The following is a 71,172-nucleotide window of genomic DNA, read 5'->3' on the forward strand; positions in this document are numbered from 1 at the left end:
GCAGGGATGTGCTGCAGATCTGGGAGAGGTCTGCTGAGCCTCTGAAGGGCTAAAGCACTTTGCGTAGTCCCCTTGACTTCCTGATGGCTGTCGGCGGATATGGGAGCCCTTCAAGTGAAGGAAAGGCGTTTTCAAGTCACCCTTCACATCGGGAGATTTATCAGAAAGGGAGTCCTATAGCCAGGGAGAAGCCACTCACATCCATGACTGCCAGCTACCCTGGGCTCCATTCGAACTCCCCTCTCCTAGGAACACATCTCCGGTGCACCAGGAACCGATAACTTCCTCCACTGGGTGGGGAACAGCTGAGTCCTATGATTGGATGTTTTCTAGTGTCGTCTTCAAAGAAGGAACTTCTAAACGACGGTTGGGCTTAGCTGGTTTGGAAGGAGTTAGAGCCGCCCAGCCCCGCAATGCCAGCCTTCACCCAAACCCATTTCCAAGTCCGGGAAAAGCGCCCTTGAAAACACTCCTCCACCCTCTGTTCCTTTACAAACATTGCTGAAGCTGCCCCACTTCCTGGGTCTTCCCTAGAAGCCTCAAAATACCCAAAGGAGCCTGTCCTCAGGCTATTTCCAGCTTTGAAGATGCCAAGAGGTGCAGACGCCTTCTGACCCTTTCAAGCCACATTCGTACCAGCTCAGATCCTACGGGAATGAGCCTGGTCTAGGAGCCCGTACAGAATAGGATTGACTCCATCACTGACGGCACTAATAAAGAGGCCAGGAGGAGACGGCGCGTTCATCATCACAGGGGTTTGTAAAGCCCAAAACCAGCTCGCCTGAACCCCGAGGCTTAGTCTGAGCTGCTGGTGCAGACCAGTTACCCCAGTGCAATCACTCTTCATGCTTCGGCTAGCTCACCCAGACGCTAAAGCCACTTTCCCCTGGCTCTTCAGCCCTTAATGCAGCAGCAGTGATTACATTGTAGCCCACAGTATGAGGAAGGGCATAGTTCCTGTCTCCTACTGTCTCACTGGTGCAGTATGTGACAGGTCTGGGATGATATCTGAGTCTGGGATGATATCTAGCTCTCCTTGGTGGCACGGAGATTTCTGGCTGACCTGCCGTGTGACTGATGGCGACTGTTCTCTGCTTTCCCCGGGGTAGGCACTTCCCCAGCCCTTTGGCGGTTTTGCTATTCTCCACCGGAGTTCGGCGGCTCCCCCGCGGGTGGTGTCTGGCCAGCAGAGATCAGTGCCTGGGAAGGTGCTGGCTATTGGCTGCTGGGCACCCGAGGTGGGCAAACGAGATTATTCTGGAGGTAACTAAATTGTCTCTTAACGTGTCAGGCAGCCTGGATGCAAAGGACCAAGGCAAACTCTTCGGAGCCCGTGGAATGTGCGTATCATGCAGGCGTGTGGATTGCTCTCTCCAACGCAAGCGCTGTGTCATGATTCACAGTGTACATTCTGCCTGCTAGAAACAAAGTCCTCCCACCCCTCGCCATTCCCAAGGACAGTGCCGAGGGACAGACGCATATTTCTACAGACAGATCCTCTTTTTCCCCCCACTGCATCCTGGGGTAGCTCCTTCAAATGTACATCCCTCTGCTCCCCACCCACCCCTCGTCCCAATTCCCTGTCAATAACATCTTCAATCAAACGTTAGCCATGAAATCCACTCAGGTCTCTCTGCATTCAGCCGAGTCCATTCTTCCTGGCTTGGCAGATGCAATTCAAAGGGCAGCAGCTGGTGATCTGGGGCAAAACAGAAGGGGGTGGATATTGTGGGAGCAGGGGAAGATCTTCAGAGGGAGAGGGGGAACGAAGAGGACAGAGAAAGAAAGAGAAGAGAGACCTGAGAGAGAGTAAACATGGTCATTGTTGCAGCCACTGGTGACGTTGTTGGGGCTCAGGGGAAGGGGCACGCGGGACACTCCGAAGCCATCAACCACTTCTAGGTCCCAGCAAGACTGAACGAGGCAACAGCCCCCGTTTGCCTTGGCTAGCTCCCTTCCACTTTAGCATCAGCCAGTCCGCAGTGGGAAAGGTGGGTGGAAAAAAGGGGACAATACTGAAAATAAGAAGTCAGTGCATATGGGATTGTGTGTAAATAGCGGGGCCCCAGAGGGGGAGCCCCATTTCCTTCACATCTTCTCTCCGGAGGGGGTATCTCGGGGGGCGGGGTTGCAGAGGGGCTGGCTGGGGGAGGAGGGGGCGCCTCTCCCACCCCACCCTTCACACCGGTGACGTAGCGGTCGACTCGCTGTATAAGCTCTCCACAATGTCTCCCCGCTGGATTCTGCGCAGGGCGGAATAAAGGGTGTCCATGGTGGCGCTGTCCTTGCTGGACCAGTCGGAGAGCAGGGCACGGACAGGGCATTCCTCCTGCGTGAAGGAGTCTATGTGATCCTCCTTGTAGCCCAGCTCTCCGGCCAGGTGACGCCAGGTGTCCTCCGGGGAGCTGTTCAGCAGCTTCTCCACCTCCTCTTGCTTGTTAGGGGGCAGGCTGGTGTAGAGGTTCCCGTCTCCTTTCAGAGCTGCGCAGGGAAGAGGAGGAAAAGATCAGGATCACTATGGCCTTTGAGAGGCGAAACTGAACCAGAGCGTCAGGCTGATAGAAGCCTTTAACTACCTGAAAGGGGGTTCCAGGGAGGATGGAGCTAGGCTGCTCTCAAGGGTGGCAGAGGGCAGGACAAGGAGCAACGGTCTCAAGTTGCAGTGGGGGAGGTCTAGGTTGGATATTAGGGAAAACCTCTTCACTAGGCGGGTGGTGAAGCACGGGAATGGGAGGTGGTGGAATCTCCATCCTCAGAGGTTTTTGAGGTGAGACTTGACAAAGCCCTGGCTGGGATGATTTAGTTGGGGTTGGTCCTGCTTTGAGCAGGGCGTGGGACTAGACACCTCCTTCCAACCCTCATCTTCTCTGATTCTAGGGGGCCAGAAGGCCCAGAAAAGCACCGGAATCGGGGAGGGGCCAGGCAGCTCAATGCTTTGTCTGAACTGGCAGACCTTCCAAGATAAATGGGGTATGCCCATGAACTGTATCCTCCTGCGTATCTGGGCTTGCACCCCACTGTTTCTGTTCTGGGGCTCCCCACTGCGCCTCAGACCCAACCTGCAGCACCTGACCAGCCATTCCCATCTCGATCCTGACGCACAGCTCCCCTTCCCCACTGTACCATCTCCCAGCTCTGCCAGCACCCCATCCTGGCACCGCTTGGTGGTGGATAAACCTTACCCTGCACCTGTGCTGTCTGTGTATGCGTCTGTTGGTCGTGAAGGCTTTGGCTGTCCACGGAGATCCCACTGTCGCTGTGAAGCTTCTCCCCTTCCGGAGAGGGGGTCTGGTTGACAGGACGGTTGTTGGCGCCTTGTTTGTTCTGTTTGCAGCTGTTCCACCTGCAGAAGGAACCGGCAAAGAGGAGTGAAACAGCCCCATCCGCCAGCCTCTTACCTGGGTCTTACTGTAAGTCAGCCAGCCACAGGCCCTCATTCTACCTGCCCTGTCCCTTTGGACCCGGTCTGCCTTGGCAGTGCTGGTATAAATATCGATATGAGGGCAAAGCAGCAGAGAGCTTTAAAGATCCAGGCTCTAGCATCCTGGTTCTGATTACTGTGGTGCATTGCAGTAACACCTAGGAACCCAAGTGAGGGACCGAGACCCCCATTGTGCTAGGCACTGTACAAGCAGAGAGCAAAGCGACTGTCCTTGCCTCAAAGGGCTTGCTAGCTAAGTGTCAGCTGGGTATAAATGAGGATCCAGGGCCTGTCTACACTACAGTAGCACAGCTACAGTGCTGCTGCTATACAGCCATCATGTAGACACTTCCTACGTGAGGGCTGGGGTTTTGTCATCGATGTCGTTAATCCACCTCTCCAAGAGACGTGCCTAGAATTCTTCCGTCAATCTGCCTGTGTCTACAGTGGGTGTTAGGTCACCTGAACTCTTTCACACAGGGCGCAAAATATTTCACAGCCCTGAGTGAGGTAGCTAGGTTGACCGAAGTTTTAGGCGTGGACCAGGCCTAACTTGTCCACTGAGATCCGTGGCATTACAGCAGCGTACGCGGCCACCAAGACAGGCTGCACGACTCCATTATGATTAGGAGAGGATTGGTTTTGTTAGCTTGGAGCGCCTAGGTTTAGCCAGGGTGACTAAAAAGATTTAAGCCAGAATTAGTCCTTCAGGGGAGAACCACTGCATTTCTCCGACAGTCTATGGGCCAGGTTCTCCGATGGTGTAAACTGGCACAGCTCCACTGAACTCAGGGCCAATTTGCACCCGAGTTTCCTGTGAACATAAACTTTCCTTTAAACATAAAAATATCTTAAAAAAAAAGAGATGGAAAACTAACCGGTGCAGGTATACAGGGCGTCTGTGCACATGTGTGACTGTGTGCACACCGTTAGCCAATGTATATGTTCTATGTATTGCACACCATATTATGATGTGTTACACATCATATTAATATTACATACATTATATATGAATGTTAGCACCAAGTTATGCTAAGTTATATTAGGTTCACTCTTGCCCACTTATGTCAAGAGATCTATATCCCAAAACACCTTGCAAAACTAGACACAGCGTTTGGCATTAGCAAATATAAATCCTGTCAAAAGCAACATACATGAGTGTTCTACTCAGGTGCAAGGTAGGAAGTGTCTTCATGGTGTGGGATGGACTGCTTTGTTCAAAAATAGGGGACAAGGGGCACACCATCATACCAGGTCAACAAGGTAAAAGGCTGACCGGTGAATTTTAGTCTTGGTTGACATATTGAGTGCTTTTAACTTGTAAATGGGTCTATTATAAAAAGAGCTAGATTTAGGGGTATAATTTTTGAAGCAAACCTCCTGTGTAAGGTGAACATGCTGCAAGAAACAGCTTCCCAGAAAGAGTGGAATGCATCACTCCTTTTCGTATTGTACTACTTCGTCTTTAGACAACAAACTTGGCGAAGGCTGGACATTGGGGTCTCCTGAACGTTTTTAATCATGAGCCGGTGAGTGCAGGCCAAATCACTCGACTGCATTTTCGTCAGCAATACATACGGGATTTTGTGTGCTCACATCAATGCGTGTAAAACTGGGCGTGCAGACGTGAATCACTGCACCCATGTGCTTTGTGTGCACATGGAAATGCATAGGAACCAGTGTGTGGGCAATGTGAATCATTGCACAGAGGGAAATGCAAAGGTACATGGAATTGTGTGTGCACATGTAACTGAATGTGAATTTAGTGACTCGGTGCATGTGTTGTTGAGTGTGTATGTGTACGTAAGAACCCATGTGTTGTGCATATGTGAATATGCTTGTGGGTGTGCACATGTGACTGTCTTCGGGGTGTGTATATATGAACCTCTGCGGCATAACTTCAGTGGGAGTTTCCTTAGCAGAGAATTCAGTCTCCTCCCTAGGAATGACAGTGATTAGGGATATTTTCCAGCGTGTGGGTATGTGGAGAAATCACAGCCCTCTGTGCAAACACGGAACCAGCTGCAACCTGCATGAGCACCAGGTGCAAATCCTAGCACAAAGGGGGTGAGCTGATACGAGAAATTGAAAGTGACGGCATTGCAGAATGTATAGGAATTACAAGCACCCGCAGGGGAAATGAGAGAGCTAAAGAGCAAGAAAAGTGAGCGAGAACACACAGGGCCCCATTCCCCTTTGCTCTGCATTGAAGGGCATGTGAGTGCCCGACTCCCCTTGACCTTCCATAGGAGATGAGTGGCCACCTCCCATGCGGGCCTTTGAAAAGCTCCCCTCCAATGCTGTCATTCACACCAGTGCAAAGTGGGTTTCAAAGGCCTCCCTCCCCTCCTGACTTTGCTCTCCCTTTGCACTGCTGTAAACGCTTGCACAAGATGAAGGGCTACCGTGGATCAGACCTGCAGAAGGATGCAAGTTCCCCTGGCTTTATTTGCCCTCTCCTTCCATCCGCCTCCCCTCCAACCCCTACAGGCATGCAAGTTACACCACCTCCAAGTCTGACCCATTATCACCAAACGTCCCAAGACAATCAGGTGCTACCAGAGAAAGCTGCAAGATGAGGCAGTAATTGCCCTGGGCCGCAGCTTCCCCCACTCCTGGATCCATCCCTCCATTCCTAGAAGGCCCTCAGGGCACTGGCCCCTGCCTACCTTTTGAAAGCAATGTAGGCCATTAGACCCACCACCACGGCTGCCAGGATGGAACAGTAGACAGGGATGAGGTTATCAGCAGTGCCCCGGCTCACGACTGGCTGGGAGCTACCCATGACAGTGGTGACTGTATCTGCTAGGGTGCTGGTGATGCCTTCTGTATCAAATGGGTCTTTGGTGGAAGGTAGGGGGCTGTCAGACCCCATCAGGGTGGGAGTCCGAGGTGTCCAGCGAGGGTGAAGATCTGCCAACGGGAATAAAAATGGAGTTAGCAACGCACCCCGCCTTTTCTCCTCTCTAGCGCTCAGTAATGGCTGTCAATAGCCTAGGCACGGTAGGGAAGGGGGAGGCGATGGACCATCCAAATGGCAAAGCGTTTGCAGGGCATAATGCCAGAAGAGGCGCTGGGCAGTGAGACTTGCCACTCTTTGGGAGACTGTAGCCAGCCCTCTCCCAATGAAGCTCTGTTGGTACCCAGGGGGAGGAGCTAAGACAAAGCCCCGCCCCTCCTCACACAGACACACCCCTCGGGGGCCATTAACAGTGTTAGCCATCTTTCCCCAGCACCATGCCACATTGATGAGGGAGCTGTGAAAACAGATACTGCACAGTCCCTGCCGTTGACTCTCTCTGGTGGGGCTTGGGGGAGAAGCCGTTTATCTCAGAGGTCACTAAACCTGCCCGAAGACGGCCAGGACTTTCTGGCAGAGGGGGACTTACACAGGAAGCCCACCCTAGGGATGTGTATAGGTCGTGATCTGAATTCTGCAGCTTGAACCCATCTCAAACCACTGTCTGCCAACCCTAAACATATCACACCGTTGGTGCTGCTTTGGAATGATCACATGCTGAGTGTGACTGATCTACCAAGCCTCCCATTCCTCTCTCTCATTAGCTCTCCCCCAGCACCGCCCAGCTACGGCAGGTCAGAGTCAAGTAGCCCTTCATGTGGCAGCTTTTTTAGGCGGGCATGAAATTCTGTTCCAGGGAGCGCTGAATCTTTTCCAAGTCCATTCTCCCACCCCGGGACGGCTGACTCCGCCTGGAGCCAGCTCAGAAACCTCTTTGAAGCTTGTTCTTTTCCAGTTTTTGTTTTTTCTGAAGCTCAAGGAGTTTGACATGTCAATCTCTAAAGGGCGTGAAATCTGGAGCAGCCGCGACGCCAACCAAATGGAAAAGGGCAAAGGGTTTCAGAAAAGCGGCGCTATTGCCAAATACCAAGGGCGGGGTGGAAACTGGGAGTGGTTGATAGCGGGAGGCTAGTTTGCAGGGCAGGGAGGGTTTCTGGATAAGGGAGATCTATAAGCAACACACCGGATGGCCTCCCTCATAGATAAGGGTCACCACTCAGGAAGGCTGAATGCAGTGAAGAAGCAAATTATTGGAATGTGTCACAGCACACGAAGCACGGCAGATTCTTAGCAAGAATGTGGTACAGTCTATGAAGCGCTGTTCGTCCTGAAGGGTCTTACAAGCCATTGCAGTATACCGTGTACACAGAAACCTATTCACACATCACTGAAATGCAGCCACCTCTGGGATGGTGCCAAGGCAGCTTTTTAATGGTCTGCAAAGTGTTCTGCTCTAACCCCAAACGAGCCGAAATTAAACTTGGTTCAGACGCATTATTATTATTTGTATTTCGGTTGAACTAAGGTGAGAGACCCCCGTTGTGGGGCGCTGCGCAGACATTGAGTAAAAGACAAGGCGCTTACAATCTAAAGAGACAAGCCAAAGGGGAAAGAGAGGAAGTGGCTTGCCCAAGGTCACCCAGCCGGCAAGTGGCAGAGCTGGGAATAGACATCAGGTCTCCTGATTTTCCTCACATTGCCTCTCAAAATGAGTTCTTGTTACATACCAGATATGGCTCTCACGGATTTTGTTCTTGTTCTTCAATTTTTCTTCAGAGCTGGCTATGTACAGCCATAATGGCCTACAATTTATAGGAGAGAGGCACCAAGAATACGCACAGCCAATGGAGAATGGAGAAGGAATTCAGGATGTCAGATTATAATCATCCAAATATAGATATCTTAAATAAGCACTGACCAAGGTGGGACAGGACACGTAACGCCACGACGATTTAAATCCCCATGGGAATAATCCAAGAAATCGTAACGAGAAATAACGGGATAAGTTTGTGTTAAAAAAGTAAAAAACGAGGAGGATCAATATAAAGAGAAACAACCTCAACGGTGAGATCTATGTGACTGCGTAATAGCCTTCAAAGGACACAATCCCTGGAGATACTGACAACTAGGCAGGACGACTCACTAGAAGACATTGTCAGGAGCAACCCTGCAACGGCAGGAGATTAGCCTAACTGGCTTAATAGGCCAGCTGTGGCACTGGATTTTGGCCGGAACACTGTGGGTCACATCCTGTCTCCTGCTCCTGTGAGACGTGCCACAGCAGGTGAAATGATCATGAACGGTCAGGACTTCAGGTCCTCTTGCAATGGCGCATGCCACCTGCCACCATGCTGGGCCCAATATTGACTTTGGTCCAATATTGGTCCATGGGTCCAATATTGACTTTGAGGAAAGAGCAACCCCCCACCCCCCCGCTGAAGGTCCAACACCACTGCCTGCAACACCATGTTTTTTCCTTCGTGATCTCCCACCTTAATGCAGGCCTGGCCCGACCCTACTCCGCTGATGAAATCTGACTAGATCAGAGCCTGAGGCGAGAGATGTTCTTTCTGCTGCTCTCCCCTCAGTCCTACTTTCTATCTGGAGCCGTGCTGCATGGCAGCAGCAGCAACTCACCTTTGGGGACTGTTCGAAGGATCAGTTCCACTCAGGGAACAGAAGCCCCGTGGTGCTGCACTGTGCATATACATCCCCTTATCCTGCAGAGGAAGGATGGGCTTGTGGGCAGTGGTACAAGACTTGAGAGAGGGGTTCAGTTCCTAGCCCTGTCTCAGACTGTCCTGTGTGAACCTGAGCCACTCCATCTGTGCCTCAGTTCCCCATCTGTACAATGGGCATAATGACATTTTTTTCCACGCCCCCTGTGTCTTCCTTGTCTGTTTAGGCCGTGGGTCCTCAAAACTGTTGAAACCCATGGGAATTAGGTGTCTAAATACCTTTGAGGATCCGGCCCTCGGCTCGTCAGGGCAAGGACTCTCTTACTACGCATCCGTACAGGGCCTGGTACAACGGAGCCCCAACCTCAGTCAGGGCTCACTGTCATTGATTTTAACACCTGGGAATATTGTGCTGTCCAGCCGGCAGACACCTGTGTCTGCTGATCTAGGTATTTATAACGCTTCCAGTCAGTGGTCCATGGTATCTAGGCACTCACGTGTAACAATTGCCCCATCTGAGCCAGACACAGCTGTCTCGCATCAAACACACATCTGCAGTGAGACCTGTATATAGCAATACCATCTGTCTCAGTAACCTACATGGCATCAGGAATGGCGTGAGGGTCATCCCTTGCTGACGTCAAGGTTAGCAAGGACAAGAGGCTGTGGGTTCAAATTACAACATAGCAGATTTAGATTAAATCTCAGGAAAAACTTCCCCATTGTTAGAAGAGTGGAACAAACTGCCTAGGGATGTCATAGCAGCTTTATCATTGGAGGTTTTCAGAAAGAGGCCGGATCAACATTTGTCTTGGATGGTTTAGACACAAAAAATCCTGCATCTTGGAAGAGGGTTAGACAGTGTTTCTCAACCTTTTTGATACCAGGGACCGGCTTCCTATACGGTATCAGGGAGATCTCAGGGACTGGTGCCAGTCCACGGACCGGTCGTCGAGAAACACTGGACAAGATGACCTTTGTGGGCCCGTCTAACCCTGTGGTTCTATGATTCTAAGGTTCTCCTGATTCGCTCCTTCCAGTTTAACGGCAGCGAGGAACCTGCACGCTCACGAAGAGTTAGTGAGCAGCAGCCATTCCAGGTTGTTCTCTTCCAGTCTGTGCCCGGACTCTCCTATTCTACACGCACACCCCGTTGCCCTGTCAGCCTTCTGGGACACACCCTGTCCTTTCAGCTCTGGAGGGGAGAAAAACATTCTCCTATTGGCTGTTTCCCTGTGTTCAGCCAAGAACCGCACCTAGACACGCCTGGTGAAGAAAATGTGTCTCATCTTGTACCTGTGAGGCAGGGAGGGTCTGAGCCCTTTGTTGCTAGAGAGAAGGAAGAAAACAGTCCTGGTGAGTTATGGAAGGTGGCAGGGGAGCAGAGCAGGAATGGGGAAGGCCAGGCCTGTGGGCCTGTGATGTCTCTGACACTTGCAGCATCCCATCGCCAGGAGAACGTCAGAGCTGACACTTCAGCTCCTCTTTTAACTGTACCAGGTGCCACCCTTCCTACCAAATCTAGTGCTTCCTCCATTGCCAGAGGACCTAGGCCTTTCATGCCGCGCTTGCTGTCTGCTATGCGAATAGGGAGTGATCCACCGTCTAGCTCTAGCACCGACATTTGGAACGTCTCACACTGCAGCCTGGGTTCTAGGACCGACATTTGGAATGTGCCATGCTGCAGTCTGGGGTTCTAGGGCTGACATTTGGAATGTGCCACGCCGCAGCCTGGGGTTCTAGATCCGACATTTGGAATGTTCCATGCTGCAGCCCCTGGCATTGGGCATTTGGTACCTTTTGCTCTAGGCTGCTCGTGCGCTCTAGATCAGGACGGACTGATAGCCACCTTCTGGTAGCTGCCTGAGTTCCCGCTCTGCCATGCCCAGCTCAGAGCACGCCCGCTCCAGACTGCGCTCAGATAGCCGTGTCAGCAACACACTGCGGATTAACCCTTGCTCCGGAAGCGATGCCCGTCCATCACCTTTACAAAGACCTTGCCTGTCTGAATGCGCACACAGGCCCCCCTGCCGTCCCCTCCAGCTAGGAGAGAACCACTGCTGCAGCGGTGCCCCAGAGCCCGTCGAGGTGCCGACCCTGGCCACAGGAACAGTCTAACTAGAGCACCACCAGGGACCTGGCAAACGAGCAATGAGGCAAACCAAGATCCAGAGGCCGTTTCTCAGGCTGGCCTGTGCGCCAGCGATTGCTCCTGGCTCAGAAGGAGAACTGCTCGGAGCAGCTGGCAGCCCTCCCTGCTCGGCGCACCTCCCGCGGCTGGGCTGGAACAGAACCCTCCTGTCGGGTCCCATGCTGCCCTTTGAGAGTAGGACTTTGGAAGGCCTTCATGGCTATTTCCTGCCGGGCTCTGATCCCGCCCCTAGCACCCCAGAGCGTAAAATCCTGCTAACAAAGCCCACCCTTTGTGCCTTGTCTTCTGGCTCCATTTATTCAACCCTGGAAAGGAATCGGCCAGAAAGGGCTGCCCAGAACTCCCCCTGCCCTGCAGTGGTGAATCTTAAAAGCTCACGGCACAATGGCCTCTTCTCAGCTTGTGTGCTCCGGGCAGGGAGCATAACTACTCTTCCAACCAAAGGAGGAAACTGGTGCCCTCCCCCACCCCTGCCACCAGCGATCCTGCCATTCATCCTGCTAATGAGCTTTCAAATTAAAGGGCTGCCCCTTTTGGGAAATCCCCTGGGGACTGGGGCTTTCTGTGAAGCGTCATCAGCAAGGCTAAGAGCGGACAGCAGAGGAAACAGATTCATGGAAGAGGGGGTTACTGCCCTGGGACGGAATCTGACCCTCTAAGAAAGAGAATCAGATCACGTGCCTTGTGGTTCCTCCGGTAAACTGCATCCCTTCCTTACATGGGTGACATTTTATGTAAACTAATTAATGTGCTAATCTGCATGTAATCTGGGTTGGCCGGCACGCCGGGTCATTGAACTGGGAACCTCCAGAGCCAAAAAACACAAGCCGTCGTTGCTTGAGTGCAACTGCTTTAGCCCAGGCTGTAACAAACTCACCTCTGCTGGGAGCGGGAGCTCACACCCACCCGTGGGTTACATTGGCCCATAAACTTCCCAAAGCCTGGCCCACCCTTCTCTGCCCAGAGTGCCTCGGGCCAAAAGCCCAGATCCTCACACATTCAGGCTTCTAACTCCCTTTGAAATCAGTGGAAGTTAAGGATCTCTGAGGAGCTGAGGCGAAGTCCTAGGCTGACATTGCAGCTGATCCCCTCTCATCCCCTACTGCAGAGCTGCAAGAAAGAACTGACGGGTCCCACTGACATGAAGCGCCCGGACCTGGACACGAGAAGGGCATTAGAGGAGGCAGTGAAGACGCTGAGACCAGAGCTTGCCATTCCCTGCAGGGGGTGTGTGAATTTGCTCCGTCTGATCCACCCTGGCCTGTATCCCCGTCCTGCGATTTGATTTTATAGAATCGTAGAATCTGAGGGTTGGAAGGGACCTCAGGAGGTCATCTAGTCCCAACCCCCTGCTCAAAGCAGGTTCTTCACCGGCCTCATTCCGCAATGATCCCAGGCGACAACTGAACCATTGCCCCACCCTCCTGATCCTCTTAATTCCCTCTTCTCAACATAAATCCCCCGCAAAATGCAGCCCAGCCCAGCCTCCCTCCTGTGGGGTGGGAGAGCAGAACCCCAGGAAGCAGAGAGCCTTTGTGAAACTCAGTCACCGATCCCACGGGCCAACAGACCCGGTCCTGCCAGGTGCTGAGCTTTGCTGGAGGCGCTCAGCACCGTGGAACACCAAGCCCCAAACAGAGAGGTTCTGGGCCCCCTCCAGCCCTGAAAGGAGGCAAAATGCAGCTCCATGCCCACCCCCTATGCCTGGCAGTGACTAAACACCTCAACCAAGCCCTTATTTATTTATTTTAAGGCAGATGCAATTCATTCCCATTAGAGGCACGCCGGCTGCCAAATTCCATTTTGCAGAAGGCCAGAACTGCCAGGCTCCCCATTGCCACAAACAAAGCATCTGAAACCTATTAAACGGCTCCTCTTTGCTCCAGGTTCCTGTAACCTGGAAACTACCGGGCAGGGTTATTTTTAAACGCTGCACTGGAGGCCTCTGGGCACATCCCTTCCCGCATGAGCCACGCTTCACCTTGGAGCCGAGATGCTGCTGTTGCTGGGAAGTCACAGACCCCTTGGAAATGCACCAGACCAACCAGCAATGCAGGGCAGATCTTTGCAAGCCAGGCAAGAGCTTGAAGCAGACACGAAGCCACTGGTCAGAGAGAGCCAGAACATGGGTTGGCTTGTTAGGAATCTTCCCACTGAACGTTAAAGCCTTGAAATGCTCAGGGCTGCATCCGGGTCAGTGTTGCCTCTTCTATCGCCCCACTACCCTTGGGACCGCTGCTTTATTCCTTCTTACCCTGCCGTGCGTGGAGCCGCGGTCTAGAGCCGGCACTCTGACCCCAGGAGGTCCAGTGGCCACTGCCTGGAATCCCATGCCACTTCCCCTACTACGTGTAGCAGCTTTAATCATAATTTTTGGCTCTGAATTGAGCGGATGGATGATCAGTTTCAGCCCCGGTCAGACAGATGAAACAGTGTTTTGCATGTAAAGCACCTTGCACTGGAGGATCCCGAAGTACTGCGACCAGATGGGTGCAGCACCATTATCCCCTTTATACAGAAGGGGAAACCGAGGCACAAAGAAGCTAAGAGAGTTGGCCAAGCTCCGACAGGTCCCACTCCCCTGACCTAGCCACTGGGCCACAGAGCCTCCCAGGAGAACAAAGATTTGCAGCCAAAGAATTTCCTGATGGAAAATCTTCCGCGTGCCCATTCCCCTGCCTTTGAAGCAGAAGCAGCTGGGGTGGGCTCGGTGCCGGAGCATGCGGGGGGCTATCTGGGCCTCTCTCTGACTTGGAGGGATAGCTGCAAAGGCCATGCGGCGGGGCACAGACCAAGAGAACGTCGTGGCTGGTCCCAGCTCTCATCTGGGAGGCGTTTCTATATTTGCAGGGTGACATTTCTGGGGAAGCCAGGTCTGTCTAGAGCGACAGGTGGAACCATATGGAGCAGTCCAGCCCTGCGCCTCCTGCTTTACCCGAACGACCCTGAAGGGTGCAGAGCAGAGGCAGGGAGGGGGTTCTCCTAAAGTTCCCTGGGGAGGCCACATTGTCTAGGGACTAGAGCACCGAACAGGGAATCGGGACTCCTGGTTCCCAGCCCGTGCTCTGTGAGTTGTGTGGTGTAGTGATCAAAGCAGAGAATTGGGAGCCAGGACTCCTGGGTTCTCTAAGTCTGACAGTGGCTCCTCGTGCGACCATCAACACATCACTTCACACTCCTTGGCTTCAGTTTCCCCTTCAGTAAAATGAGGCTAATGATCCTGACCAAAATGCTTTGAGGGGTACGAATGGAAGGTGTGCTGGGCGACTTATTACGGTGACCTGAACGTCACTCCGGGACAAATCCTGATCTCCAGGAAGTTAAGGGCCAGCCGCCCCCATTGACTTTAACGGGGACTGGATTGGGCCCTAAAGACCAAATCCTAGTCTTAATCTGAACTGCCACGATCTACGCTCCCCGGCCCAGGAACGCAGGGGCCCTTTACCTTTGCACTCGGCGTCCGATATCGGGGTGCACTCCTTCACCATGACCTCGTTCTCCTCGCAGATGGTGCAGGGCAGGCAGGGGTCCATGTGGTTGGCCTCGTCGGAGAAGGTCCCGTCGGGGCACTCCTCACAGACCGTGTTCTGAGTGTCCCCGCACGGGAACATCAGGCCGAAGCCCACCTCGCAGATCTCGCACTCCCTGCACTGGCCACTCCCCTCGTCCTGGTAGTAGCCATAGGCGCATCTGCAGACGGCGTCGTCCGACTCCACGCAGGGAGCCGACATGCTCTGCAGGCCCACGCACTCGGTGCACGGCTTGCACGCCTCCGTGGGGCTGACGGTGTCCGAGTAGGTCACGCCTGCAATGGAGCAGAGAGAGAAAGAGAGAGATCAGTGTGTGGGTGACCTCCTGAGTGAGGGCTACAGGCCCTGCTCTGTGCTGATCCCCAGAAGATATGGGTCTTTAACTCAAACTGTCGCAGTTTGTGCTTTCAGCTCTGGAAGTTCTCGGCTCCCAGAGCCGTGTTCCCCTGCAGGAGGCGCTGTTGCTAGAGTAGCTCCTGCAGCCATATAGACTATGTCGATTCCCCCCCACAAATGCAGCTACTGGTTGCAATGCAAGCTGGCCAAAGGCAGGAGCTGCGGCAGGGCCGACGCTCAGGGCTCTTTGGCATCCTCGCGCAGGAAACGTCATTAGCTGTACTTGGCTGTTACGCCACTGGAACAAGAAGAAACCCAGGAAGTTAAGGGTTTTATTATTATTAGTGCTGGGGAAAGGTGCTAGACTGACAGCTCTGGAGACCCACGGCCCCTCTCCCCAGATCGTGGCACCACACTGTCCTGCCATCGCGCCTCTCCCCGAGAGCTCAGGCTTAGATCCTCAAAGGCCCTGAACTTCCACAGGAACCCATGGATGTTAGGAGCCTCAATACCTTTGAGAATCTGGGCCTCAAGTCTCCACGGCCCACCCGGTCCCCAGCCTGCTCACTGGTGCTAAGGTTGATGTTAGCCCCTTGTCCAGTGGGCCCAGGACCGGGACCAGTGACTCATTTCACAAGCCATCGCCTCTGGCACCATTTGAATCAGCAGGCCAGTGGGGAAAGGCTGGGGATTCCAATAGCGACCCGCTGAGCCACCCAGCCCCCTAAGAAAGGGGCAGGAAGGGAGAAGGAAAGGCACTAATGACGGCGGCCTAAACCTGCCCGCATTCCCTTCACCCTAACCAAAGGGAGCGGAAGGCTGGAAGCTGCAGTTAACCCTGTAATCACAGCAGAACAATTTGCTGCATGGACACAGCCGGAGGCGCACGCTGCAAACTGAGACCCTCTGAACTCCTGCTTGTGGGGAGACCTCAGGACTGTTAGCGAGGAGCTAATCTCTGGCATCATTGCCCCTAATCAGCAAAGCCGTGTAATTAGCGTGTGTCTCTAAGGTGGGGGCGGGCGGGCGGGGGGCGGTGCTTCGCTGCACACACTCATTCAGTGCTGCCGCTGTGAGGGCCACGCGGAGAAAGGAAGGGGGTTGTGCCAGGGGGTGCGCTGGGGAGGCCGTTGGGGGGGTCAGGAAGACATTTTTTCCTCGGGGCAGATTGTCCTGTGACACCATGTTGTGCGGGTGTCTTGCATCTCCCTCTGAGCACCCTCCAAGACAGGACCCTGGTCTAGATGGACCCCTGCTCTGCTCCAGGCTGGCAGGGTCTGTGTTTCAGCTGCCAGCCAATGCCTTGCTACCCCACAAGGGTCCGCTCACCCCCTCGGTAGCCGCCTAGACCTCCCCAACGTTGCCCCCACCAGCATCCCCCACTGCCCACTTTCTCCTGCTACAGCAGGTAACCCTACTCGCCTGCCAATTCTGACACCCCCGTCCGGCGCCCCAACCTGCCCCTCCAGCTGTGGAGTCCACCTCCCGCAAAACCCACCGCGCTCTCTGCCATGACTTCTCCGGCCCTGTGGTAAGATGCTGACTGCTGGGGGCTGGGAGCCAGCCAGAGCCTACAGCCAGCCCTAAGGGAAAGCACTGCCCTGAGTCTCCTGCTCCTCAGGGGTTGGGGAGCAGATGGCCTCAGCACGTCGATGTAGGGGACGACGGCTGTTGCATGGTGCTGACGGGCTGCTGCGCTCCACCCCAGAGCTGGCCGCCCGCCTCCCATTAAATGATCCCTCAGAACACAGCCGGTCAAGTGCTGCGTGAGCCCAAGGAGGCTCTAGACCGTCTCCTGATTATTTATCTGACTGTAGGTGCCTGGGATTGGGGCACCGCTGTGCTAGGCACTGGACTGACGCTGAGTGGGAGAAACAGGCCCAGACGCTCAAAGCTATTTAGGCACCTCACTCCCATTATCAACCCAGGGGAGTTAGGTGCCTAAATAGCGATGAGGCTCTGGACCTGAAGTGATTTGGCCAAGGTTACACAGGGTGTCTGATGTCTAGCGCAGCTGGGAATTGAAGCTGGATTATTATTTGATGTATTTGTTTTACCATAGCACCAGGGCCCCGCGGCGGTAGGTCCTATACAAACACAGAACACAAAGACAGTCCCTGCACCGGAGAGCTTACAATGTAAATCTCTAATCCACAGCAGATCTCTCAAGTCCCAGCCCCGCACCTTATCCACAAAGCCAACCGGAGACTTCCTCCTCGGGCCCTCTCTGGGCTGCTTTTTGGGGCCGTTGCCCTCCCCTCTTTTCCCCCCGGAACAGCCATTTTCCCCAAGCAGAGGCCACGTGCCCCATTTTGTTTAGCCGCATCTGTTTCCCATCAGTGGCTGATGGAGAACAGGACAGAGTCAAGATGCAGGAGTCCAATATAAACACCAGCTTACGATGCTATTTGCCGACTCTCGCCCGAGCCTTCGTGCCTTGGAATCTGGTTTCAGCGGCACCCTGCGGAACTGATTCCTCTGTGTAAACCAAGCTCCCCCCACGTATCTCACGCTGTCTCCCCTCTCCTCTCCCCAGCACCTCAAAGACTCCTAGACTCAGAGACTTTAAGGTCAGAAGGGTCCATCACGATCATATATTGCTTCCTGCATGTCGTTGCCGGCCACACAACCTCACGTCCTGTAACAGACCCTTCACCTCTGGCTGAGTTACTGAAGTCCTCAAAATCACAACTGAAAGACTTTGCCGGGAGGCAGGCTGGAGCCGCAGCAGACTGGGGGCCAGGGGCTAGTTTCAGGGGGCAGTTCAATTCAAGTCCTGTGCCTGCCAGGGCCTCGACCTTCCTCCTGGCCCTTGGAACCTCCCCCCTCTTCAGGGGAGAAGGTGTCAGAGAGATTAACCCTCATCCTCTGCTGAGCCTCTTCCCCCTCATTTTTAAAGTGATCCATCCCCGGATTAATCTTTAATTATCTGGGCGATCTCCTGAGGACGTTCGCGGGAGACGGCAATTAGCCTGCTGAATGACAGATTGAAGTTGCCATCAGAACGGCCCTGCTCCCAGAGTCTTGGTTAAACCTGCCCTTTGCTATCTGCCTGTCCAATGCTGCTACTTCTAGGACCCTGGCTTTGTAGCACCTCATGATCTTTAATGCATTTTTCCTCCCACCACCTGAGAGGCAAGACAGTGATGTTACCTCCACTGTACAGAGGGGGAACTAAAGGCCCAGATCTGCAAAGGAAGTTAGGCGCCTAACTCCCATGGGAGCTGAGCACCTAAATCCCTTTGAGTATCTGCACCTAAGTGACTTGCCCAAGGCCAGACAGGGAGTCTGTGGTAGAGCAGGGATCTGACTCCAGCTTCATTCTAAATGAGCAGTTGAGGGGGGCTGTGGTCTTTGCACCTTTCTTACCAGCGCAGAGCCCGGGTAATCGAGTAAAGGGTCACGGTGTGTTCACGGGAGGAGACAGGCGATAGTTAGATCCTGGGCTGAGAACTGGGAGGTGCTGAACGAAGGTAGAAGAGGAAGAACCCAGATCTCTGCGGTATGACACATCCCAATGAAGCTAGAACAGGATGCAGCTGGATGCAGGAATTTCTGCATGCGGCTCTCTGGCATGTGTTAGGTTCTATGGCATGGCAAAAGGCCGGACTAGATCATTCATAACGGTCCCTCCTGGCCTTAACCTCTATGAATAAAGGCGAAGAAATGGGTCTGAGGAAGAAGGTATTTATCTGTTTAGATTTTTACACACGATCCACTAGTTATGGTGGCCCCATTGCCACATTATCTAGTCACCTCCCCATCTTTAATGTGCTGATCCTCACAACACCCCGTGAGGCAGTAGAGGGCTATTATCCCCTTTGTACAGGTGGAGAACACAGGCTACGTTTTGGGTCTCCCTAGTCTTGTGTCCTGACCACTTGGCCACCCTTCCTCTCCAGAACGCGGCCACCCTGGTAGCATCTCTCTCCTCTCTGCACCCCCCTCTTTCTTGTTTCCTCCTGCGGCTGCCAATGTCACGGTCGTAACTGAACACAGACCGGAGATCAGACCTCCCCCATCTATTTTAGTCAGGCCCTGACCCCCCCATGACCCACCACTAGCTTGGCTCAAATAGCCGTGCTCTCTCCCTCGCCTCGCTGTCGTCCCCCCCCCCCACACACACACACCTCCCGTGCCTTTCTGAACAAACGGAGGCAGCGCAGTTCCCGGTCAGACGCCCGAGTCCACAGCTCCCATTAACCTGGGTTAATTCCTTACATTATTCTGAATTATTGATGGGCACCATTAGAAGGGGGAGGTGAACAGGAAAAGCATATCAGCTGAGTGGGCACGTTTTCCCCAGCAGAAGGGTATGCGAGCGGAGCAATTACAACTGAGAATCAAACCGGCCCCCACGTAATGATGGACGCCGAGGAGCTGGATAAATAAATCATGAGACAGCAATCAGGAGAGGCTGTCGGTGGGGGAGGGGAAAAAAGCCAGCATTTGGGCTAATGCAGGATTCGGGAGTTGAACTTCAACGTGAAAAGAGGCCTGGTTCCCTCCCCCCCCCCCCCTCCGCCAGCAGCCAAAGACGCTTTCTTCTCCCTCACGCCACCTGCGCAGGCTGAGTTTTGCGAGGATGGTCTTTTTGCGCCTTGCTATTATTGAATCAGCTGCAATTAAATGAGGCGGGCACATCGAGAACAAACCAAAGGAAACGCTTCTTCGGGCGGCACAGAGCGAGGTGCTGGAATCTGAGCCTGTGGGCGATCACGAGGCCAAAGGGTGCGACTGGATCATTAGCGGGCTCCATCATTTAATGACCGGCAACTGCAGGATGGCTCTGGATGCTGTGATCAAGGGGCAGCAGATGCCATGCCCCGGGGCGTAAGCTGATCCCCTACAGAGGCCCGGAAGGAATGTCTCATCCGCCCCACGCCGTGGACAACAATGCACAAGGGGCTAGGGTGCAGTATAGCTGTTTTCTCAGCCCCTCTCTGAAGCACCAAAAGTAGCAGCTGCCAGGGGCAGGATCTGATGGGTCAGTGGTCTGAACCAGTGTGCCAGGCAGCGGGATAGTGGATCTGACAAGGCAGTGCTACAATCTACTGCTAAGGCGAATCCTGTGGGGGTGGTCCTGCCGCCCCTTGGAGCTCCCATTAAAGCCCAAGGGATTCTCACATGCGAAGCAGCGTCAGATTGTCTAGTTCCACACTGCCCATATTTCACACAGAAAAGGGGGAGAGGAACCAGAGGGGTTGGGAAGGAATACCGGCAATGTGCTCCTCCTTGCAGTCTAGAACTGCAGGCCCGGGAGCGGGGAGGTGTGCACAGGGGCGTTAGTGATAGCACAATCAAGGTGGAGGGCTGCTTGCAATCAGACATGGAACCAGGCAGCTCAGCCAATCACAAGACGGGATTGTTCCCTACTGGATATTTCCAAGTGTTTTCTCCCGTCGAATTTTAACCGTCCCAAGCGCTGGAGAGACGGTCCCACAGCTGGACAGACTTGGCGGCAGCAAGTTCTGCCGACTGTCTTCCCTTTGCTCCTAAATACACCCACTGGGTCACACCAGGAGCAGGTATAGGAATTTAAATTTGACCCCCCAGCTCTTTCCTGCCCCTGAAGATTATTGGGGGGCAGCCTGTGACTCTGCTTGCCCCCTCCCTCTTGTGCATGCCCCTGGGTCACACTAATTCTTCTCCTTTTCTGAGGGCTTCTTTACACATGTTCCGCTTCTGGGGTGCAGGCGCCCCAGGGGGCGGGTGAGGGGCACGCTTTCACCAGCAGCATCTCTTGGCCACAGCTGCTCCCCTGAGGACTGCGAGCCCCCAGAGAGCGACCCACTGACCCAACTGCCACACCTGGCTGTGAGACGGACCCTGCCGGCAGCGTCCAACTATATTTTCCAGTTGCGGATTTTATTGGGGTTTTGGAAATAGTTACCTCCACTGTTTGCTACGTCACCCAATTCCAACCCCCTCCTTGTCTGTTAGTCAAGTTATAGCTTTTCTCATCATGTTTTTTTCTTTATGATTTCTATTAAAGTAGCGCTGTTGTGCTAAGTGCTGGACCAACCCCTAGCAAGAGACAATCCTTCCTCTGAAGATTTTACTGTCTAAATAGACAAGTCAAACAAAGGGTGAATAAACTGAGGCACAGACAGGAGAAGTGACTTCCAGTAGGTCAGAGCCAGACAAGAACCCAGAGCTTCTGTGTTCTAGCCCGCCTGCCTTATTCGCTAACTCATGCAGTCACCCTACCCCAAGCCACTCCTGCCTCCTGATTATTTTGTGCTCCATGGGGTAGGGGAAAGGGGACACCTCACGAGCCACTTGATGAGGGTTTTGTTGCATAGCTCAGCTCCCCGATGTGATAAAGCATAGACCAGACCCAAACTTTAATCCTGATCCCAGCAGCTGGAGCATTCAGGGTGGACATACAGACCAGAGCCTGGGACTAAAGATGTACAAAGACATATCAAGGTCAGCTGGGTGCATAAAACAGAAACACATGTATTTATACACACAGCTGCCCACATGCAGATTAACGGACAAAAGCAGCCCCCTCCCGGTAGCTCTCACGCCATGCCCAAGTATCAGTCCTGCTCCCTTAATACCCTGCCTCTCACACACATTCTTGGAAGGAATCACACGATGAGAACTGGACCGGCTCCATCCCACAGGGGATGGGGGAGAGCACATCCCAGCCCTGCCGGAAGGATGAGGGGTTTGCAGAAAATTGACACGTCTCCACGCTGAGCCATTCCGGGACTGAGAGACTGGAAACGACCCGAAAGCCCGGGGTGGAAAATGAGCATGTGTCTGTGATGATTAATACTGACATCTGTGAAAGAGTCAGTGAGCCTGGCATCCAGCACGCCACACGCACAAAGCCGCTGCTGCATGCAACAGGATGCACAACCCAAATACAGCTACAGTCCACAGAGACAGCATGCAAAGACTTGCACATGGAGCCACTCCCAGCAGGGGTTAACCTGTAGTTTCATAGCACAGACTTGTGCTAACGGACCAACTCCACTCACTAGCAGCAGTAGCAGGCTGTTATCCTCAGTAGACCTGCCACGAAAGGGGGGTACAACGCACACCTGTGCAAGCACAGCACCAGAGTCGTGATGCACACCTCTGCCCGCACAAACAAGTGTGAACCCAAGACACGTGCACTCCACTTCACACCCACTCAACATGTACTGGATACGCATTCCATCTATTACCGGCGGGGGAATTATTTTATCTTCTGCCACATCCACATTTACTTCTGGAATGAAGAGCTGGCATGTGTCCCTGGGACCTGATTCACCCAGTGTTTGCCCTGTGTGATCGTAAAGGTGCATCACTCTGGAACCCCTGCTAAGGGAGTCACCCAAGGAGAGACCCAAAGAGAATGCTGTAGAATGCTATTCTCTCCGCAAGGCCTTGGCTGGCTTTGCTCCCTTGTAGAAGCTAATTCGCACAGCGCTAGCACCCGGCTCCTCCAAGGTCAGACAGTGGGGCTGGTATCCAATATCCCGAGTCCTTGCTGCCATTCACTCCGAGATTAAGTGGCATTCATTGATTTTGCAGCAAGGTTGATATTTTTAGCCAGGGCTATACAGAACCACGCTCGCATGGAGCTCTTCCCTCGAACAAGTCAGATCACCTGCTGCCCAGGGCCCACTCTCATTCAGCATCCTCTCCTCCCCATCTCCGGCAAAGATTGTCTTCAGGAGATGCTCTTCTCCCCAAAGATCTCTCCTCCGCAGGGCAGCCTGTTCCCCAGGAATGTCTCCTCCCCCCCTCACAGTATTTTCAATTTTTCCCAGGGCAAAATAATAGTAATTGTGCAACAAACCATCGTGCATCCCCCTCACCACAGCGTTTTGGCTTGTGCCGATATTGCTGCGAACAGCTGGAAATAACAGCATTTTGGCACTTTCTGGTGGCCTGCTACAGTAAATATTTGAAGGGCAAGCTGCCCTGGGGAGGGGCGTTTTATTTGTTCTGCAAAGCACCATGCCCAGCCATGGCACTACATAAATAATAATTCAATCATTTCATCACTGTGTGTGTATCCAGATCACCAGCACCTGTCCTCAACTGGTGACTATGAAGCATCTGACTGTGACAAAATGCCTTCATCCATCCATGATAAAACAGCCAGTTTTCTTGTCCTTCTGGGGTTACCTTGTTCTCATCCCCTGTTAAACTATCGGTCTAATTCCACTTTCTTATTATACTGTAAAAGACAAAGGGGGCTCACTGGAAAACATCCCACTGGGCAAACCATACAGTTAAGCAAGAGAGAGAGAATTTCCCAAAAGTCTGAGAGAAACAAGCATCGGGCAACTGCCATCAGCCTGTGCGACCACAGGGGACAGGGCAGAGAGTGTGTGGAGAGCAACAGAGACCCCAAGGAAGCAGGGAATGAAACAAATGGTCCGTAAAAGAAAACACAAAGGGCCAGGATTCCAAAGGAGAGCTCAGTGGGAGAAAGCCCAAAAAACCCTTCACGTTTGGTTGGCAGATGCAGATTGACAGGTGGATGATCAGACCCTGAGGCAATACAAGCAGACTTCAGTTGAGAGACTCCGGTGACTCACTAGCTACCATGTTTGTGGAGAGTATGTTATACTTGTTATGTTCCACCTGCTGTGGGGAAAGTGGATTTAAATTATATAAAGAGGGAGACCAGATACTATGGTACTGGACACATTAGACCTTGCAGGTGGTAGCAATTGGCTTTTTCTGGAGCAAGCAGGTACCTGAGTGAGGACTGTACAGAAAGCGAGTAATGAGCTCAGGATATGGTCCATTAATAATAAATCCAGGGTTTGGACAGAGAGAGAGAGACACATTTTTCCCTAGGTGCATCCGGTGTTGTGTTCATGAGAAGATACATGCCCAACGAGCCAAAGAACTTTTCAACCCAGCCGTCTCTCCCCTCTACTGGAATGTGCCCCGCCCAGCCGTATCCCCTGTGCAATAAGCAGCAGATTTCCACCCAGCCCCAAAGTTCCCTGCAGGGATGAAACAGAGGGCAAGGTACTTACTGTCCAGGCAGGGCTCACAGACTGTTTGATTCACTCCACAGGGCTGCGCTACCCCTTCTCCCAAGTTGCAGGCTTTACAGCACTCTCCGCTGGTGGTGTACATCTCGGTGAGACATTTTTCCTTTGTGGCCCATGCCGGACCCTGCCGCAGGAGGGAAACAGAATGATTGGGTCAGTCTCTTTACTGGATTCTCTGCCACCAGTGACTGAACAGATAACTAACTAAATCCAGTCCCACCAGCAGGTGGGGTGTCCAGCATGATCAAGCGCCCCTGCCTGAAATGCTGGAAACAGCATTGGAAACATCTGGGCTTAAGATGAGCTCACCTACCATTATGAACATCAAAGCCTTGGGAGAAGAAAGGGACTAAAGAGAATCCCCCCCACTCTGCCTCCACAAATTGATTCCCCAATAAAGCCTCCAAAAGCATTAGTGATAAAGTGAGATCAGCTAGTAGAGAAACCAGGTGGTTGGATTCAGGCCTCAGCCACCACAGCCCATGGGGGGGCTTATTGCTCTCTTTATTTGCACTCATATAGATCCTTTCAGCGAAGGATCTCAAAACACTTTGCAATCATTAACCATCTAACCCTCCTGCCATCCCTGTGAAGTTTAAAGATAAGCCCAGAGACTTGTCCAAGGTCATGATGCAGCAAGCCAGTGGGATTGCTGGGAAGTGAACTCAGGAGAGAGGAGTTCCCGTCCACTACTTTAAACGCTGCCACCCCAAACATTTGCCTAGTGTGCCGTCCTCCAGGACCTGATATCAGAGGACCGATAGTGGAAGCACACGCTTTGAAGTGCTTAGTAATTCTGGCGCTGAGGGATTCGAATACATCATTGCCTAATGGAAAGCAACAATATTTGCTTATAAATAAATCCTGTCATCGCGTATGGAAGCAATAACACGCCACAAGTTGTGTGGTTAGGACAGATCTGCACATGCATCATGGGGGTTTGGTAAACTGCGTGTGAGGCCAACCCTCCTGAGACGTGGAAGGACAGGGTGCTTGAACTTCACAAAATGCTTCTTGGGGAGTGAAACACTCGCCCTTGTTCTATAGCAACACAGCAGCTGCTTCCCTGGAAAAGGCAGTTAGTGGCAGAGTCTAGGCAAAAGGTGAGTTTTGCAAAGGCTATTATCTTTCCCCGCTGCAATGCTTGTTGGGGGAAGGCTCCAACAGGTTTCTAAGAGCCGTGGTAACAAAAAGAAGGGGCGTGGTGGAGATTGGATGGCTCAGGGCCTGGTAATGAGATTCAGAAGCCTCCCACCTCTTGGCTTCCAGGCCTGGAAGTTAGGTGCCCCAAATATCGTTGAGGATCTGGGCCCCAGTGCAAATCTGCCTTAGGTAGAGGCCAAAAGTCACGACTATCTGGTGGCTGTTTGCATGAAACGAGCACACACCAACCACCACTGGTGCTAACGGGTGGCCTTGGCAACAAACTCAGTGGAGAGGCCCAGGAATACATGAGACAGAGAAACTGAAACACCTGTCTTCTTATCCTGAGGAGTGAACCCGCAGGGCCATTGATAACACAGCTGGACTTGAAAAATCCTCTTGGCCAGGGCTAAATGAAAACCAGTCCCGGGGGTAGGGAGGGGATATTTTTGTAAAGGGACCCCCTCAGCGCAACAAAAATAAATCTGCTCACAGCACTGTAGGCTGGGAACGTGCCAGTTTATTCAACTGCGTCACAACAGAATGGAGGGTCAGGGGGGAAACTCCTGTTGACTAAAACAGGATGTAAGGGAGAGGTGGAACATGCCTCCAACTCATATTACTCCCAGTTAACCCCCTGATAATCACTTTACTGGAGGCATAAATCATCCAATCTCTACACGATTTAAGATTTGATTTTTTTTTTTAAATAATTGCATTTCTAGCCTTTAGGTTTCTGAAGAAAACCTCCCAAACGTGAATGGATGCAGCACTGTCTCCTTGAGTCTGCAAACAGAGAGCTTGCCTGCTGCTCACAGCTTCTTCAAACAGCAGCAGAGTGAAACCTACAAGATGGGTCAGTTGCATGGTCTCTGGGAGCAAGAATCATGTCAGTTTTAGTCTACTGCTCTGGGCAGCAGCACAAGAAAGCATTGGAGTTATTCATGAAGAAGGATCCAAAGTATGGCATTGGGAGAAGGGCAGCAGAAATCCGATCTCTCCAGCAGCAACATGGAATGTGGGGGAGGAATAGCTAAGGGGAGTTGGGAGAGAGAAAAAGTTCATCCTTCCTTCCTGCAGACATAGAGAATTCACATTTATCTGCCCCCAGAAGCTGCTACAGAAGATGGAGCAGAGTTTAGGGAGCACATCACTGGAAGGAATCCCAGTCCCACCCCCATTCCCAGCAACTGGGAGAGGTGCTCCTTGATTCTCACCATCACACTCCCTTTTGACTTCCACAGGTAGCCTCCATCCAGCATCTTTTTGTATCAACCTCTGCCTAGTAGGTTTACTCCTCTGGCTAGTAGGTGTCTGGTAGTTATCAAGCCCATCAGGACTCTGCAAGGCAGCACCTCTCTCCTGCACCTTTCATGAGCAGTACAGTTCATACCAGAAATGGAAAAAAAACAACAAAAATCCCACCACAAACCCAGCGATGAAAATAAAAATGAGACAGGAAAGGAGAAACCCTTTCCCGACAATTTCTCTTGCCCACATGCACCAAGGGCTTTGCAAGTCAGCTCCCTGCACAGCTGCAACCTCCCTCAGCCAATTAGCTGCCTCCTTTGGCAATGGCCACTTGATAAACTCTGCTCTTGTCTATTACAGATGCTGGCGTGAGACAATGGAGCGCCAATTACAGGCATTTGAATGACAAAGGGCTCCAATTACCCAGCGCTTGAGAGCATGTGCATTCCTGGATGGCGCTGCATTTCGCAGCACAATTCATCAGCCCTCAGCTGCAGGGTTAACTAGCCAGGGCCTGGGCTGAATCTCTCCGGGTCTGACTACACTGCAATAAAAGATCCGTGGCACCAAATCTCAGAGGCTGGATCAAGTGACTCCAGCTGGGGGCTAAAAAAAAGCAGTGTGGACCTTCTTGCTTGGGCTGGAGCCTGGGCTCTGAATCCCAGCGAAGGGGGGAGGCTCAGAGCCTGAACGTCTAGACGGCTGTTTTAGTCCCGCACCCTAAGTCCCATGACAAGAGAGCAAGTGTAAAAAATCGGGATGGGGAGTAGGGGGTAATAGATGCCTATATAAGAGATTAGCACCAAATATCAGGACTATAAAATCGGGGCATCTGGTCACCCTAATTGACCCAGGCTCTGAAACTCGGGGCCGCTGATTTTTCTTTGCCGTGTAGACATACTCTCTGTAAACGCTGCCTCACACCGGTGACCCCAAGAGATGGGGTTTTATGCTCCAACTAGCCCGTCCAACAGGTAATGGCTCAGAAAGGGTGGCTGGCAAATAGACTAGCAGTGGCGAGCTCCTGGATCATTATTGTAGGGCAGCGGTGGTTGTCAACCTTTTTGGGCTCAAGACCCATTTGGAAATGTTTTTGGCCTGTCACGCCCCAGTAAATAGTTGGGGGGAGGGTGGAGGCCCCCGAGGTGGTTTCAGTCGGGTTTGGCCCCAGTCCCCTGACTGGGCCAAATTGGTGTGAGTGGAGCTGTGAGCCGGCACATGAGGTAGCAGGGCCACTCACTCAAATTTGGCCCACCCGGGCTCCCGGCATCACGCCGGCTGGGCCAAAGCTAAGCAGTGCTGGGACTCCAGAGGCTGCAGGGCCTGGAGCAAGGAGGCAATCCCAGCCAGCCCCGCAGGACAAGGAGCCGCAGGAGCCGGCCTGCCACCCTTTGAAACATTCTGGCGACCCACCCACGGGTTGAGAAACCCTGTTTTAGGGCATCTCTGCATAGGCAAGGTTGGGCCTGGAGGACCTGGGATGTCCCCCCCCCAGAGCCAGCAGTCCTGCACCATTCTACAGTGCCCCCTGCTGGAAGAAGATCAAAACGAAAGTAGGGCTAGGCTGGAACACAAGAATTCCAGTCCATGAAAAATGTTGAGGTTTCAAAATTGGTTTTCGTTCTGCACTGGAATGACACCGAGACCTTTAAAACCTGTCCACAAAACATGAGAGCGAAAGAGACAAGCCAAGGGCCCTGTGAGAGACCCAGGTCCAAGGCCCTCTTCTACCTGATTCCACCAGTTTTAGAGTCAGCCTCCCTCTGCCTGATTTAGGGCAGGCATTTAAACGCGGGTCACCTACATCCCCACGGGGTGCCCTAACCACAGGGCTATCACAGGGTGAGAGGCTTGTTCTTGTTTTGCTGAGAAATTCCATGCTGACCCGAGGAATCTTCCCGGTGAAAGCTTCATCCAAACCGGTATGTTTCCACCAAAGAGTTTCAGTTTCGCCAAATGGGCCTTTTCCAACCAGGGCGGGCGGGGAAAAATGTTGTGGAAAAACTCCCAACCGGCTCCAGATGAAATTGCTTCAAGTGCCCCAACCCTGGCTGAGAGGGGCAGGGATGCAGTAGTTGGGTCAACATTCAATCCCTTGTCCTGCCTCATTTCCCACAGCGACGCCTCTTGCCGGACACTGGGGCTGAAACTAACTCGCCAGCTGCCCATGGCCCTGTATTTATACATTTCTTACTATGCATAGTTCTGGGAAAGAATGGGACCAAAGCAGCTGTGCTTTCAGTCTCCGTCTGCTCAGGCAGGCTGGGAGTAAAGCAGATGAGTTACCAAGAGCCTGCGTGCTTATCCCACGGTCCCCATCCCACCCTCTGCCAGGGCTTCTAGAGGCTGGAAGAGGAATATATAGGTTTCCCTACAGCCAGTACTTCCTGCAGTGCCCCCTGCTGGGAGAGGGCAGCTGTGCCGTATGGCTAATCCCACAGTCATCCCTGCACTGTTTGTCAGGGAGGGGCACAGAGACTGACAGCCAGCACCCTCCATTCCCACTACTTCTTGCTGGGAAAGGTAAGAAAAAATGATCAATGACCCCTGCACCCTGGCAAAACCTCCCCTCGGTGTTACTAAATGGTGTGGAAAATATAAGTTCCAGTCCCAGGTTCTAGACACCCCCCGTTCCCCTTTCTGCCTGCATTCCTCTTTCCGCTTTGGGTTTTGAGCTCTGAAACGCCTAGAAAGAGGAACACCCTTATAGGAGGGTACATGGTCTCCGTCAGTCCAGCAAAATGTGCATATTATTAACGCAACTCCTGTTGACAAAGCCACAGGTATTAACCCCATAAAGCATTTAGACAGCTGGAACAAAAACGGGGAGGGTGACCCCCTGGGGAGCTTTGAATTGCTTGTTACGTTGTGATGGTCGTGAGGGTGTGTTGTTTTGTTTTGAAAGGAAGAGGATGGTTGATCACATCTCCAGATTTTGGAGACGAATTTATACGTAGGATCTGGCAGCAGGGCACATTATCTTTAAGTCTCCGGCATGAAAAAGATTCTATCCTGAACAGGAGATCTGGGGCAGGCTTAAAGCTGGAGATGGGTGCACATTAAAATCCTGGATCTATACTCCCCCCTTCCCCCCCGGCCTTGTCAATTGGATCCACACTCCATAACTAGCCTTCCTGCTTACCAAAAATCCAGCTCAGAACAATCCCGCGCCGCCCCCCCCAAGTCTGGGGAAGTTTGAAATCTCCCTCTGAATTCTACGGCCTGAGACATTCACAAGTCACAGCACCACATGGACAGTTTCTCTCTCCATCCTGGCACTTGAGGACGCGCCTTTCCATCCTAAGTGAGTGGTTCAAATGCAGCGCAGCTCGGTGCTGACAGAAAGTTATCGCCGTCAGTTTGGTGGGCTGCGTGAAATGAGCTGGTGGGTTTCTCTCTCCCCTCTGAGTGGGGCAGGTGTTCTCATCACGGTCCACAAGTGCCCGCCCCACGTCAGCAGAGAATCAAGGGTGCAAATGAACTGCCCTCCGAGCCCGAGAGGTGATCCCTCGGGGTCACGGGTGAGCCGAGAGCATTGGGAATGCCCCGACTGTATCGGCTCTGCAGATCAAGCCGGGGACTGTCCGGGAGGCCCTTTTCACCAGCACTAAATGGCTCTAAGTAAATGACAGGACAAGAGACAAGGAGGTTCTGCTTCTAGCCCTGTTCGAGAGTCGTGTTTCTGACAGTGGCTGGCACCGGATGCTTCAGAGGAAGGTATAAATAATCTGCCCCCCCCCACGTAGGTCTCACCCTAGTCTTTGCTAGCTAGAGATCGGCTCAAGCCCTGAAGCATGAGGTTTAAAATCCCTTCCGAAATGTGCCAGCAGTAATTACGGTAACTCTGGGTATTCCTGCTATCCATGGAAATATCCACGCCCGAGCAGGCCGTGGATCTGCTTGGGGCTAGCAATTCCTCTGTCCCTATGGAGCTGCAATACACCTCTGGCTAGGAGCCTTTTCTTCTGCTCTGTCACTGCCTGTGACTTGTGAATATTTCATTGGCCTCTCCCACTCTACATGGCGTGAAACTTTCCACTCTTGTCCCTTATCCTATTTTAATTGCTGGTGCCGCACCCCCAACCCCAGGGGAGGGAGGGAGGGAGGGAGGGGTGCTTTATCAATCAAAGCAGTATTTCTATATGATCCTATGGTTCCTGCGTCGGGAGGTGCCCAGATCTGATGGGGGCAGAGGCCTCCTTTCGCCAACGGAGCCACAGCGCAACAAAAGTCACCGGCCCTGCCCGCCAGCCGGGGAGTCCCCGACTAGAGGAAAGACACCTCCTTGTCCTCTGCCAGCCCTTGGGCTGTGTGGGAAGGTCACAGGGTGGGGTTCGCTGAACTGAGCGGGCTCTGGAGAGGTGCCTGCCAGCCAATGCCTTCTGGGGGGCTGGTGCTTCCTCTCTCTCAGCTGGGGGGGGGCCCTCCAGAGAACCCCCCAGTGGGGACATTGGAAGCTGCAGCTTGCCCAGACTCCTGTGGGGGTGGGTGGGGGTGGGGGAAGAGACTTGGCCCTGTCTCCATCCCTGAGAAGGCACAGCGGGGGTGGGGGGAAGGGGGCGGCGGGGGGCACAGGGGCCCAGTTTCGCCGCCCGCTCCCCGAGTTAAACCCCTCCGCACCCATCTGCGGGCACAAGTTCCCAGCGAAACCGCCCGGCCCAGGGGGGCAGGAGCTTCCCCAGCTCCGCCCGGCTCGCTGCGCCCCCTTCGCCCGGCTCTGCGCCCGCCCGCCTCGCTGCACCCCGCTACCCACCCGCGCACCCCACGCCCGGCTACTCCCCTCTGCAGGGCGCCCCCCCCCCCGTGCTCCTGTGCCCGGCTGCCCCCCCCCCCCCACCCGTCTCCGGACAGCCCCCGCACCCCTCCCCCGGGTACCCACCCCTGCCCCATTCTGCCCGGCTGTCTCCCCCCCGTACCTCCTATGCCCGGATACCCGCCCCCTGTCCCGCTGCCCTGCCCGCCTCTATCCCCGGGTCCAGCTCCCCCGCCCCCCGCCGCGCCCCTACTCCTGCCCCATCCCTACGCCCGTCCAGTCCCCCCCCCCCCCCGTCCTTCTGTCCCGCATCTCTCGACCCGGGCCCATCACCCCTTCTCCTGTCCGGCCCCAGCCCCCTGCCTCCCTTCCCGGTCCCCCACCCCGGGGGTGTGGGGGCTCTCCAACCGCGTGGTTTCCCGGGGACCCGGCTCCCCTTCCCCAGGAAAAGGGATCTGCCTTCCCCCCGGCTCCCAACCCAGCGCCCCAGCCGCGGGCGTCGCTTTCCCCCTGGGTGGCTCCCCAGCGGCTCGGGGCGCCCCGCGGGAGCCAGCAGGTTCACTTACCCCTGGGAGCAGCAGCAGCAGCAGCAGCAGCTGCAGCCTCTTCTCCATGGTCTTCCCGGGGGCAGAGCGAGCCGCTGGGGGAAGGTTGCTTCTCACAGCCACGGCAGCCCCTCACATCCCCTCCTGCCCCGGCTGGGCTCAGGTTGGAGCAGGGAGGCAGCCAGGCGAGCTGTGGGACAGCACCTGCCTCTGAGGCTGAAGCGAAGCTCAGCCCTGTTTTATTAAAACGATCAATGCTGCCCTCCCACTGGCTGGGTGGCTTTTCAAAAATCCAAGTCACTGCAGCCCCTCCTCCCTGTGTGTCCCCCCCCCGCCCTTCCCCTCCACCCCCAGGAATATTGTAGCAAACACACACACACGCACACACAAGGTGGTATCTGCCTGCCCAGCCAGAGACTCTTTTTGGAAAGGAGCCTTGAAGCCAATTAGCTCGGAAATACACAAAATGCAAAGAGCCAGAATTTAACTTCCACCTCCTTTCCCCTTCGCCAGCTGCCATTCATCCCATCTCCCTGGAAAAGCTGAATGAGACACAGTTAATTGACTGGATTTCTGCACACAGCGCCAATAAACTGGTTGTACTAGTTTCAGGGGTGTCCTTCTGGATTATCTATCTACCCCCCCCACACACAAAATCTATGGATGCATCCACCTGTCACATACCAAGCCCAGCATCCATCCATCCCCCCATCTAGCTATCCATTTTGACTCCTGTCTTTCTGACTCGTTTATTCTTTATTTGCATTACAGTAGCACGGAGAAGCTTCCATCTGCCTGAGACAGCCCAAGGGGGAAGGACCCATAGTCCCCTTTCACCCTCCCATCCCAGCTGTCCTTTGAAGTCAGAGTTAGCTGGCGTGGCGAGGGCTGTCCAGATGGGAATGAATCCTGGAGACTGCCCTGGTACACGGGCGTTCTGCAAGAATGGCCCCCAAGATGACAGAGTCCTTTCTTTAAAAGGTAGCATCGTGGTATTCTATAAGAATGGTCCAAAACGTTTGGGCCAGACCCTCCTTTCCAGCTGAGAAGTGCCCAGTACAGTTTGTGGGGTGGGGGTGCAAGGAGGTGTCTTTTTCACCCTCCTGAACCCAGGCCAGCTACGGGCAGCTCGGGTGTGCAGCATAATTCAGAGCGGCTTGAAGGCTGCTCTAAACAATCCCAGCTGCTAACGGTCCCCAGGGGCCGATACATCAGTCAGCTTGCAAGGAAGCCTCATTCACATTCCTTTTCCCTCCAGCCTACGCCCCTACGTCGGGATGTATGGAGGAGAAGCTACACAGACCCTAGGCCCCTGGAGAATTCCTCCACACTGGGGCAATCCTCCCATGGCCAGGGATGCTGGCATTAGAGTCGCTGCGCCCAAGGTCTTTGGCGGAGTGTCCACGTTGCAAGGGAAGAATCCTCTGTCTTACAAGAGCCATACCATGGTTTCTGGAGAGATTACTGCACTAATTAAACACTGTAACGACGCTGTTTGGGGCCATTACTGGATAACACGGTAGTGTCATTGCTATTAAGGTTAAAAATTCCCCCTGTCCCTCACTGCAAGTGAGGAAGGATGGTCTTGGGGCTACCAAACGGCTCTGGGACTCAGGAAATCTGGGCTCGTTTCTGAGGCTCTGCTGCAGACTCCTTGTGTGACCAGGAGCAAGTCACTTAAAAAGAAAATGGTTCCTTGCCTCAGTTTCCCCATCTGTAAAGCAGGACTAATATACTACTCCCTGTGTCTATTTAGACTGAGAACTGTTTGGAGCATCGACTGTCTGCTGCTAGGGGTTTGTACCGCACCAAGTACAAAGGTGCCTCGATCTCAACTGGGGTCAGAAAGAAAGAAAAGGTGATTTGGTTCCTTGATTCATAACAAGTTCCCCTGCCTTTGCCCAGACCTGGTTTCTGCAGTCTTGTGCTGGCTGGGTGCTATTCTCTTCTGCCTCAGAGTTCAAATGTATTAAAAGAAAACCCTGTCTTGGTTCCCCCCCACCACCCGGCCTTGACCTTGTGGTTGCTGACTAGCTAATTGTGCGCTTGTGAGAGGAGACAATTGAAAATGCCACTCCTCCTCCATCTCAGCAGCAATCTTACGCCTTGGAGCGGGGAGCTGTGTCGAGTGCGACTCATCGGAGCATGACGTGCTCCCCATGGTGCTCATCGCACCATTAACGGCCTTTGATAACGGATGTCAGTTTGAAAATCAGCCAGCAAACGCTGGGTGTCCTGGTCCCCTCCTGAAATATTTTCTACCACCAAGGAACAAGGAGCGCTCTAAGTGAGATGGCTCCAGCGGCAGATGGGCAGGGCAAGGCGTGGGGGAAAGTGAGACTGAATGCCTGCAGTCCTTGCAGTTCCAAGATAGGATGAAACTCAAGGGTGTGTGTTTGGGGGAGGGAGGGGTGCTGTGACTTCCTTTCTGCACCCCCAACCTATGTGCCCAATCCTACCCAGTCTTTATTTGGAGATAAGGGGTTTTTGGCCCAGGAAAGCAGAGTTAAGGGTCAGGCCCCGATCTGGAGTTCGCTGTAAATGGCTGAATGAAAAACTAAGCCACAGGAGGAGAATGACCTTCATGATGCCGTATCCAAGGTCAAATCTAGTCAAATCCTCCCATCCATATGTGAGTTCCACGGGATTTTTGCCTGAGTAAGAACAAGAGGATGTGGCCCATAGAAAGTAGAGATGGCAAAGACCTGTTGGGCAGTCCAGATCCACCCCCTGCTAGTGCAAGAGTTTCCCCTCCTCCATCTATTCTATTGGCCAGTCAAGTTTTAAATCTCTCCAGGGGCGAGGCAACACAGGACACCCTCCGGAGGCTATTTCACTGCCCCATGGCATCAATATCCGGACATCCCTTTCCTAAAAGACATCCCGTCACTTCTGAGTCCTTAGCTGATTTTCTACCAATTGCACAGTGGATTTTTCTTTCCTGAATCGCATCCCATCGCTCCTAGTTAAGCCCACCCTTCCGCACCCTTCTGATATTTGCAGGCGGAGATCAGGTTCCTCCATCGGGGTTGCTCAGCCACGATATTTAGTTCTTTTGATCTTGCCTCACAAATCAATCCCGGCAACTTCCCGATCGTTTCTGTTGCTCTGCTTTGAAACTGCCTCGTTTGTCTCTGGCTTCCTGGCAACAAAGTGCCCCAAACTGAACGCAGTAGCATGGCTGCTGGGGTGTTTTTCAGATGATGACCGTAACACTGGTTTATAGCTCTCCTTACAGCACCTTGCTAAGAGCAACTGGGCCTTCACCCATACATTAAATACCTCTCCTTAACTGGCCTGTAATGAAGAGGTGGTACGTCCCTGCAGACGGCTCTGGGCTGCCTTCCTGCCACTGCTAGGCTTCTGCTGGAATAACGACTTTGTCGTATTGATTGGTTCAGGCTGGGTTTCCTCTCAGAAACGGGAGCTATCGACCTGCCAAAGCAGACGAGGTCAAGCAGCACGATGGGGGCAGCTGTTATTTTCTGGGCAGCTCAGTCTGCTCTGACGAGCAGCTACAAAGGACCTTTCGGAAAGTCCCCGTTTTGGAGCCTTTCGCTCAAGTCAAATGAAATTAAACAAAGGACACGGTTTGTTCTTCGTCACCCAGATTTAGCATGACAAGTGCATCCCACAGGGCAGGATCTGAAGTCTGGTTTGCTGGCTTCGACTAATTGTTTGTCCGGGGTGAAGATGGGGAATAGGGTTGAACTTAGTTGAGTTGAGCTTGGCAGAGAGATTAAACCACTGGAGTTGGACACTGTGCTGATAAACCAAGCTTTTGTTTTGCTAATGCAGAGAAGATTGCAGTGGGGGAGATCCGCCTAGTGGTAGGGCAGGGGTGTGTGGATACAATGGGGGAGATCAGGAATGAGGAGAACAGACTGAACTGTGTAATCCACACACCCTGGCTGCTCCCTGGGAATGCATTCCAAACTCCAGAGAGTTTAGGACTCAACTCCAGGTGTCCTGGATCCTCCAGCCTCAGAGGACCCAATTCGGAGGTGACATGTAAGGTGGGTCTGAAGGCACCGAAACTGGTGTAACTTTTACATGCTCAGGGCTGGAAGTGAGCAGCCCAGCAGGGAAAGAAGCAAACAGGGAGGTGTCAGTTAAATTATCTTTCCTCCCCTTATCTCCCACTCCCTCCCAGCTCCAAAGTGGGTAAGTTACACTAATTCACTTCCCCACTTGTAATTGACGCAACCCCTCTGAATCTGACCTTCAAAACCCAGCCTTTAACTGAGTGACCCAGCCTCAGGCACTGTAGAAGCCATTGCACGGGGGCCCTGGGTGTGGATCATATTAAAATGGAAATCACAGGGAAACCCCTCAATTTCACGGGGTTCTGGAACCAAACCCCTTGGGCCTGATTCGGTTCTCACACCCGTGCAAATCAGGAGTCAGTGGAATGACATCAGGGGAGTGAAGTTCTGGAATAGCCGCCCAAGGGGAGCAGCAGGGACAAAAAACCTAGTTGACTTCAAAACTGAGCTTGATAAATGTATGGAGGGGGCGGTATGATGGGACAGCCTCGTTTGGCAATTGACTGATCTTTGACTACTGGCGATAGATATGCCAATGGCCTGTGAGGGGATGTTAGATGGGGTGGGTTCTGCATTATTACAGAGAGTTCTTTCTTGGGTGTCTGGCTGGTGAGTCTTGCCCACAAGCTCAGGGTTTAGCTGATCGCCATATTTAGGGTTGGGAAGGAATTTCCCTCCAGGGCAGATTGGCAAAGGCTCTGGGGGGGTTTTCGCCTTCCTCTGTAGCATGGGGCACGGCTTATCTGCTGGTGGATCCTCTGTACCTTAAAGTCTTTAAACCATAATATGAGGACTTTAATAACTCAGTCGTAGGTCAGGGATCTATTACAGGAGTGGATGGATGAGGTTCTGTGGTCAGCGACGTGCAGGAGATCATGCAGACTAGATGATCATATTGGTCCCTTCTGACCTTAGAGTCTATGGGTCTGTGAGTTAGTGGAGAACTGGGCCGCTTGTCTCCATTACCCTTGGGTTAAACCTTTCCTCTCCTGGATTCTGGGCTATAATAACCCACCCTCCTAGGCATTCTGGCATCCACACCGCCGGCTCGGAGGCTGTGGGCTTGATCCTCAGACCGTGATAGAAAGCAGGAGCCCATTTCAGTTGGATTTGTGAGCTCCCCTCCCCGCCCACACACACACCTCCAGGGCTACTCATTCGGCGCTCTCTCTCAGAGCCACATGCCTCTTCCTAGGCCCACGTACAGCTCTGACACTGACGGAGCACTTGCCCCAGGGGGAAAAAAAAAGAAGGGCAAAGTAAAGCAGAGTCAGGCAGAGAAAGACACCCGGTCAGATGGGCTGGATCTGCAGATGGGCTGGGAGACAGCGAAGTGAGTGAACACTTCTGCTCCCATTGTAACCCCCTTCGGCTCCTTTGATCAATGCGTTAGCTACTGCTGTTGAATAGGCTCCCGACATGCATTTTGCTGTCACAAAGGGGGTTGCAGCCCTTCCTGGCACAACAAAGCGCCTTGTGCAGGTCAAGGGGGCACCGCTCTTTATGGAAACTTAGGGCTGGAGGGGGGGGGATCTCTGGACCGCAAGGAACTTCAGGGCTTTAATCTTTAAGACACTGATATCCAAGGGTTAACTCCCAGGTCTCGACTGATTTCCAGGGGTCTCTGTGGGAGTCCAGGGGACTCTCTGCCAAGGGGGAAGGTTTAGGGCTGGTCTCCAAAGAGAGGAGGCTCTAAAGAAGAGGAAGGGTTTCTGATCACTTGCCTGTAGTGAGTCCTGCCCTGCGTCTGCCCCACCTCCCCTGCCACTACAACTACCCTCCTCCCATGTCCTGAACTCCCAAAGGGACCCAGCTTTGCTGCCTGCCCCTGCCCCTCCCTTGGCCCAGGGCAGGGAGGAACCAGTGTGAAGACACTGTGAGCGTGAGGAGGCTGAGAGGAAGATGGGGGGAGGGGCACCTGTGGGGGAACATGTTGGGAGTCTTGAGAAATGAGAGGAAGGGCTCTGGCTGGGGGGACATGATCTCAGAGATGGGCACTCACTGGGCCGTATGTCAGTCAGAGGCCGGGCAGTTCTCCTTAGATCTGAGGGGTATTTGCAGTGTCCCCCCGCCCTTCAACCCGCTTCTGGATCCCTCAACCCTCATGCTAGCTCATCAGAAGCACTGGGGAGAGGAGGCTGGAGAGGGAGGAACGCTGGATCACACTCCATGCCCTTGGTCTGAAATAGACCCTCATCTGATGGCCTTCTGGGCACGCTGCAAAACCCATCTGCTAGGGCGTTGGGGGGAGGTTGAGGGATCCGCGCTAATGCGTTGAGGGCAAAAGAGGCTTTGCTGTTGCTTTGATTTCTTGATTTGGCTGAGCTCATTAATCCCTGCCTGGGATTTTTTTTTTTTTTTTTTTTAATACTTCTGGGTAGTCACCCTTATTGGACTGCAGGGCTAAGTAGTGTTAATCCCCCAAACTTTTTATAGGGGTGTTTACATCTAAATAAATCATTGTCTCTGGGGACACGAACCCAGTCAGGAGGCTCTGAGCACCGATCCACAGTTGGATGGGAGGTGTTTGTTGCTGGTGACATATCAGTTAGGCAGGGATTCAAGCTGCAAAATTCAGGTCTAGATCAGAAACACCCCGAGGCTCAGGAGGCAGCGTGGTTCAGGGGAGCTGAGCTGGACCCATTCACAGTAGGAATGGCACATTCCTTTACCGTGCAAGACAACACTTCCTGGTGACACTTCCTAGTGACAGACTCCACGCAGCTGAGCTGTGTGGCTAGCAAGCTGGGCCATCTGTGTCTCTGTGCATGTTGATCTAAGGAGGGGGAGCCTTTCCTTCATCTTGAATGAACCATGGGTCATTTCTAGCCAGCTTGCCTGTAGGAGAAGCATGTAGATTCTTTCTCTGCTTAAGGAAGGTGTGTCAGGCGCTGAGTTGAGCCACTAGCTGCAGGGCACCACTGTGCTACAGCAGAAAGGCTTGTGTATAGGGTCATCACATTTTGAATTCATCAGCTACTGAGTCAGCACTTACACATCTTTGGGTGGGGGGGAGGAATAAAAGGGCAGGGTTCAGAGAGAATGAAACAGCACTAAGAAAAGGAAGAAGAAAGATGACAGAAAACCCGGTGATTAGAGAGATGCACATCAGGAAACCGTGGCTAACCTGCGGGCAGTTCCACTCGTATAAATCTGGAGGGAGCCCATTGCTTTCAGTGGACTTGCTCTGGATTTGTACCAGTGTAATCCAGAGCAAAATCTGGCCCCGCAATAACTCTTCAATGGTGTTGTATCGAATACTGGGGTAAACTAATTTGGAATAAGGCTCTCTTATGCTGGAACAAGAGCATCCTCATAGGGAGTTAGGGTCTGTCCATAAATTATGTAATACATATTTTTTGGTGATTTTCAAGAGCCATCCATCCCCTTGCAACTCTGAAACAGACACCCAGAATTAAGGACCCGCCCAGCCCCTAAAGTGTTACATAATTTATGGACAGCCCCTTCTTCCAGAATAGCTATTTAGGAATACTCCATGTGTAAATGAGCCCATAGTATTCTACGGATGAATTAGGTAATGCCAACGTGGGGCTTTGCAGGTACAAAGTGCTCTGTTAAGCATTTCTCAAGGATTGAGCATAAGTGCCTGCCATGCCTGGAGTAAGTGCTCATCAGAGTGACCTCTTCCTCTCTGAATTTAGTTTTTATCCAAGTCAGCTCTTCTCCCAGACTCCAGCAAGGGCTCAACTCTGGCCTACTTTCCTCCCACCATGCATGAGTGGCATATGAACTCCGAGGTTAAACAGTGCACGAATTCCTGCCTTCAAACTTTTTATTGATCTTACTAAAAAGCAATAGGTAATTACATGCCCGACAAAGACAGTAACACATTAACGGCAAGTTATAAATAACGATGAATAAATAATACATATACAGAACGAGATAACACTGCTACCAAGCGTATGCACAGCTGGGGCCGAAATGAGATCAGGTACCTTGGCATCAGGCTGCATTTCCATCTTCACTGAGATTGTCCATGTGAAATGGAGAGCGAGATCATTTATTGATACACAGAAGAATTCAGCTCCTATTTAGACACTCTGGATCTCCAAAAGCACCTAGGGCCCAGATCCTCAAAACATATTCAGGTGCCTACTCTCCTCCCCTATGGAAACCAATGGGAGTTAGGTACCTAAAGTCTTTGGGGATCTGGGCCTAAATGATTTAGGGGAACAGGACAATGGAATTTGGGCTTCTCAAAGACACTTAGGTGCTTTGGAAAATTCCAGCCCTAAATAAGTGGCCAGATTTTGTTGGGTGCAAATTGGGCACTTGGAAATCTGGTCCTGAGCTCTTTTGTTGGTTATTACTATTGAATTCAAGTTGGTTATTATTAATGATTAGTACTATTACCAGTGGGTCTCAATCAGGGCCTCACAGTGCTAGGTACTGTCTAAACACTTATACAAAAGACAATTGCTGTCTGCTCATGGCCCAGAGTGATCATGGGCAGGAGAGAGGCAGGAAATCATTTTTGAGAAAAGACCATTTTTTGGACCCAAAAAAACCACTTCCCTTTTGAAAAATTCCAAGCAGCTGTATTAGGGAATTTACACCTTCAAACAAGTTGCGAGAGCAGAGCCCACCTCTAAAGAAAGCCTATAGCACAAAGCAAAGAACTAAGTGAGCACAGAAACGCTTGCGAAGAGCAGTGAATGATCTCCCCATCTCACTCACTTACTCCATCCAATGTCTCTGCTGATGCAAGGTTCCAAAAACCACCCCTTCATTTTCAGGAAACAACCTGACAAGGAAGAACGGGAAAACCAGCCCTATCTTGAGCAATGATTTAGATTCAGTTTAGTGGTTTTACCGTCAAATCACAAGCCAGCCTACTCTGGGTTTAGGAATTTACAGGGCATTCTTTGGTATTAAAGGCCCTGGGTTCAAGCATCCCTGGGGGGCTGTTATGCTAACTAGAGAAAAGAAATTAAAGCATGTGCCTTTGGCCTGCGTTAGGCAGAAGTGCAGACTAGACCATACTACTTACTGACTTACTACTTACTTACATACTGACTTTAAAATTATGAATCTTTGGGGGAGGGAGTGTGTTTTTGTACAGTACCTGGCCCACAGGGGTTCTGGTGCAAGACCAGTGTCCCTAGGTACTGACTCAAGACAAGTAATAAATATGACTATGAAATTTTGCTCCCAGATACAGTAAAATAGTATAAACGGGTCACTCCAGTAAAATGTTTGATTTTCAAATTGTTTTGTAAAAACAGGCTTTCCAATTTGTTTATGTAAACTGAATATATATATGGAAAAACAAATTTTAAACTGTTCCAATTAAAAAAAAATAAAATAGGACAGAATCTCAGTTTTATTGTGATCTATGTGAGTTGAAAGAAATTTGATTTTTAATGCTTTCAGATGATTTTTTGTCCATTTTCAGAAATGCATACTAAATTCTGATTGTCTGTTACTTCGTTTTGGTATCTGTTTGCAGACACACAGTCATTTGTTTAAATATATCAGTAATTGAGAGAGAATTGGAAAACCAATTTTTTATCCCCACAAAAAAATTGTTGTTCAAAATGTGGTTTCCCACAGGAAGTTTCAAACTGATTCAAGATACAATTGTTTCAAATTGACTTTTCAATTTAAAACATTGTTTTGTTTTGGCCCATTTAAACCAAAAAGAAATGACACGTGAAGTCAATTACAAGTGAAAATTTTCAGTTTGAAATTTCCTGGGGGGAAAAAATAGAGAAACATGGTGGGTGAGGTAATATCTTTTTTTTGGACCAACTTCTGTTGGTGAGAGAGACAAGATTTCAAACTACACAGAACTCTTCAGGAAAGTTCTGGAAATAACACTGCATAAAATATGTGGGGGGATATTTTTCCCCCACAAAATCTTTGGTTTTAACAAATCCATATTTTTCAGAAGGAAAACTTTCTACACTACGTGTTTCATCTAGCTCTAATAAAGACCATGCGGATGTCAACAAATTTGCAGGTTTCAGAAATATTGGTTTTCTATAACTACCAAAAAATCAGAACATGGCACCAGAACTATACATGGAAATGTGACTTTATTATATGACTTTTTGCCAAATAAAATAAAATAACATTTTTTTTTTAATAAACCAAATCATAAAATCAGTGGCTTTCCAATTTATGCAGCAAAATTATTTGCATTCTGAAGTCACAACCTGCAAGGGTTTTTTCTGATATTTTAGATGAATATTTATCGCATCAACAGAAGTTGGTCCAGTAAAAGCTATTACCTCACCCACCTTGTCTCTAATATACGGGGACCGACATGGGTAGAACTGCGTTACATACTGTAGTTACAAGACAGCCCGAATTGCTCAAGGAATTTATAATGACACTTAGGCCTGGATAAATTAAGCATATTGAAGTCAATGGGACTTAAGCATGTGTTTAAAATTAAGCAAATTTTGGGCTTGGCTGCAGACTATCTGGCTATTGATGTAGAGAGCTGCTGGTGTTATCTACCTTGCCTCCAATGATTCCCAATGGAGCTGTCCAGCGACGCAGAATATCCAGAGTTTAAAGTCCTCCCTCCCCACCTCCAACATGCCTCTTCCTGACTCTTGTCCCACGCTGAATTTGCAAAGGGGAGGGTTGAGCGGGGACATTTTATCATTGCTATCCCGTCCGGGAAAGCCCCCTGCGCCAGGACGAGCCTGGTTTCCAGCACCTATACCCTGTTGGATTTGCATAAAAAAGGCAGAGACCTCCCAGAATCTTCTTCCGCCCCTACAGCTGGTCTTTGCAGAGCAGGATTGAGATGCAGTGGTGGGACCACGTGCTGGATCTTGGGATGTGTTGCTTCCTGCTCTGGGGATAAGTGTCGGATTTCGGTCACTAGGGCTCCTAGTCTGGTACCTATCATGGGATGATTAACAAGAGCGAGTCAATTGGCACCCCATGTCCCATTTACCTCAAACAAAGTTATGGGTATAACAGTCCCTTAACTTACAAAACTGAGTTCCATCAATGTCAGAGTGTCCAGCTTAGGTTCTTATTAGACTGGTTGATTTCCAACTCTATAATTTCTCCACATAATTTCCCCCTTTTCACTTGTTTATCTCTTCAGTTTAAGACTTCCCATCTTCCCTGTCACTAAGAGCCATTGCTAAAGCATAGCCAGGGGGAGGGCCAGTCATTTAGTGCATGAAATGAATCTTCAATTCCTTATAAGGAGCAAGGCTGAGGTCTGCTGGGACCACAGACCACAATGTCCAAGAAACATGATCCCGCGAAAAGGATAGAACAATGGTGAAATAGATAGAGACACAAAAATAGAACATGATATTGTTTCCCGAGCATCATCAGTTTCCAAAATCAAAAATAACATGCTAAATTCAGGAAACATTCCTCGTGGTGTGCACAATTAGGGACCTAAATATGATTGCAGCAACAGCTTGTGAACTGCATTATCAATATTTTTCTAGTGAAAGTATTGATCGATTCCAAATGCAAAGGGCATGGCAGACTTTCTTCTCACCGGCCCAGGTTTTGGGAACTGATTGATTCACTTATGTTGCTGATAGACCAGGAATTCTGCTGGTGGAAGGAAATGAACGTCAAGTCCTTTGTTGCCTACATACAAAAGAACTGGCACTGGACACATTGGGGGTCAGGACTCCTGGATTCTGTTCCTGGCTTTGCCTGTGACATTTGGCACATCACACCTACATCTTCGATAGTGACCTCTGATGTTGATTGCCTCCCTTTTTCTGCCTGACTGGAAATGCCTCGAGGTCTGATTTTCAGATGTGCCAAGCACATCTCCCACTGGGAGCAGAGGTGGACAGCACCTCTGCAATCCAGCCATAAAGTGTTTCAAGCTGGGCACCCACACACAGTGGCCACTTTTGAAATTTTGGCTGCTAACTTCTCCGTGCTTTGGCTTCTCCGTCTGTAAATGGGGATGATAATACTAGCTTTGCCTGCAGGTATCTTGAGAGGTGGAATGAATGTTTGCAAAGTGCTTAGAGAGCCCGTAATGAAAGGCAGGGTAGAATTATTAATTATTATGGAGTTACTGCCTCTAAATCATGATTGTCCCTTCAGTTTGTAGATCAGGGGTGTTGCTTGCTCTGCTGTCTACCATGCTGTTTTCTTTTGTCTCTGAAGTATGTGCAAGCAGGATGGAGAGGGTTTCCGCTCAACCAGCGCTGGTCTCTTTACCATTTAATAAGAGCATAAGAATGGCCATACTGGGTCAGACCAATGGTCCTTCTAGCCCAGTATCTGGTCTTCTGACAGTGGCCAATACCAGGTGCTTCACCAATGAACAGAAGAGGCAATCATCGAGTGATCCATCCTATCATTCACTCTCCTCTTCTGGCAATCAGAGGCCAAGGATTTCACCCCTGGCCATCTTGGCTAATAGCCATGGATGGATCTAGCCTCCATGAACTTATCTAATTCTTCTTTGAACCCCGTTATAGTTTTGGCCTTCCTAAAATCCCCTGGCAATGAGTTCCACAGGTTGACCATGCATTGTGTGAAGAAGTACTTCCTTATGTTTGTTTTAAGCCTGCTGCCTATTAATTTCCTTTGGCTCTTGTGCTATGTTGAATGGGGAAGGGAAAGGCCAGTCTTCACAGGGGACATGTGTACCAGTAAAGCTACAGCAGTGTATCCCTCCTTATGTAAATGTGCTGTTCTGATGTAAAATGGGCTTTGCATGATTGCGACCTCATCAATTTCAATCTACCTCAGCTTCAAATTGCCTTTTCCTCTGGTTAGTGGCCAGAGCCACAGGAGCTTTTGCTCCAGGTCAGCTGTAATGTTTTAAAGCACCGATCGCCTTGATAGCTAAGCACACAAGATATCGGAATGATTCAGAGTCCTCCCGGTATCCAGTCCTTTGCTCTAACCACTAGACAACACAGCCTCCTCAACAGGACTCTGGGATTTTGTTCCAGGTGGAGAGAAATGTGTATGTTCTTTCAGCCTCTCATTTCCAGGCTCTACCCTTTACCAGGCTTGTCTTTACTGCCAAGGTAACTCTAGCCTGCATCCTGTTCACAAATAAAAGCTCTTCACCCGAGTATGGGGTTCTTGTAACTCGATTTGGGTGGCCCATGAGGGAATATAGGTTAAAACTCAACTTAACACAACCCTTCAGCTGCTTACACGGCCATTCAGCAGCATGGATACCGGTTAGCATCACTCAAGCATTGCTAGTCCTCCAGTAACGTCCCACAATTCCCCCCCCCCCCCCATGTGCCCAGAAAGGACTAACAAGTCCTCTCACAATTCACTGGGAAAGAGGTCAGCTTGCTGCAGCACAAAGCACCAGGGCCTGTGCCCCCAGTAGCCTCAGCACCGCATTGGAGCGAGCACAGCAGCAGGGCCACGGCTTCTTGAGGGTTCTCTTCTTAGCCATCTGTTCTTCCCCTCCCCCCTTGGCTACACCCAGCACGGCTTTGCCTCGGGTCTGCTCTGTGCATCCTCCCTCTGGTCCCCTGTGCTAAGCCAAAAGGCCCCTCGGGGGCTCCAAGAAGCAGGGGTCAGAATCCAGCTTCCATCTGCTGTGCTGTGTCCATCCCTCATGGACCTGTTGACCCTAGCGTTTCTCAGGAGGCCGGAGATACTTTTCCTTTTCCGTCTCAACCCAACTCAGGAGCTCGGGCCAAACCCCGACAGGTGACGAGTCCCATGCAACATCTCTCCTTCCCACCGGCAGCCCTTTGCAAACAAGCTGCCTTTAAGTCCTGGTCTTCACCTTCTAATCCCTTTTCTGGGCTTTGCACCCTTTTATCAGGTAGCGTGTTTTGTTTTAAATACCGCCCCCCCTGAACTCCCTGCACTGGGCATTTTCCTGCTTAAAGACCGACACCTGGGGAAATAGCCTTACAAATGATCCTTGAACTTTGTTACATCTCCACAGCCCTTTGGCAGGGAGTAGGGGTCCAACCCTGTCCTCCGTGGACTATCCCCAGCAGCTGGTTTCACTTGACTGGAATTTCCCTACATTTGCTCTGAAAACTGTTCCTCCGCGTGCTATCCCACATCCTTACCGTTCTCTAGACAGACATTTCACTCAGCTCAGGACTGATTCGCCATCTGCTGCTGAGAGGATGGCGATTGGGGGGGGCGGGAGTAGCTAGTAGTAGGCAGTCCCTCTCCTGCATTCTCTTCAGTGGCTGTCAGGAAATGGCTTAGATTCCAGTTTGGAATGAGATTCCCATCCTCCCTTTCTGAAATCTTTTACTACAAGATTCATTAAATCACAGGCCACCATCTTTCCATGGACAGCTGCGGATTCCCGAGCACTTGCCTCCTGCTGTTTAGACATGCTGCAATCCAGCAACCTCCCGACAGCAAGATCCATTAATATGACTGACTCTGCGCCCATTATTCATTCTCCCTGCTGGGTCACTGGCCTCACAGTCCCATCTCTTTAAATCAGGTTTATTTCCCTCTCTGCTCCCCCTTTATTGCCTCCTCAAAGCATTTCTGACATGGGCACCGTGACATCAGGGCGAGCAAAGCGGGAGGGTCTGTTTCGGAGCAGAAGCCGGGTCAGGGCACCACATGTGCGAAAGGTAGAAAAGGGGTATGGGAGAGACACAGAGTTCGGATCCACGTCCCAAGATTGGGGAATGTTCATTCAGGCCCTTCCCACAGAACAGCCGCGTCCGCCAGGGCATGAAGAAAAAGTGCCGCAGACGCACGTTTTTAATCTGCCGTCACTGCAGGGATCAGACACGCGGTTCAGTCCCCACCTGTTTTCATTCACTCTTGTGCCCTCCCTGATTCTGCTCCAACTAGAGCCAGGGGCTAAACATCCTCTGACTTCAATGGAAGCAGGGCCAGGACTCGGTTGTGAAATGCCCTTCCGCAGGCTCTGCGGGAGAGACCTGCTTTCTGCTTTTAGGGGTGAGATGCTCGCAAGTGCTCAGCATTGACGAATGTCTGCTCCCAGTGCATTGAATGGGAGTTTTATCACTGACATGGACGGGGCAGAATTTAGGCCAGTGCTTTCGAATTACAGGATTTGGCCCAAGCAGATCTTAGATTATGACCTGCTCAAGACAAGGACCATCATTGTGTTCTGTGTTTGTACAGCACCTAACACAAAGGGGCGCTGGTCCAGGTGTGGGGTGGCTAGGGGCGGCCATAATACACCTAACAGCAATACAAATGTACAGCACCAAGCACAGTGGGGCCTACGCACCGTGTCACAGGGTCTCTGCCTCTCACAGGGTGCAGTGCAGTGGTGCTTTAGTCCCCTGGCTACAAAACGCTTGAATCCCCTGGCAGGGCATTACAGTCCAAAAGTAAAAGATTGCTCTCCTACGAGGGTTACCTGGGGAGTCTTTGGCGAGGCCCCATCTCCCTCCTCAGGGCTTCTGTTCATGCAGCCAATCCTGTGGGTGGTCTTGGTGGGCCGGGTCATCCCGTTCACCAGGGGCTCACCCAGGCAGCAAACAGTCTCTGGCTTTCCTCACCAAAGGAGAAGCAGGGCCAGTCCCAGAGTGAGCTGGGCCTTCTCCTTTTAACTTCCCTCTCCACACCTGACATCTGCTGCAGGTATAGCAGAGCAGGGCCAGGTGGGCAACAGGCCTTCATTCACTCCCTCTGTGCCAGGATGGGGCCTGTCTCCCCATCACCCTGCCCTTTATATATATGTTTGCAACTATTGGAAATGTTATTGCTGTAGGTTTTCCACCCTCTGGCTGGCCTATCTATTCATCAGCACCTTCATACGACATGTGGGGAAATTGCTTTATAAATCACACCGAGCTGGATTCAGCACAGGTGTTTTGGGTCTGCTCCGCCGTAGCCTGGGACCTTGTGTCCATGCTTATGCCGCTGCAAATAGCTACTGCTCTGACTGGGCTGGTGTAGCTGCTATTGTGAGGGGCAAGGTGGTGCCATGGAAGGCCCTGAGGTTAGTGTGCTGGGTTCTAGACCTGAGTTCTAGTCCCAGCTCTGGGCTGTCTTTCTGGTTCTCTCTGGGGAAGGGAGTGTCTTTCATTATGTGTACATGCAGCACCTAGCACAATGAGGCCCTGACCTCAACCAGCATTTCTAGATTCTACTATAATAAACTAATTCATAATAGTGCAAGGCGGGAAAGAATCAGGCCGTTCCGATGTAGATTTCATAGAAACCTAAATTCAGGGTATTCAGATCTGGAATGCTGGTTCAGTCCATCATCAAAGGGGGATTTGAATTGCGGTCCACGTGGCTTTTGCCACTAGCTTCAGTGGAACTGGGAGGCCAATTTGGAGGCAGCTTTGGATTTCAACCCCTTTTGAAGAGCAGAGATGTCGGGATCCAGGATTTCCATTTGGGCCCAACCCAAAAATCATGAAAGATTTTTCTAATGAGATGTAAAAGTGGTGTCCTGGCCATTAAAGAAATTGCTGGTTGGCCCCACCTTCCCCTGTGTATATCTCTTCCCCTCCCTCCTGCTGCTTCCTTGTTAATGTCTTGTGTCAGGAAGTTTGAAAAGCGTCCTGGGCCTTAGCACATGTGACGCTGCAATTTTCTCCTAGCAATTAAGTTTCGTAATAAAGTTTACCATATTACTTCCTTATTATAAGCTTAAAACATTTCTTATGACAGAACAGCGCCAGAGCCGAGGGATTTAATATCCCATCTGATGGCTGAGTGCTTTTCAGCAGAAGGCAACCATTTTCAAATTAGCTCATACTCTAAATATTTAATTATCTCACTAGGTTTGAACCAAAAAAGATGGTGCCTTTGAGTTTAAAGACATCATTTTCAGCCTTGGGAGACAACAATCAGAGAAGAGACAGTCATTTAGAGAAGCGTTCTCTGTCTCTTCCTCTTGCTGTATCATTGGACTTGGCTCATTGTTACAGGGCCTCAGGTGACTCTGCTCAATAAAAGTAACATGGAGAGAGGCTCCCTTGACAATGGGGAGCCGCTTAGAAAGGTTCCTGCTTCACGGCCAGCTCTGCAGCAGTGTATCTGGCAGCAAGATGCTTCCTACGGAGAAAGGGTATTGTCACGCTGGCACGCGGCTGGTTCTCAACCTTTTCCTGACCGCAACCCCATGTGACAGCCAAAGAGATTTTTTGCACCCACCCTTCCTGTTTAGCTACAAAGAAAGGGAGCATGGCTGCATCCTTTTCACTCTTGCAGGGGGGGAGGGAAGGGGAGAATCACGAACCTCAAGTTAACAACCCTTGGATTATGGGGAGCCAATGGCCAAACCATCTCAGGTAAATGCTCTCTACTTCCTGGTGAAAAGGCCCCTTCAAGGGGGTGATTCTTGTGTAGGTCTCCCCCACGCAAAGCCCATGCAGCTGCTATCAGCCATTACCCTGCAGAGAACTGAGCGTGGATTGGAAAAGGGATCTTCCTTTATTCCCGTGGAGAGACGAAAGACTAGAGCAGTAAATTGAACCAGTTCCTTATCTCCTTCTGCTCCCGGGCCTTTCCCTATGTTCCCCCCATGCTCCTCTCTCTCCTAGCCCTTGCCGGCACCCCGTCACTTGCTTACCTCCCTGATTTCCCCATGCTGCCACGCACCGCCTGTGCAGCCCTGCACTCCGCACGCGCCGCACCCCCAGCCTGGGCCTTCGTTTCCCCTTCCCACGAGCCCATCTGTTCTCGGGCTTTTTGCCCTTGCCCCAGGACTCCTGCCTGTGAGCTTCCAGGTTCGCTGCTTTCCCCTGACACATCTCCAGTAGCCCAAAGTCAGAACTCCCATGAGAGAGAGAGAGAGAGAGAGAGAGAGAACTCCCTCTGGCCCTGCCCGGGGACCCACACCTGCTTCCAGAAGCTGCCTTCCAGCATCATTTGGACTCAGCTTCCCAAGGACTTGAGCTCTCCTGTAACTCGACAGGTGGTTCTGGCCAGCCCTCACCAACAATGGTCTTCTCCTTCCGTCCTTCCCCAGGGCTCGCTGCACCCGCTTTCCTCAGCAACTCCTGTTTCTCCCTGAGTCTCTCCTTTGCTCCTCAGGCACTTCTCGCCCACCCCTTTCCAGACTGACTTGTCACTATCCCAGCCATTCCCATTTATATGGCCCGGGTGCCCTCTCTTAAGCCCAGTTAGGAGGCAGCTGATGGACCCTGCTCCCTCTTTAAGGAGCCAGTTATCCTGTGACACCTGTCTTCCTGCATTCTCCTGGGTTCCCTTGTGCTTCCCTATAGCCCCCTGTGCTCCCCTATGTTTCCTTGTGCTCCCCTATTTCCCTGCACTCCGCACGCACTCCTCTTCCCCATGCACTCCCACGGTGCCCTGCACCACCCTGCATGCCGGCTGCTCCTCTGCGCCTTGGAGAGTCGCAGCGTTTAAGGCCAGAAGGGACCATTACATCATCTAGCCTGACCTCCTGCATATCACCAGACCCAGCAACCAAAATGAGACCCAAGTGTTAGAGCTCGCAGAGAACGAGAGGGACCGAGGGGCACCGGTGCCCGAGAAATGATTAAATGAGATACACCTAGATGATCCTGGCAAGTGAGTCACTACCAGTCTGGCCTGGGAGAATTCCTTCCTCATCCCACATATGGTGATCAGCTAGACCCTGAGGATGGGATCAAGAACCAGCCAGCCAAGCTCCTGGCAGAGAAAACGTTTAGTGCCACCTCAGAGCCCTCGCCCACCCTGCCCAGAGTCCCAGCCATGGCCATCCCTGATGTTTCAGGGGAAGGAGATTACAACAAAAACCCTCCCAGAACACACGGGGGCGGGGGGAATCTCTTCCTGACCCTTGCCAGTGGCCGGCTGAAACCCGGAAGCATGAGTTTTAGGAACATAAGACATACACCAGAAATGAGCCCCAGTGCTGTTGAACCCTGTCCCTGCTTCCATCACAAACAACCTCATCATACAGACATAAAGCTTCATACTTTATAGCACTGCTGGCTTATCTCCCGCTCCCTTTTGAATCTTTTCTCTTCTCTAATTTCCCTGGTGGCTTCTACAGTTCAGTCCATTTCTCTGGGAGGAAAAACAAACCAGCCACCAATGGATCAGAAAGACTGGCTGAGAAATGCCATCACAAGCCGCTCCTGCCGCTTTGCAAGGAGGGCTTGTTTGAGGGCCCAGACTGCAGTTATTTTAACACACTGACTTCTCTACCACTAGGAGCAGGCGTTGGAAGGGATAGATACCACCTCTCTAAGGGCTGAGTGACACAGTTTTGTAGTGGTGTAACTATGTTGGATCAGGGTGTGACTTTTTACTAATATAGGAATACCAGCATAACCCCTTGTGTGGACGCACTTATTCTGGTATAAAGGTGTCTTATACCACTATCATTTATTCCCCTTCCCTCAAAGGGATAAGTTGCACCAATATTAGCTGCTTTTTATTGATATAACTCCATGCCCCCTCCTGGGGTCGTACCACTAATGCGGTATGTGTGTATAGCCAAGCCGTAAATATAATCACATATTCTCCCTCTAGGCAGGAAAGACCATAGGAAGGGGGGAAAGGGGCCATGGAACCTAAACATCCTGTTGAGCTTGGTATCTCCTCTGGTTTTGATTAAAAACAAAACATTTTGGAACAATTACAAAATAGTTTGCAGTTTTTGAAAAAGCAGCCCTTTTATGGCATCCGCAAGTCAGAGGGGGTGTTTCATGTGACTCCCGATGACCGCATCCTTCAGATCGTCATGCGGGCCTGTCCTCCGATGATGGATTATCCCGTCCTGCTGCCTTGGACAAGAGCTGAATGTGTTGCCTGCACCCCATCAACCCATACCACCACAGGGCAGAAAGTAGAAAAATCCCCAAGGGTGTGGGCCAACCCTGGATTTGATTCGCACCTATTGCTAATAGTAACGTTATAGTGTGGCATTACAGCAGTCTGAAGAGATCTCAAAGGAGATTGGGGGTTGGAGGCCTCCTGGTGCCAGGCACTATAGAGATCCACAGTTAAGAGACAGTCCCTGCCTTGAAGTGTTTACAATCTAAAGAGACAAAGGGTGGGAGAAAGGGAGTGTGATCATCTTCGTTTTTGGAAATGCCCAGGCAATATCCCTACTTCTTAGAGCCAACATAGGCATGAATTCTATTCTATCCGCAATACAGTCCCATAACATTAATTTCTGGCTGTGCATTCGTGTGGTGGTAGGCATCCGCAATGTTTGGCAAGGCTTTACTCTGAGGAAAAGCTCCGTAGGGATTTTTCACGTCAATTTCCTTTGGTCAGAGTATATTCAAAATTCTTTGCACTCTCCAGGCTTCTCCGAATAGGAAACAATTAGATTTAAATTTAAAAATGTGAAATCCCTAAATCAAGTTGAGATTAGACAATATTAATAAGCAACGAGACATGGCAGTTGTTTCTATTACAAATACAGTCACCTTGGTTCCCCCTTGTTAAAAAGACTCATGAAGATGCCAGATATCTAGACAGTTTGTCTAATAACAAGTTAATACCAAGTTAATTTATGCAGACAGTTTAATTAGAAGGCCAATATTCTGGTGTTGAGAAATGTCTCTGTCCGTGTGACTCTTGGCAGGTGGAAGTCCTGCCCCGTTATTTATTATATTACCATTTGTATTGTCACTTGAGGTCAAAATGGCTTTCCGTGTTTTTTTTCTGGATGCCCTTTTCCACGAACGCTCAGAAAATAGAACGTTTATTAGGAACTGATACTGTATCTGTGATCTGAGCGGTAGTCCCACTTAGAATCATAGAATCGTAGAAGATTAGAGTTGGAAGGGACCTCAGGAGGTCATCTAGTCCAACCCCCTGCTCAAAGCAGGACTAACCTCAGCATGGTCGGCAGTGAAAAGAAGGAAAAGGCAAAAGGCGCAGTGATTACATATGGTTTAACTGCTTTCTGATGGGTTTTTTTTAATGTGTATTGATATTTATTTTAATGATTTACAATTCTGGATTTAGTTTTAAGTTGTGTTGTAATATATTTCGTTTGGGTCACACTGGCCAATGGCTAAGTTGCTGTTAATAAATTTGACTTGACATTTTAGAGATGGGAATGAGGCGCAGAGGATCCGATCCAAAGCTCATTGAAATTAATGAGCGTCCAATCACTGTAAACGCTTGATATCTACTGGGCTTGCAGAGATTAAACTGCAAGGAGAGGATGGATTTATTTGTAGATCAGAATTAAAGGAGCCATTTAAGTTCCAGGTCTGTTCAAGGCAGAAGCATATTCTGCCTCCCCATTTCAGTGGAGCTGTCTGGTTTCACTCTTGCCCCTTTGATCCTGCATTCCAATGGGTTTTGTCTGCCTGGAACATTATCCCAATAACCCTATAGGGGAATTCAGCCTGGAGACCCTTCCCTCACATGGATCGAGGGACCTGCACTTCCTGTGTTCATGTGACCGTGTTTTTCATGTATAATTGTGACTCTAGGACTGTCATAGGGAGTGTGTGTGTGCTCAGAACGTTCTTATGACATATACAACTATATATGTGTTGTATGCACATGCACTCCTATATATTTGTGATTATATGCCCGGGGTGGGGAGGGGGGAATTCTGTTATTTTGATTTTTTTTTTCCGTTCCAAAATGGAAATCAAAACATTAATTTCCCCTGAAACAAAGTGCTGAAAAGAATTCATTTTCAGCTGATCAAAACATTTCGTTCTAATTTTGACCTTTTAAAACTTTTAAAATCTGTATACACATCTAAACGACGCTCATTTCAAAAAGTCATTTCATAATGAAAAATCTAAACATTCCTTTGTGAAAACGGGCCATTTCAAAATTACTGACACTCTCTGTTTGCAAGGGTGGGGAGACGTTTTCCAAACAAAATTCCACATTAAATAAACACATTTTTCTAAATGTCTTGATTCAGATTAAAACAGCATTTTTCATTGAAAAACTGTTTCCATGAACATTTTCCGGCCCTCTTTAGCTGGAATTTTCAAATGAACCCAAAGGAATTTGGCATGCAGCTTCTCCGAATTCTTTTAGGTTTCTTTGAAAATCCCAGCCAGCATGTGTGACTGTCCACGTAGACGTGAGGATGTCTGGGTATCTGGCTGCGTGTGCTCATCCACCTTCTCACAACGGGTTATGACTGTATATGGGACCCTGTGAGTGCCAGTGTGAACATGACATCGTGTCTGATTGTGCAGCTGGGCGCGTGAGCCCCTCTGGGTATGTGACCCGGCGAATGTGTTATCTTTAGGTCTTCCAATCTTCAAACCTGCTTTTGGTTAACTTGCCATCGGTAAGTCAGTTCCAAACTCTCCCCTTTAATCAGCCCATTCGCAGGCTGTCTGCCTTTATTTCCTTTTCCCCTCTCTGGTGCTCCAGACCCACACCCTGCCCTTCATCAGAGGTACTTTTCTTTGCTGAGCTGTCTGCCTGCATTTCCCTTCCTGGCCTCCTCCCCACTCCATCTTCTCCTTCCCACTCTCCCCTTTTGTCAAATCCACTCCCCTCTGACTGGCTCAGCGTGGCCGGCTCTAACTTTTAATCAAGGCAACAGGTTTCCTATCAAGACACTGAGGCTCTCTGCCCTTGCCCTGCCACATCAACTTAACACTAGTCAGCAGAACCCAACCATGTCAGACGGGGAAAATTTGGTTACAGGAGCCGCAGGACTCTAGATCCGGCAGCACTGGTGAATTCAGATCCCAAGAGATACCAAGAGACATACATAAGAAGGCAAGCAAAACAAGGTAGCAAACGAGGCCTACTTGCCATTCAGAGGAACTGTCCCCATGGCAACCGCTTTCTACAGTCCCCCTGTCTACAGCATCCTCTTCCTTTTGTCTCCTTTTCCATGCATCAGCAGCGCAGAAGGCTGGATCATCCACCCAACAGTCTCAGGCTGAAGAGGAGGCCTCATGAGAGTGAAGAGAGAGGCCCAGCGGGGTTGGGTGGGGCAGACGCCATTTCATGCCTCCAATCACTGGGACGAAGCGGAGAAGAGACCATGATCTCTTTGTCTCCTGCGAATCTTACAGAAGTTATGCTAGTCTGGGTCAGAGATGGGGCGTGTGGGGAGGGAGGTACCCCAGAGGTCATTTCTCCACCCAGAGCTCTGTAGCATTGTCGTCTAAAGATCCCATGAACTTCTGAGGGAGGTTTTTGGTCTCAAGGCCAAATTCTGATGACTCCATTGAGTCTTTACTCCCGCTGACATCACTGGCAGTTATGTGTTAATAAAGACCTCAGGGTTTGGCTTTCCCCTACGATGGTGTGAGTCTGGCATAACTATTGAATTCAGTGGAGTATTCTGGATTTACCCTGCTGTAACTCGGAGAGAAATTTATCCCTTACTTTTTAACATTCTGTTTTGGTGGCATTTCAGGCATGTTCACCCCTCCTTTTAGGGGCAGATGTAATGGCAAGCGACTTAGAGAGGATGTAGCAGGGATCACCAGACATTGGGACTCTCCTTGTTCTACACGAAAAAATGGCAGAGCTGGCCCTCATCTCCTGGAGCCATTCAAGCACGGGCTTCTCCTGTCCTGACACCTCTTGCCTTTGGGGAATATTGAGTCAGAGATTCCAAGGCTGGAAGGGACCAATGTGTAATCTGATCAGACTAGATGATGTCCTGTATAACAGAAGCCATAAAACTTCCCCAAAATAATTCCTGTTAGAAAAGCACCCAATCTTGATTTAAAAATTGTCATTGATGGAGAATCTGCCACCGCCCTTGGTAAATTGTTCCAAAGGTTTATTTCCCTCACTGTTAAAATTTATGCCTTAGTTCCTGTCTAAATTTGTCTAACTTCAACTTCCAGCCATTGGATTGCGTAATACCTTTCTCTGTGAGACTGAAGAGCCCATTATTAAATATTTGTTCCTCAGGTACGTGCTTACAGACTGCGATTAAATCACCTCTTAGACGTCTCTTTGTTAAGCTAAATAGATTGAGCTCATTGAGTCTATCGGTAGAGCTGGTAGAAAAATTTTTGTCGAAACAGTTTCTGTTGGAAGATGCTGTTTTGACAAAAAACCATTTTTGAGGGGGTGAAATTGTATCAATTTGGACAACATTTTGTTTCGAAAAGAAATTGGAAAAAGAAATTTCGACATTTTCAGAATGAACAGTGTTGATTTTTCATTTCGAATTGACTTTTCATTTCAAAATGTACTTTATTTTATAGTTTAAAAGATTTAAAAGGGTCGAATGGGTTGATTGACCCGTAAATGAATTTTTCTTTTAAAAAAAAATTTGTATCACAAAAATAAAATCAAAGTTTTATTTTTCCATCCCAATTCAGGTCAAAAGAAAAAAAAAGCCAGTATATTGACATTTCTTGCAGGATAGAAAAATCTGTTTTCTGACCTGCTCCACTCACCACTCAGAGGCATGCAAACCTGGTCCTGGCTCTGCAAGTCCCAGACCATGGCAAATTTCACCAGGAGGATACCCACCCTATAGGATTAGATCCTCACAGGGGTAGATCAATGTAGTTCCACTGATTTCAATGGAGTTCTGCATTCTACAGTCTACATCATGTGAAGATCTAGCTCAATGGGATGATTTTTAATTAAGTTCACATTCAGGTGTGTTTGGACTTTCCCTCCTTTGTGTGTTGTTATTCCTCAAACACTCGTACTTTTGCAACTTTGGTTCTCCAGCATCTTCATGCTTTGGCCCACTTTGTAGGTACAAGGTACAAGATGCTTCAGTGGACCCACCGCATTTTTCCAACTCCCAAATCCTCCAAATTTTGGTTCTCAAAATATTTAATTCTGTAGTCAACCAGGAATAGCTGTATTGGTGGGCCAGGAACTATAGTTGGAGAACCACTGCTCAAGGCAATTCCTAGACTACTGGTCACAGTGTGACAATTCTCTTGTGATTTTTTCTGTGCATGGAGAACTCATTGGCCTGACATATATGGAACAACGTTGAGAAGGGTAGCTTCAGACTAGTCTGTGTGTGAATGGTACAAACACACAAAGAAGACACATGGATGCTGCTAAAAACTGCATTTCCGCCCCTCTTCCCCTGTGTTACATTCATGATGAGAAATCCCCGTGGATTAATTCAATCAGAGCATTAGCAGCCTAAAACTCTCTCCTGATCCCACCAGAGCTTTTTCAGCATTATCAAGATATTATTCCTGCTTTAGATTTCCAGAAAACCCACAAGATCCTCATTCCACCCTTTAAAAGAACTGGAGGTTGCAGCCTCAGAGACATAGCGGGTCCTTCTCAGAGCCTGGTTAGATGCATTATCCTGCAGCCATGTGGTTCTGGTAAATGCATTTCCATCCATCTCCCTGAAATGGAGAAGACACTCTGATTAACACTCAGGAATGAAGTGTTCTCAAGGTCAAGAGAACAAGGGCTCTAATGGGGAAGGAGGCTCCTGGGTTCCTTTTAGATTCATTAATATTTCCATGCAGGGAAATAAATTTTCAGGAAGAATTAGTGGTTCCTAGAGAGAAGGCAATGAAACTGCAGCTGGTTTCATGGCTAGGTTAAGCACTTACAAACAAAAGCACCTGTTCTCCAGTGCTCATTTCTCTTCCCAAGCATGACAGAGAACCACATATGTAAATGCAACATGCCTGGGTTACAAAGTGGACTTGGTGGTGAGTCCTTGCACACGCCCCTTGATTCAGGAAGGTACTTTGGCATGTACTTAATTTTAAGCCTGTGAAGTCTATGACGTAACAGTGGTGTAAAATCAGGAGTAACTGCACTGACATCTATGGAATTATGTTGGTGTGAAACAGGAGTGACTACTGAAACCTGTGGAGTTATACTGGTATCAAACAGGAATAACTGCACTGAGCGCTATAGTGATGTAGGCATGAAAGGAAAATCTGGCTAGTTAATGATATACAACCTTCTTCACTCTCCCAGGTCTCTAAGAAGTCCCTTCCGAGCTTTGACTTTTAGACACCATTCAATCCCCAGAGTCTGAAGGCAATAAGGGGAGGTGGATGAGCCTCAGCGTGACGGCACTCGGAGAAGGAAATAAATTCCTTCTTGCTTTTCAGGCTGCTGCGGTGCTCAGCTGATGAGCTGCCGATGCTTCCTCCTAGCCAGCTCCTGGCACCTCCTGAGCCTTTTCCCAGCAATTGTGACTAAATCCTAATGGGGCTAATTTCCCAGTCTGCTGAGACAATGTAACTGCTGCCTTCATTCCTAATGCAAACCAGGCATACACTGGTCCTCAGAACAAAGGCAAAAGCACCTGCGTGGAACAAGCCAATGGCAGAGCTTAGCAAGCAAATCTGAGCACCAGTGGGATGGGGACTCAACCCCCGAAAGCCATGGAGTGGATGCACATATTTCATGATCCAATTTAAAGTGGAACATGCAGGGATTGCTACTGGCCAATAATAATCCTTAGCTGCCTTATTGATCCCACGGTCTGTAGCTCACTTTAGTTAGAGTGTAAACTCTTTGGAGCAGGGACCAACTATTGGTTCTGTGTTTGTACAGCACCTGGCACAATGAGAGCCTGGTCCAGAACTGGGGCTTCTAGGTATTACCACAATAGAAGTAATAACAAAGGAAAGTAGCTATCATTATCCCCCATTTTACGAATGGGGAAACTGAGGCAGAGAGAGAGAGGAAATGACTTGCCTGAGGTCAGTGACAGAGTCAGGAATAGAAGTGAGGTCTACCGATGCCCCACGCCTAGGCCCTATTCACCGCTCCCTCTGTCTCCCTCTGTATTAGACAACTAAAAGATGGGCCAGGTGGTGGTTTGGAATGCAAGAGACTCCCACAGGCAGCTGGGAATTGCAATAGGGCGTATTTAAATTTTTAAAGTGCATGTAGTGCTGGGAAAAGGTGACTGACAGCCCTGAAGACCGAATCCTCTTGCAGCCACAGGACAAGTATGGCCTGGGCAGCGGCAGCACAATACGTTTCTTTACACTCCAGGCCCCTCCACTGTACCTCAACCCTGGAATGGCATGAGATGTGTCTCTGAGGCCCATTTGCTCAGTGACTCCTCTGCCATCAAGGGGACCGGCTAGTAGCAGTTGTGGTGGTGGCTTTAGCTGTGTAGAACCTGTCCACTAGTATGTGATCCAGAAACCACCAGGTCATCATGGTTGAAATATCCAGTTTTCCTGGGACCATAAGGTTCAAGGTGGTTTTGCAAACTTCCCTGGGACTTTGGTTTAACCCTTACAATCTACCTTGGGGCCAGATATGAGGTTTGATTTCTGGTCCACCTCAACAGTTGAGAATCTTCCTCCCACCCGATCAACAGATCAAGTTGAGAGGTCCCTTTAATAAACGGTCTATAAGTGTATCATGTAAACATGAGTTCTGTACAGTAATTCCCTATTAGCTTCATATTTAATTTGGGATTTATGTACCAATATAAAAGAGAACAGCAAAGGCAGGGAGGGGGGCACCTAGGAAATTATAGACCAGTAAACTGCTGTTCAGCTCTGGGAAATTGGTTGAGAGCTTCATAAAAGTCAGTTTAATGAAGATCAATTGGATAAAAATATGTTGATTGGGATGAGCCAACAATGGTTCTGCCTTTTAATGGCTGTTTCAATGTGTCCGTCACTGGATGCAGTAGCTATTTTAAGGTGAAGAGAATGAGGTGTAGGTTCTCCTTCGAGTGATTGCTCATGTCCATTCCACTAAAGGTGAGTGCACGCCACCGTGCACGGTTCCCGGGATTTTTTTCCTCTTAGCAGATCCCGTAGGGCTGGCCCTATGCCCCCTCAGTCCCTTCTTTCCGTCCGTGATGGTTGCTGGAACTAGCCTTGCTCTCTGCAAGTGCCATTCCCCATTATTTGAAACAGCCATTGCACCCCCTTCTGGTCACCTTGAAACTGCCATTTCATCCTGCTTTGGTCACCCTTAACGGAGACATTGCAGAACTAAAAAAAAAGGCCAGAGAGAGGCAACTAAATTGGTCAGTGGTTTGGCAGGGTTTAGCCTGACGAGAGAGAGAGTTTATTTGTTTTAGCGATTAGCAACGTTCTGAGATTTTGAGATTTCAGTAAAAATTCTTCATTAGCCATGCAGTGAGCTTGGAGATTCCTACAGTATTCTCAGTTGGCCGGGTGCTGAGAGCTGTGATGCCTTTATGAGAGGATCCCTCTTCTCTTTATGTTGGTGCTGAAGGCGTTATGGTGTGAATGCTACAGCCCACTGTTCTGCAAGATCTCAGGAAGGAGCTGCGCTCTCACACTCTCCTCCTTCAGAGATTGGATAATGCAGCAGGGGCAGGATACACGGGATAGGAGACTGTTATCTTCAGACTCCACTGGGACCCCTGATGAAAGCAAACAAACCATTACCCATGACTGCCTACAATGGCATGTAGCCAATCTGTGACGGTGAGCAGCAAATCATCTGCAACGGTGGGTGATGGGACACTAGATGCAGAAGGGTATGTCTTCATTGACGGCGGCAAATTTGCTGCCGTCATATCGATCTATCTAGATTGATTGACTGGTCAGTGAAGACCCGCTCAACTGATCCAGAAGTCGACTTGTTAAAACCACCCCCTCAAGTGGCGCAGCGCAGTGAAGACACCGCGCACAACGGAAGTTAAGAAGTTGACGAGAGTTAGGCAAGCTACTCTGCGTAGTTTGTGTAACTCCCGCCGAATAAGTGTAGACCAGGCCTGAGTTACTACAGAGAATCTTTTCCAGGTGTCTGGCTGGTGGGTCTTGTCCACAAGCTCAGGGTCCAACTGACAGCCATACTTGGGGTGGGGAAGGAATTTTCCCCCAGGTCAGACTGGCAGAGACCCTGGGGGTTTTTCATCTTCCTCTGCAGCGTGGGGCACAGGTCACCTGCAGGTTTAAACTAGTGTAAATGGTGGATTCTCTGTGACTTGAAGTCCTTAAATCATGATTTGAGGCCGTCAGTAACTCAGTCAGAAGTGATGGGTCTCTTACAGAAGTGGGTGGGAGTTAGGCACCTAGCTACATTGGAGGATGGGCTCCAGACATCAGCCCAACAATTTATGAGTCAAGGGTAGGGATGAAATAATCTTCTGGTGTGTGGTAGTGGTCTGATCTGACACAATTGATCCTGGGAAATGGTCTGGGAATTTATCTTCAACTTCCACTGCTACAAATTTAGGATTTTAGGATTTTAGGATGCACAGGTCTGCCTGGAAGCATCAGCATTTCTTATCACAGGCCCCGATTCTGCAAACTGATTAGGCATGTGTTTAAGTTAAACAGGAACTGAATAACCCCCCTTCTACCTGAAATGCAGGAAGCAGAATATAGTCATCCACATGGGAATTTGGCCAGGACATTACAGGAAAAGGGGTCGGGGGAAGAGGTGGTGTGAGGGGGGTGAGGAAAGGGTAAGGAAGTGGGGAGGAGACATTAAAACCTGAAACATTTTGACCCAAGCAACTATTAGCTGTTAAAAAATAAACGGTTTTGGTAATTAAAAAAACCCTTTTTTCATTGAGGAAGAAAAAAAAAGCTTTAATGAAAAAATTGCAGCCAGCCTTACTTAGTTCATTATTCTTCAAAATCACAATGCGAGCATTTGACACCGACTTTGCAGAATGGCTGCACGAGGTGCAGGACCCTGGAGAACCCCGCCGTCTTCATTTCTGGGTTCAGGTCCATTCAGAAAAGGCCTGATTTCCATGAGAGCTCGGCATGCGGGTGGCGCGGCAGGAGCTGAGCGATGTTGGAAAATCGAGCTGGTGGTATCCCGCTGGGTGCTGCTGGGTGCTGAGCACATTTACAAACTTGGCTCTTATTTGGATGCTTATAGAGCTCAACATCCAGCTCAACATCCAGCTCAAATTGCGGGTGCCAAACCCTTGGAAAACCACCCCTAAGCTCTATGAAAATCTCGCCCCACGTCTCCCAGACATTTGCATTATCAGTGGGGCACCATCTCAAAGGCACCATTTCTAACCCCCTTGTTCAGACCCTCTAGTTCCCTTCAAGGCCACAGTCAGTGGCAGCAGCTGGGAATAACTTTCTCCAAGGGTCCCCCCCTCACCCTCAGCTTGGCTGAAACCTGAGCTGTGGCCACTGTCAGTGACTGATTGATTCCGGGTCGAATGTTCCTTGTGAAAGTCTTCTGGTTTTAAAAGCATTAAGGCTCCCTGGCTAATAAAACCTGGGGATTTGCTGAAGTGGCTTGAGGTCCCATTTTCTCTGGAACCCATTTCCATGGCATGAATCACCAAGTGGAATGAACTCAATTAGTTCAGACAGTAGGCAGAAGATAAATCAGGGTCCCATTAGGAAATCCTGAGGTTAATTTATGGCTTTGAGCAGGGCTGGCTCCTTTCTCTCCCCCATGTGGAATTCAATTCAGAGATACAGCAGGAATTAGGAGTGGACTTTCCTTTCTCTCTCCTTTTCTGGAAGGACACATCACAGTGCCATCAACCAGGTCGCCAACCTTGCCTTTAACAAGTGAGTTGGAGCTGCCAGCATTTTGCACAGACAGGTAATGGGGTCACAGGGATGGGAAAATACAGGGGAGACTGAATTGCTTTTATATTTGAAGATTAGCAAGGAAAAAATGGCTAGCCTTCCAAAAAAGCCAGATCTCCCCTTCCTTTAAACAAGCAACCCAGTCTGCTCTCTCAGCCTGGAAGTTTCTCATGCAGCCATTCTTCAACTCCAACCCACAAGAGCACCTCCCGCAGGCAACAGATGCTTCTGTTTTCCACACACACACTGTCGCAGTTGCTCCGCTGTCCATGCGCCTCATTGCGCCGACGGCATCTCCTGCTGGTAGCAGAGAGGAACCGACCACGACCTTTCATCTACATCCTCATGGGATCTTCACTAGCCCTCAGTTTAGTGAACTGAGAACTCAGTAAGGAAGATGAGTCTACCTGTTTTAGATCACAATAAGGGACCAATCTTGCAATCCTTGTGCACCCCTGAACGCTCACTCCGTTAAAGTGCTGGGTGTGCAAAAATAATGTTCTAAGTGTGACGCTCATCTCTCGGAAGAAGGCCAGCATACTGTCACTTAAGTTCTGGGGCCAGAATTTTCTAAAGAGATCAGAATGTTGGGTGTATCTTTGGGTGCTGAGTGTTTTTGAAAACCTGGCCCTTGTTGAGGGGCCGAAATGGGAGACGAAGTCTTCTGAAAATGCAGCGCCAGTTCAGGGTGCGGAGCCCTTAAAAACTTGTACCTGAGCTCTTTTGAAAATTTGACCAGAGCTGGGGGGGGAAAAATGGAAATTTGACATTTGTGTTTGTCTCGAATTGGGATGAAGAGTTGAAATAACGAATCTTTTTGCCGAATGGAATGTTCCAAACTGGAATGTTCCAGAAATGTCGAAACGAAACATTTGGACTTTTTTCGATCAAAACAGTCTGATGTTTCTGACCGAAACGAAATGTCAACTGGAAACGAAAAGGTCTCGTTTGGAATTGACGTTGCAGCTGAAAATGCCATTTGAAGTTGAAATGGCTGCTAGAAATGCACCGTTTTTGGTTCAAAATCCAGCTGTGGAAAACTGAGACATGTCATTGGCATTAACATTTTCCCACAGCTAATTTAGAGGAAACCACAATATTTCATCAGAAAATGTTCAGTCAGCTCTGTGCCAGACTTAAATCTGACATTTGTGGTGCAGAGAGGCTTGTAAGTATTAAATGCTTAGGTGAGTGCTGGTGAAACCCACTACAGAGTGCGTGTTACCAGTCTCCCACTCTGTGTCCAATGTATAGAGGATATGCAGCTGTTATAGCAGCCGCTAAATAGGCTTGGCTCTGTAGCTAAAGCCAGAGCAGCTCATTACGTTAGTTCTGAAGGTTCCCCAGTTGATTTGCTGGTATTTGGCCAAACCGGTGGCTGTTACTTTATCCCTCTGCACAGGGATGAATTTCACCCTAGGACCTTCTTCAGAAAAGACATCTAATAGAAGTAAACTATTTGGATTAAAAGGGTGTCTCTTTTTTTTGCAGCTTGTATAGTTAAAAAATATTTTGAAAAACATTAGTATTGACTCAGGAATAGACTCATGTTATGGGGTTGAAACTCCTCAAGAAACTGACAGCAGGCCTAGCTGGGGAGTGATTTCTCCAATATGAGACAAGGAAGGAAATGTTCTTCGTGCTAAGGCTGCCAAGAAATTTTCTGGGCTGGAATTCTCCCAAGAGCAGCCTCTATTGACAGAACTTCAGCAGATCCTGTGGTATCTATAACGATGTGACTGAGACAACTCTATTTCTTTGTCCTGAACCCTTCCCTCTCCATGGACTATTCCAGCCGCAAAGACCAGCAGCCATTTAGTGTCTGGTTCCGTGCAGACCGTTGGAGATGAGGCACAAACATTGTGCTTTCTTTTGGAGACTTTACTTTTGTTCTTTCTTGTTTCCTTGCTCTCCTTGTCTTAAATTAAATCTGTCAGGCTGAAAAGTATCTGTTAGCTGCAGGGACAGGGAAATGGAAAACTTACTGCATCCCTTTCCAGCAGGGCAACAGCCTTTCCCATGACCTCATTTCACTTCTTTTCCCAGTCAAAACCGGCAGGTGAAAAATGATGCACAAAAATTGAACTGTCTTTGAACCTCAACGGTTCGGATCAGATTTGGAAGGAGGTTTGTGCTGGGGGCGGGGGGATGAAGGGGACCCCACTGACTCACCCCATCCCATGCGTGCCACGTGGTGCCTTGCCTCTCGTCACAAACACCAAGGTTAATTCTTCTCTTCGGAAAAGTTAACCTTAGCGAAGCGACTGCTACTTGTCCCAGTTTTCCTCAACCTCCTGAGCTTGCCTTTCTCCTTTGGCTGATTTCATGTTGTCATCCAGGCCGTGGAAGGTTTTTAATGATCATCTTTTGGGGGGGGGGGGGGGGGGTCGCACGGGTCAATATTTAACATTAGGCACATGGCAGGGGAAAGGGTCAGAGGCAGCTGCTGGGGGTCTCATCTCACGGTCCCATATTTCCTGCTTGGCAGAGCATTCGGGGAAGACTTTATAGGGAGAGACAGGGTAGTAATAGTGCATTGGACAGAGGGAGGGAGCCAGGGAGAGAGAAACTGCCTCCAGGACACAGGAACGTTTATTCATAGAAGGAACAGAAAAGGGAATGGGGGGAGGAAATGTAAGGGGGCCCAGATGATAAGAGGAGGAAGAAACCCTTCCCCCCTCCTCTGCTGACATCCCCATCATCATCACCAGCATTTTGTATTGCGATAGCACTAAGAGCCCCAGTCATGGACCAGCGCCCTGCTGTGCTTGGTGCTGTACAAACACAGAATGAAGAGATGGTCCCTGCCCTCGAAAGCGTCCTCCCTCTCCCTCCTCCTCTCTATCCTCTCCCCCACTGCCACCTCCTCTCCCATCCCTTTCTACTCCTCTCTGACCCCTCAGATCTTTAAATGTGTCAATGGCCCTAAAACGCACCTCCGACGGAGTTTGAGTTGTGAGGCTAAAAGAAGGAGCGTTCGCCTTGTGCCCTCTCCTATCCCCCACTCCGGGGTGCTAAGCGATAGGTGCAGTGCTCCGAGCTCTGCTGGGCGAGGGTAACAGTAGCGTGAGTTTCCCATCCTTGCTAGAGAATAATTCCGTCTCCACGGCCCGTACAGCCTTTGGCCTCTCTGATGACGCAGGTGCCCAGCCAAAGGGCCAGTGGTGGGGTTTTTTTTTTTTTCCTGGGACATGGCTGAGAACTACCAACTTCCCAAGTGCCTTGTGTGTTTGCTCAGGCCAGGTGGAAGAGGGACCCAGCCACCCTGCCGCTGACTAACACATGAAGGGAGGATAACACCCTTGTGCTTCAGGAGGAAATCTGGATTCTGCTCCCAGCCTCACTCTAAGGTACTTCTCTGGCCCCCAGCACCCCAGCATCTGAGCATCTCATAGTCATTAATGTATGTCCCCTCCCAACACCTTTGTGAGGCAGAGCCGTGCTATTATCTCCCTGGCACAGAGAGCTAAGGGACTTGCCTAAGGTCACCCAGGAAGTCTGTGGCAGAGCAGGGAAGTAAAGCGAGGTCCCCAGAGCACCATGCTAGCGTGCAAACCATTGGATCATGCGTCCTCTCTAGACTCCGATGATCCCGGCAACTCTTACTCTCCACGCACCTCAGTTCCCTAGCTGAAAGGAAGAGATGCTAAAAAAAACACCGCTATTCCCCAACCTCCCCGGAGCACCAAAGCTCAATTCGTTAAAGGCTACGCAGTGCTGCAGAGATGGGCACCATTCAAGAACCTAGACACATGCCCAGCTGCCCATCTACAGGTGTCTCCTGCAGATGAATGATTGAAGGGGCCTGGACTAGGAGCAGCTGGCACAGGACTTAGGACAATGGGTACAGGAGGTGTGGGTCGCCGCCCATAATCCATAGCAATGTTTTCACTACCATGTAGACTGATTCTGTAATGCCAGCAGAAGCAGTCGTTGGAGCGACAATATAAAACAGGTGTTTATATTTTAGAGCTGTAAGAGACTGTTCTGAGCAGGTCAGCTCAGGGATTAAGTTAATTGTAGGAAGCCAGGCTGAGAGTAAATGTTTCAAACTGCAGGAGGAGAAGGTACAACCATTAATCTCTCTGATTCTGCTGCCCCATCACCTCCTTGGACCCGATTCTCCCGGGCCCTGATCCATGGGCACTATTCACACCAGTGCAGGGGGGAGTGCAAAAGGCTCCCATGCTGAATAGGATCAATTTACCCTCCCTTTGCACTGGTGCAAATGACTACGCAGGGTGCAGGGCAACTGAGAATTAGCCCCTCAGTGCCGATGAGTAGGGGAAGCAAGAAACCTGCGTTCATAGAGCCCTGCACTGTAAGGGCTTGCACAGATCACGTATCTCCCCAGCTGGGTAATTTACAGAGCCAAAGAACTTAAAACACTTTGCAAAGGACGCTACATATTATTTCCCCTACATAGGGAAATTGAGGCACAGATAGATGAAGTGACATGCCCAAGGCCACAAAGAGAGCCCAGTGGTAGAGCTGGGACTAGCCCTTGGGAATCCTGATTCCATGTCCCCTGCTCTAAGCACTAGACCCTACTGCCCAGGGGAAGTGAATGTGCAAACACAGAGAAAGCAAGAGCTGAATGTACCAGGAAAGAGAGGAGGTAGGGAAAAGGGGCATGGGCAGAAATTTAAATTTGACCTCTTTTGGAGGGGCACAGTCTGTGCCCTCCCCCCCGAGACCCAGGAGGAGCTCTCTCTTTCTTCCCCTGGCCAGAGCTTACTCTTTCCTCCTTCCCACCCCCTGCCGCCCCAGCCCTGGCAGGAAATCGCTTTCCCTGCCCCTGCAGCCCCGGAGCCAGAGGAGTTCCATGCCCCTGACAATTATTGGCGGGTTCATGTCCCTGCTTGCCCCCCCCTTGGGCACGCCCCTGGTAGGGATACACAAAGCTGGATGTATAGAGGTACAGCCTTCTCTCTCCGAATTAATAGCGAGATGTGTCTCTGCTTGAGAAAGCTCAAGGACACTTAGAGAAAATGGCAAGCGAGAAGGACAAGAAAGATCTCTCTATATATTTATTTTCTATCTTAGGGGTTCCCCGGCTTGGGCCATGACTCACAAGGGGTTGCGAATAGGTGTCGGGGGGGGTCATGATCCATCTTGCTAAATGGCGCAGGCAAGGTGCTGGAATGGAACAGGCTGAGAACCCGTTTTCTACCCTTAATTCTTTTGACTCAGGAGTCAGCCAAAGCATTGCTATTTATTATTAATAGCGCCCAGCCGCCCCCGTGTTCCAACGCACGGTCAGAGACAGTTCCTGCCGCAAAGAGCTCGCCGTCTAACCAGACCAGACAGATAAAGGGATGGGAAAGAGAAACAGAGGCAAAGTAACTCTCTGGGGATCGCCCCGCAGGTCAGCTGCAGAGCTGAGAAGAGACTACAGATTCCTATTCTAGTGCTCTGTCCATGGGATGCCCCCCCCACACACACACACACAGGCAGCGTGGATGTGCGACACCCCATCGGGCTAGTGCTCCAAGCCAGGTGGTAGCCAGTGCCTGGGGGAGTACATGAAATGTGCCTGGCCGGTTTTTACATGGGGCTTTTTTCAGTGAGCTCCGCCGGGAAAGGAGCCGGCGAGTAAGAGGAAAGGCCACGCTCCTCGAGGCCTTGCGCTTGCTGCCTTGCTAGAATGCACCAGGCTTGGTTTTCTAAGGGGAGGGGTGGCGGCCTGGCTGCCATCCTTGGGCCTTTGTGGGCGGGAAGGCTAAGCTAACATTTGAGGAGCCCTGCTGGGATAGATCCCCCCACCCCCAAGGCCTCCTACCTCGTCCCCCCGGCAGCTGCAGCCAGAAGATGCCAGGGTGAGTTAGCACTCGGAGAGTGACCTCTGGCCAGCTCGCTCAGGCATGACACGCATTCCTCTGCCAAGCCGGCAGCAGACAGCCAGGTGCACCCTTTGACAAGCGGCTGCCGTTTGGCCACAGCATGTCCTGGGTTAGCTTTTCATCCTCTGCTGGTGCCTCTCCCGCCGAGTGAGCACGGAGTGGTTGCTCCAAGGGGGAGCTGAGCTCTTCTTTCCTCATCTCCAGTGGTTTATGAATGCTGGGGGTTTGGGATTGTTCTGAAAACATCCCCTGAAAACAGGGAAGCCGCTGCCCATGGTTTCCTTTTCTGGTGCCTTTTCTAGCTGCACCGGCGTAAGCCAGCACCAAGGGCCGGGTCCCACTGAGATTGGTGCCGGGGAGAGCTTTCCCCCCTCCACATAAATTGTAACCACTAAACAGCCCCCTGATCCATTCAAATTCCAAAGAAAGACGAAGCAGACTCACAAGTCACCCTCTCCATTTTCCAAGCAATGCTGAACTGTAGCTGCACAGTGCAAAAAGCAGATGCACTCGTGCCCCTGCCGAACTGGAAATAGCTTCAAAGACGCAAGTCTCTGCTATTTGAGTTAAAGGAAAGCTCCCTCGGCAGGTATTATAGTAGGTCCCTTATCCTTTATTTGTGCTCCAGCCACTAGAGGGCAACATGATTTCTTTTCCTCTCTCTCCATTAAAGCAGGCAGGGATTTAGCTATGCATGAAGAACTATGGTCTTGTGGTTAAAGCTGTGGAGTAGCATCCAGTTGAATCGGACTCAGATGGCACAATGGGTGCCATCCCCCCTCAAGTTAAATGTTAAATAAGACCTGAAAAAAATGGTGTCTTTCTTCTGTCCATGCTCCTTTGCTTTCAGGTTTTCTGAATCTTCTGAAATTTTAAGATTTCTCTTTATTTCTATGAAATGTTGCCAATAGTGTCACCTAATCTGGACAATCAAAACAACTTTGTGTTGCTTAACCTCCCCAAACTGTGTTTGGAAAATGTATCTCCAGGGCTGATTACAAAACCTCTCTGTGTGTCTGTTCCTCTGATGTTCCCATGTCTGTACAACTGTGGGCCTAATTCCTAGGGCTCACGGCCACACATAAATTGCACGGTTAATTTTTTTTTTTTAATCAATTTATAAACCAGTTTCGTTAACTGGTGCAAATACCCGTGTGGATGCTCCTCTATCGCTTTAAAACTGGTTACGTTGACTTCGATTCTATTTAGATTCTTATACGGGTCTCATCACTGTATTCTTATTTTTATTTGTATTGCCATAGCAGGGTCTTAACCACATCTGAGCACCTTTCAGTTGTACATTAAGGGATGTGACTAGCATTTATCCCACGCGGTTCATTCATGCTCCCATCCTCTCCCTAGGAGGAGAATTGTGTAGGCAGCAGAGGATTTTGTTTGGGCAGGAGTGGACTCCCTGCTGGCCTTGTGATTGTCCTCACCCGGGAACCGGCTGCAGACAGCTGCTCCGGCCCTGCTGTGATCCGCCCTTTCTTGTGACTCGGCCCCCTCTGCCTCCCGCGGAGAAGGATTAACTAGACCGACAGAAACTCTCCCATCGGCACAGCGGCATCTTCACGGAAGTGCTACAGCGGCGCAGCTGCACCGCGGCCGCGTTTTCAGGCCAGACCTGCCCAGAGTTGTGAATTCCAGCGCCCAGGCTTGTCTCGGGAAGGTGCTCTGCAGGTTTCCTTTCACGACGGGGAGTGTTGGGGCGGAGAGTTCCCCACCAACCCCCCCTCTTCGAAACGTACCTTATTAATGAAGCCTTCAGAATCCAGAACGCATCTTTCTGTGGACAATTCCTGCTCTAACAAATCACCCTCTTACGACTGAACAGCTGTCCAGCTGGGCCTTGAGGTCCGAGCAAAGCCCATAAACCTGAACATGGCTGGACCCCGGGGACCTGTTCATGGAGACTCAATAAAACAGAAAACCTTGGGAAAAAGACACATTCAAAAGAGTCCAAATACAAACATACTTTGCAATAAGCGTAACCGGAGAAGGCTGATACACACAGAGCACTGGGGAAGGGCCTCTCTGTCATGGAACATTAGGATTTGCTCCCCAGATAGGGTTTCCGAATTCTGTGCGTTTCAGGAAAATCTGCTTCCAATGGAAAGTTTCCCAAAGATATTCCGGGCTGGGAGGAATCTGGTGGAAAAGCAGCAGCTTTAGTCTCTGCCTCTCTGGAATGTGCATCGCCTGCCCAGTTACCGTTCCAGGGCGGGAGGGAGGGAAGATTTTGTGAAACATCTATAAAGAGAAGGGCTGGGGCGCCTCGTCTGCTAGCAGGCCAGGGAGGGCTGGCACAGAATTCCCTCTCCCCTGCTAATCCAGCCCCGCTCTCCCTGTCTGAATCTGAGCCCAACCCCCAGATGGTGTAAATCGGCAGAGCTTCATTATGTCAATAAGCCAGATCCTCTGCCAGTGGACATCAGCACAACTCCATTGAAATCTATGGATCCCTGCCGATTTGACCCTCTGGCTTCAAAATCAGAGCCCCACCCTTGACCTTGGACACTGTCCTTCAACAAGGGGTCTTGTGGGATGGCAACAGGGGATGAAGTGCTGCCCCTTACTCATTTTATACTGAGGGTGTTGCGCTCCGGATTTTTGTTATGCCCATGGGCCCTGATCAAAGGCAGCGGGTAACTAGAATTGCCGTAGGGATTCAGGGTGTGGAGCTGAGGGGGCAGGGCCGGGTTCAGATCTAGATCTGAGTGAAAACAGAAGCAAAGACAGCAAAAGAGAGTCTGTCTCGAGCTGTCTGCGTAAAGCACCATGACCATCCCCAGGGCTGTGCAAAGGAATAAATAACACCAACAGCTGGGTCTGCAGAGGATCACAGGCTCCTTCATGGAGTTTTCTGTGAAGCCAGGCTGGGGATACTGTTACGTGCATTACAGTAGCACCAACCAAGACCAGGGTGGCTCTTGTGCTAGGTGCTGCACATATTCACACAGTGAGAAACAGTCCCTACCCTGCAGACTTTCCAGTCTAAATACACAAAGGCTGGGAGGGGAAGCAAAGGCAAAGCGACTTGGCCATGGTTGCATGGCAGACCCAGCAGTGGAACCCACGTCTCCTGATTTCCCAGCTATACAGGCTCTGCCCTGCTTCCCTTGCAACTCCAGGCAGCCCAGAACTTGTACCAGAACAGGCTGCTGGTGGAGGCAGGGTAGGGCCAGGCTGGAGGAGGGGCAAGGCCAGGGTAATTGCAATAGGGGCACAATTTAGGGGCAGCTCCAGGAGCCACATTGTATCCACAGTGGGGCCAAACAGCCTCCTTCTCCTGCCCTGAACCGGCACATGGATCTGCCCAAGGAACGGCTTGAAACTCCCCAGCCTTGG

The 71,172-nt window shown here is 50.5% G+C and overlaps 1 protein-coding gene across 1 annotated transcript; it reads right to left on the reverse strand.

The window, feature by feature from the left end:
• Positions 1 to 1,584: 1,584 nt before the first annotated feature.
• NGFR (nerve growth factor receptor) lies at positions 1,585 to 31,753 on the reverse strand. Its single transcript, XM_067540893.1, has 6 exons — positions 31,645 to 31,753; positions 23,914 to 24,055; positions 14,497 to 14,856; positions 6,091 to 6,334; positions 3,183 to 3,343; positions 1,585 to 2,481 (listed from the first exon to the last, which is right to left on the reverse strand). Exons 1-6 carry the CDS (start codon positions 31,690 to 31,692, stop codon positions 2,180 to 2,182), a joined length of 1,257 nt encoding a protein of 418 aa, XP_067396994.1. The 5' UTR covers positions 31,693 to 31,753; the 3' UTR covers positions 1,585 to 2,179.
• Positions 31,754 to 71,172: the final 39,419 nt, after the last annotated feature.

This window comes from Emydura macquarii, unplaced genomic scaffold, assembly GCF_026122565.2.
Source record: "Emydura macquarii macquarii isolate MOO-44397 ecotype Brisbane River unplaced genomic scaffold, CSIRO-AGI_Emac_v2 contig_629, whole genome shotgun sequence".
Lineage (NCBI taxonomy): Eukaryota > Metazoa > Chordata > Testudines > Chelidae > Emydura > Emydura macquarii.

Excerpts from the sequence above, each read along its gene's own strand:
- NGFR (XM_067540893.1), bottom strand. The coding sequence starts at position 31,692 with ATGGAGAAGAGGCTGCAGCTGCTGCTGCTGCTGCTGCTGCTCCCAGGG. Across the intron at positions 24,056-31,644 it reads TGCTGCTGCTGCTCCCAGGG|GGTCCGGCATGGGCCACAAA; the intron begins GTAAGTGAACCT and ends CTCCTGCGGCAG. Across the intron at positions 14,857-23,913 it reads CTGTGAGCCCTGCCTGGACA|GCGTGACCTACTCGGACACC; the intron begins GTAAGTACCTTG and ends GCTCCATTGCAG.